Source organism: Morus notabilis, unplaced genomic scaffold (genome assembly GCF_000414095.1).
Source record: "Morus notabilis unplaced genomic scaffold, ASM41409v2 Scaffold276, whole genome shotgun sequence".
Taxonomy (NCBI): domain Eukaryota; kingdom Viridiplantae; phylum Streptophyta; class Magnoliopsida; order Rosales; family Moraceae; genus Morus; species Morus notabilis.
In genome coordinates, this window is record NW_010361626.1 from 448286 (window position 1) to 502473 (window position 54188).

The 54188-nt window shown below is 32.5% G+C and overlaps 4 protein-coding genes across 6 annotated transcripts; 2 read left to right on the top strand and 2 right to left on the bottom strand.

The window, feature by feature from the left end:
* Positions 1–4607: 4607 nt before the first annotated feature.
* LOC21408624 (pentatricopeptide repeat-containing protein At1g30610, chloroplastic) lies at positions 4608–14194 on the bottom strand. 2 transcript variants are annotated; one of them, XM_010100207.2, is made up of 9 exons: positions 13025–14194; positions 12100–12291; positions 10751–10832; positions 10413–10604; positions 9840–9953; positions 8904–8994; positions 8665–8822; positions 5858–6289; positions 4608–5029 (listed from the first exon to the last, which is right to left on the bottom strand). In XM_010100207.2, the coding sequence occupies exons 1-9, from the start codon at positions 14017–14019 to the stop codon at positions 4631–4633; spliced, it is 2655 nt and encodes an 884-aa protein (XP_010098509.1). In that variant the 5' UTR covers positions 14020–14194; the 3' UTR covers positions 4608–4630. The 2 variants fall into 2 exon arrangements, with proteins under 2 accessions (XP_010098509.1, XP_024022783.1); XM_024167015.1 differs by having other exon boundaries at positions 4940–5052.
* A 5968-nt stretch (positions 14195–20162) lies between these two features.
* LOC21408625 (protein CHUP1, chloroplastic) lies at positions 20163–24803 on the top strand. Its single transcript, XM_010100208.2, has 7 exons — positions 20163–20958; positions 21398–22351; positions 22449–22580; positions 22894–23075; positions 23488–23599; positions 23798–23941; positions 24361–24803. The coding sequence occupies exons 1-7, from the start codon at positions 20200–20202 to the stop codon at positions 24439–24441; spliced, it is 2364 nt and encodes a 787-aa protein (XP_010098510.1). The 5' UTR covers positions 20163–20199; the 3' UTR covers positions 24442–24803.
* A 1546-nt stretch (positions 24804–26349) lies between these two features.
* On the bottom strand, positions 26350–31284 carry LOC21408626 (GPN-loop GTPase 3). Of its 2 annotated transcripts, none has more exons than XM_024167054.1 (10): positions 31193–31284; positions 30027–30146; positions 29736–29844; positions 29529–29610; positions 29326–29411; positions 28877–28980; positions 28217–28347; positions 28030–28123; positions 27625–27680; positions 26350–26699 (listed from the first exon to the last, which is right to left on the bottom strand). In XM_024167054.1, the coding sequence occupies exons 2-10, from the start codon at positions 30069–30071 to the stop codon at positions 26603–26605; spliced, it is 804 nt and encodes a 267-aa protein (XP_024022822.1). In that variant the 5' UTR covers positions 30072–30146; positions 31193–31284; the 3' UTR covers positions 26350–26602. The 2 variants fall into 2 exon arrangements, with proteins under 2 accessions (XP_024022822.1, XP_024022821.1); XM_024167053.1 differs by having other exon boundaries at positions 30027–30224; positions 31193–31283.
* A 7474-nt stretch (positions 31285–38758) lies between these two features.
* On the top strand, positions 38759–40122 carry LOC21408627 (protein LIGHT-DEPENDENT SHORT HYPOCOTYLS 4). Its single transcript, XM_010100210.2, has one exon. The coding sequence runs from the start codon at positions 38974–38976 to the stop codon at positions 39709–39711; it is 738 nt and encodes a 245-aa protein (XP_010098512.1). The 5' UTR covers positions 38759–38973; the 3' UTR covers positions 39712–40122.
* Positions 40123–54188: the final 14066 nt, after the last annotated feature.

Sequence of the window (54188 nt, forward strand, 5' to 3'; positions counted from 1 at the left end):
AGAAAGAAAGTTTAAGATAAAATGATTTGAAGCAAAGGATCACATGGCAAACGAATTATTTCCTAATTTTATCAATGTTAAAAAACAACATATGATATAGTTTGCCACTACTTAGAAACCTTTGTTTTACGCGTTTAATTAAAAACAAAACCTAATTGTGAAACCTCCTCAGCCAAGTTGCTTAATTTGTTAATATGTAGTATGTATTAATTTGGACAGCTCAAATTAACATATTTTAACTTTGTTGAAAAAAAAAAAAAAAAAAAAAAAAAAAAAAAAAAAAAAATTTTTTTTAAAAAACAAATAATTAAAAAAAAATTTTAATTTTTTTAAAAAAAAAAAAAAAAAAAAAAAAAAAAAAAAAAAAACTTGATTTGAACACACAATTAATTAGCACAAATTATTCACTGCTTTGAGTTTTCCTGTAGCGGAAACGATATTGGAATTAAGAGATATAAAATAATAAAGAATAATAAAAGTCACTATTTCTCCAACTGATTATCGTAGAGAAAAACAAAATAGGGGGAAAATAAGAGCGCGTTCTTTTGTCTAAAAAACTTAAAAAAAGATAATTCGAGTTCTAATTTTATTTAAATTCATATTCTTTTAAGTTTCAACTTTATTCAATTTTACTCAATTTTATTCAAATTATAACTTTAACTCAAATTATAATTCAAATTCAACTAAAAAACTACACTCAAATTACACGCTAAAAGAATAACCCCTAAAGTTCCTAATGAGCCCTTCAGCAAGGCAAAAAGGAAAACTCCTCCTAATTAATTGGCTGCCATGTAATCAATGAGTGGACACTTATCCAAATTTCATTTGATTTCTGAAGTCAACATATACATACGTGTGTGTATATATATATGTGTGTATAAATATAATTGGTCCAGTTCTTGACTCACACCAACATATATAAAAGTAGAGGGCCTGCAACAATGTGTAGTGACACTTTCCAAACTTCCAATTTGTTGTACGATTTGATGTCAACTTGTTAGGGAAAAATTAGGCGAAACCTATTTCTAGTACCGGGAACGAAAAATTGCAAGAAAAGAAAAATAAAGCAGAATCACATTTAGAAATTTCTATATAGGTTTACATTCAATTTAGCTACGTCTTGTTTTTACCGCCACAACTTTCACTATATTTATTAAAGAACTGTTACAAGAAAATTATTTCAATCTCACTTTGTGTTTCTTTCACTCTCAAAGATGTTTCTAGCCTCTCAATACTCTATTTTCTTTATTTAAAAAAAAAAAAAAAAAAAACTCGCGACAATATAAGCTTAACAATGGCTATTTATATGTGTACAAGAATAGGAAATTCAAGAAAAAAAATCCCAAAATCATGGAAAAACTAGTGCTCGTGCGCATAGTGTTGCAGCGCTATGTTCTTTGCCCAAACAACTGCTTGCAGTAGTTCTTGGCGCGTGGCGCTCACTGACTAGCGCCACGGCGTTATGTCGATTTTCTACTCTTTTTTTTTCTTTGTCTTGTTGATTTGGCTCTCCAACAAATATCTGAATAGAATTAAGTTTGACCACTGAATAGAATTAAGGGTTTGTTTGGTTGTATGGAGAGGAAAGGGATATAATGAAATGAAATTTAAATATGATGTTTAGTTAGATTTATAAAAAAAAAAATGGTCATTCACCTATTTTGAATGAATCATTATTACTTCATAACATGAAAGGAATAGCCATTCCAAACTCTTTTTTTCATTTTTTCTCATAGTTATCCTTCAATATTATAATATAATTACAATATATTATATAGTTGGTATAATATGTAATATAATATAATATATAATAAAAATATTATAATATAATATAGTTATAGTAATATAAAATATAATAAGTTGTAATATTGCAAAAAATAAAATGCATTGTGCGCCTTGCGAAAAGTGTATAACTATATAATGTATTAATCATAATATATTTATTTAATATAATATAAAATAATATATATTATATTATAACTATATATAATATAAAATAATATATATTATATTATAACTATATATAATATAATATAATATAGTTATAATTTTTAACTATATTTTAATTGAAATATTATCATTTATTATATAATCTTATAATATATTTCATAATATTATAATTATATTAACTAGGGGTGAAATTCGGCCGGGTAGGGTCAGTTTTTTGATAAGATTTGGGCCGGCTTGCAAGAATCGGGCTGAGAAAACTGTGGGCCACAACAGCTCACTTGCTCTTAGAAACCATACACTATTAGGTTACCTCGGGTAACCTCGGGTCGTCCGGGTTACTTCAGGTAAACCAACTCTAAATTTGTAGTCATATGTGGTTGGTATTTTACTATCATACCATCAGAAGCCATGGTTTGGGCCTGAACGATTGGGCAGGCCTGGTTGGTATCTTACTATCATACCATCAAAAGCCATAGTTTGGGCCTGAATGATTGGGCGGGCCTAGACTGAACGATTGTAACTGAAAATTTCAGGCTACGACGGAGGAAGTGAGATGAAGAAGAAGAAGAGGAACGGCGGAGCGGAGGAATTGAGAAGAAGAAGAAGCGGCGATGGAGGAAACACTAAGAAAGAAGAAGAGGAACGTCGGAGGAATTTGCCCGGGTCGGCCTACAGTGGGTTGAAAAGAGACCAGCTCGCGCCCATACTCGCAAATTTCGGGTTGGCCTTATTTGAAACCAGGAAAAGGAAAAAAAACTGAATAGGGTCGGGAAAGGTAGGCCGGGTTATGTCGGGTGGTCAGATTTCTTATACCCCTAATATTAACCATTTTAATATTAATATTATATTCTATATCATAATTATATAATAATAATTATATTATATTATATTACATTTTTATATATTATATTAATTATATTGATATATAAAATATTAATTTTATATATAACATAAAGCTAATTTTGTCAACATGAAAATATTCATGTTCTATTCCATAGTATTCTTAAAATTACAATCAAAGAAATGATTTAACTTTTTTTTTATTCCATTACCATTACTATTATCAGTCTCATTATCATTATCATTCTCTCATTGTAACTAAGCGTGCCTAAAAGTCTTGAGAAAAATTAGTGTAATTATTTGTCAAAGAGATTCCGAACGATAAATTCAGTCATAAATATTAAATATGGCATTTATATTGATGAAAGTTCAGTAAAAAAAATGTCAATGAAAAGCAAAAATGGACAAAGAAATTAAGCAAGAAACTACAAATCAAATTTTATGCAAATTTAAAAAAGAGATTCCCATGAATACTAATTGAGAGGACATTCATATATGATTGCTATTCAAATATACAATAAACTAGAGGACTGTAATTATTACAGAATAAATTTGTCGATTTAAAAAAAAAATGCAATTTAACCATTAAAAGGAGCGCAAGACAAAAAAGTAAACATGAAAGGAACATTTGAATTCGGAGTTCCTTCTAAAAAAAAAATTGAATTAGGAGTCGCATTTACAAACATATAATATAGGGCCTCCATTCTTAAAAAAAAAAAAAACAAAAAAACAAAAAAAAAAAACTTAGGAATTGATTTTGAAATAGGAAAAAAAAAAAGAATTGTCAACTTCATTCATTTTGTATGTAACTTTCATTAAAAGGAAACGTGGGAAGGTGACCAAATTTGGGGACCAATTCTTGAGAGTTTTGCACATTTGACAAGTCAAACATCGAAAAGAAATTAATTTGAAAAGTGACGCTTTCTTCGGAAAGCGGCAGAATAGTGATAATGACATACCTAAGGATATAATAATTATATATAACACCCAAAACTAAACCCTCCACTCTATGAAAACACATATATAAATACATACATATACATATATATATATATACATATCGATTATATGCTTCTATGTATCTTCTCATTTTCGACCTTCACAAATATTTTCAAATCCACTTCGTTAAATTCTCTCTCTCTTCTCTAATTTCTCAGTCAAAATATTTTTTTACAAATATGTTCTAACTCAAGTAGTTTTCTTACAATCCTCTGTATATTTTAGGCCCTGTTCATTTCGCTGATTCAAGTTTAGAATTCGAGTTTTGCTACAGTAAAAAGTTCTCACAAACAGTCACATCTAACTTTTTTACTACAGTAAAAAGCTCTCACATAAAATCACATATCAACTCGAATTAAAAACTCGAATCAACGAACTAAACGGACCCGTATGTGTTTAACTATTTTTTTTTTACTCCACTAAAACATTTTTCCTCAAATATATCCTTAAGCAAATTACTTTTTTTTTTTCAATGTAAATTGATGATAGACCAGTTGATAAATATTTTTCTTTAAATATATCCTTAAGCAAATTACATTTTTTTTTCAATGTAAATTGATGATAGACCAGTTTATGAATGATTTGATCGTGATTTATAATTGATTAACTACTATAAAAATCAGTCATTTCCCTAGGAAATGTTCAACCATTTGTCAAGTAAAAAGTTCAGCTACTTAATAAAAAAAAGTGGCTAAAAAACGGCAATTCGCCTAATTTTCCCTTTGCTTTGATTATGCATAGCCAGACACAATTCATGTGTTTTGGTATTAACCTATCTTAATACTTCAGCTTCATTAGAAAGAAGGAAAAAAAAATAAAGGCCAAAAACTAACAACGTTGATTACAGTTTCGAAGCTGGATCAGTTTGGAGTGTAGTGAAAGTTTCTGTTAGTTCAACATCGGCTACCACACAAGTTCTAGAAAGTTCTTTGCAAGATACTAAAAGATTCACCAACACAGAATCTGGCTGGTCACTTCTGGCAATAATATTGTCAATCTCTCGAATTAACCTGACAAGAGTACCTTTCCTAAACCTTTCAGAATTTTCGTCTAGTAATTTCGACCAAGCCTTCTTGGAGAATTCCCGCGATTCGGAAAGATTTTGATTGCAAATGCAAGACAGGGCAGCAATGTAGTCTTCTTTCTCCAGCTTCATGCAAAACTTTTCTTTGATGAGAGACGACGGTGGAATCCGATCCGCCTCGACCAAGTGGTTCCAAGTTATATCCAACAACTCTCCCTGAAAACCATGGAGTTTACAAACTGTTGAAACAAATTTTAAGGTGCTATATTAAAGAAAATTTTCACATATTATGACTGGAATCTATAAAGGAGACAAATTCACCACTCTGCAATCCACAAAACACACACATATGTACATAAATTCCCCAAAGTTCTCATCACTTCCCTCCACTTTTTGGTTGGGCATTTTGCACAACGTCAAAAAGGGAGTCATGAGCTTAGCATGGAGAGAAGTAAGATTAAAAAATTACATGGGCATACAACCAAAAAAAAAAAACCAATGAGATTAGAATTAATAATTATAGGGAGGAAACACAGAATCTAGACATGTTTACAGGTTTCAAATCTGCAAGGCTCCATTTGGTGAGGCTTTCAAAAGGTAATAATGCTTTTGCTCCCCAGGAAGAAACAACCTCCAATCGCAGGGGATAAATTTCTCTGAGCTATGTTTAATCAAAATCAAAGAATATGCCCTATATTTTTAATTTTGACTAAATATGAGACTAGGGATCGATTTTCAATGATTAGAAAAACACCCGGGTGGGTTTTGTCGAATTAGAAAACACAAGGTATGATCTCAACATTTTTTAAAACACTGGGTAAGTTCCTGCATTTTGATTAAACACAGATGAGGTTTTTGTCATTGTCCCATTTGAGAATCGAATCAACCCATAGGATACCCTTTGAAATGACAATGGCATTTAATTTTGAGCTTCTTCCCAGAATCAATGTGACGTAATTGTCACAATACTTCTCCACAAGCAAAACGAAACAAAAAGGAAGATGAAAACATGGCACAAAAGCATTTAAAAATATATATATATACCTTTCCTACTCTGGAAGCATTCAGTATCATCTGAAGATGACGCTTTGCGTTGAAGTGATAGCCATGGTGCAGCATCTTTTTGTAGGCATACTCAAAGTCATCCCACTTCTTCTCGGTGATGCATGCGTCGAACATAGTATTGAACGTGTAGATATCTGGTGCCACCAAAGCCTTGTGATCAGCTTTGCTCTTGATAAGACTGGCGTCTTGTAACATCTTCTCAAACAGCTCTTTTGCTTCTTTGAACTTCCCATGTTTCAGATAACCTTTCAGCATTATGTTACAAGTAACAAGATTCCGGGAGCAAAAGTCCTTCATATGGTTGAAAATATATGCTCCATCTTCGATATTTCCCGAGTCGAGGCAAGCTTGAATTAATCCAGTGTAAGTTACCACTAGGGGTTTACTTGCAACCTTGCATATCTTATCAATCTGTGAAAAGAATGAATGGCATTACAGGTGATCCGATTCCTAAGCTACATAAAGAAAATGGGAACATTGTAAACGCATTATGGTAGGTTGCAATTTCGGCCAGTAGTGATTCCTCCAACTATTTGTCAGATTTTCTTTTGGGTCATCAGCCTACTCGCTCGCACACTCTGAGCAACAAGTAATGCACTTGCATAACCTTCACATTATATGAATATCAGTCTACGAATGCAAAATAAAAATAGAAATAGAGAAATGTGAGAGGAAAGGAGGAAAGCACCACGACCTTTGTGGCTTCTTGCCTTTACACATGATTTAGTGGTTATTTTGCTTTAAAAACCTTTATTGCTTTAATCAATACAAGGTGACGAGGGTGAGAAATCCAAAAAACAAAACCAAAACAGTTTCAACTTTTTGTCATAATTATTAATCTTTGGTCTAAGACCTCTTGGTCTAGTGGCACTGGGAGATTTGGGTGAGATGGGGTTTCGGTGAGGGGTTGCGAGTTCAATCCCGTGTTGTATAAAAAAAATTAAAATAATAATTATTAATCTTTAAAAATTGTAAAAGTAAACTTTTAATACTAAAATATCTTTAAAAAGGCTTAATATAATGATTAAATAAATAAATAAATAAAACCCCAATATGTCAATCAATAGCAATCACGAGCAAATTTGACATTTGCTATACTTGGTGCCAAATTTGCCACCAAGTGTAACATCTTGGTTTGCTAAAGTTAACATAAAAGATAGCATTGCATTGGAGAGCGATTTTTCACTCAAATATCAGAATTTGACATTAGTACTACATTCGAGATGCTCTAATTATTACAAACTTAGACCGTCTCCAATGTAAATCCTAATGTCAATGTCATATTTGGGTCTAAAACTAGCATATTTGATATATTATTTTCGCTTGTACTTAAATAAAAAATGTTATTTCAAATGTTAAATCTATATTCGTTTTTTGTTATAATCATTAAGCTTCAAAAATTGTAAAGTAAACTTTTAAATTGAAAGTTGTCAATGTTGGTAATGATTAAATGAAAAAGTAAATATATCAACCAATAGCAATCAAGTCAAAATTTGGCACATGCTAATGCTATTCTTGGTGCAAAATTTGCCACTAAGTAGAGCATATGCCAAATTTAGCACAAAGAATACTCAAATGTTAAAATTTTGCATTCACACAGTAATTTGCCACTACACCGGAGATGTTCTTAAAGTATTCAAACACAACAGGGCACATGATATTTTTCATGTTTAATATCGGTCAAATGATCTAAGCGCACCGTGCCAGCAATTAACTAAAACCACTAAACACTAACAACTCTCTACAAGCCACCCTACTCTAGAAGCACTAGTAGCAGATCTCACCACCCCTTGTTTATCATTCCTCCCCACATCGTGGTCAGTTGCAACATATTACTTTGTTCAAACTCTCAAAGGTCCAAGCATATATATTGCGTGGCTTGTGTAAGCATAAGTGTACGCACATCAAAGATACTACATAACTAGTCCATCAACAACTCACAAAAAGCTACATTAATAAACCGGGAACTAAAAATAGCTACCTCGGTGACAAAATCAAAATAAAAGGAAAGTCTAAAATCATTAGATAATGGCGCCCACAAAAAAGCGGGGTTCGGGGCTCTTTCCCAGACATTCCGCGTTTCTTCTTGCAAGCGTTATGTACTCTATACCACCTTTGAGGCAAGTACTAATGGTTTAACCATTTACCAAAAAGAAAAAAGTACTCATGGTTAAACCCTACAAGTTCCTATACAGATCGTGTTACTTTTCTTTGCAAATGTCACAGTACCATATACCCAGATTATCAGAAAGAGTTATAACAGGGCTTTGGCAATTACTACAGGAAAAACACTATAGGTAGAGAACAAAAGATCATTTTTTTACTAAGTAGATGACAGCTTTAAGAGCAGAAGATCCACAGCACTCTTGTCTATGGATCTAAGAAATTTTACTAGTCATAATAGATACAAGGTTCATCAATTCATTTTTCTTTTTGACTATTCTTCTTCTTTTTCTTTTTTTTTTTTTTTTTTGGAAACCGGAGACTTTATTAATATAAAACGAATTATGTACAAATCAAAAGAGGAGGTATCCTCTTAAGACGAAAATAAAAAGAAAAAACTAAAATTACAAGAATGGAGACCAATTTCTGATTATATCATTTAGTAAACCTTATTTTTGACAATTCAACTCTATCCCAGTTCTAAAACCAATCAAGCTTAAATTCTATTCAGTAACTACCATACGTATAAAACACATGCTAAACACCAGGTTCAAAGATCGTAGTACGTATAAAGGAAGAAAATACCAAAAAGAAAATATAAACAGACTGAGCACCACAGGTACCTGCATTAACGCCTCTTGACACCTTCCAGCACTACAAAGGCATCGAGCTAAGTCATAATAAAGAGCAGCAGAACCTACTATTCCCCGTTTCTCCATGTTTTGAACAGCCAATACAGCCTCATCTAATTTACCTTCTTTCGATAGGGTATTCAAAAGAACTGCATATTTAAGAAGCCATATTTACAATGAGATTATGATTAGGTTAAGCAGCAGATGAAAACGGTAGCGCAGTAGGGTACCTCTATATGTCAACGCATTTGGTATAGAAGATTTTTGTACTTTTCTGAAAAAATCATGAACCAAGTTGTACTTGCCACATACAAGCATTACCTGTTCCCAAAACAAAAATAAAATAAAATATTGGTCATTAATAAAAAAAAATTAAAATTGAGATACATGCTAATATAACAGCCTTCTAACACCCTAATGAACTCTATAAACCAAATTAAATAAATAAATAAAACAAAACAAAACCTAAGCAAGATAAAGCCTCATGGTATAAGAAGAAAAATAAAAGCTCAACAAAGAATCCGTCTAAACCTCCATTCGCCAATAAAAACATAGACCTAAAACAGTGGTGTTTTGAAGCCTTCTTAGTTGTTCCTTTTTCCTCTTTTTTTTCCCCTCTTTTTTGTTGCTTTTGCTAGAAGCCTTCGTAGTTGTTCTAGAGATCTTCAAAGCTCTGATACTTGTTTCTGACCACAAAATAAGATCTACCATCTCCTTGGTTTTTCTTCTTTTTTCATGAGAAGAAGAAACTATTTTACCGCCCTTTTTACATTTTTCCCACTGCTCATTTTCCAAAGGTCAAAAATTCCCTAACACAACATTATTTTACCTTCAAAAGAAAAATAGAACATTATTTTGGTATCCCCTGATACCAAGAAGCAATCTAACTTTAAAATAGCTGCTTTCTATCGTTGGGCCAAGAAAACTTGAAAGAAAGTGTGTCAAATTTTGTGAATTGGTGTTACAACCCACAGCAAAAGGCAAGTAAATTGGTCGTATCTATCTCATGCCTAATGAATCAAGAAAGAAATTTGTATCATAAGCAAAGAATAAACTAAGAAACCACAGTAACAAGACTGAATAATTATCATGGTTACAGATGGGCAAAAAGTAAAATAAAATAAAAATTGAAAACAGCAGGCTACAAAAACTAGACTAAGTATTACCTCCATAACAAGTCCATAGGTTGTGACTGAAGGGTTTAAGGCTTTTTCCTTCAATTGCTGCAAAACCCAAAACGCTCCTTCCCATTGTTTTCGCTGAACACATGCATTTAAAACCTGAAAAGACAAAATGTTTGATATAAACATCTGAATAAACAGATAGAGACGTATACACCAAACACACACACATATATAAAAGGAAAAAAATTTAACAAGGAAAGAACAAAACATGCTCTATATCTGGAAATGCGTATGATGCATGCAATTCATGTTTGCATTCCACTAAAAACTGACAGCTTCTATTTTCCACAGGTCAAAATCCAAGTGCAACAACATGTTGCCGTAAGGTGTGTAGGCAAACATGCATGCACACCAAAGAAATAAATATAAGTTTTCAGAGAAACTCATTTGTGAAAGCTACAGTTAAATGAGTTTAAGGATATCCAAGAAGAATAGACACCATTATCCGTTCCATGCTGATTTAAATTACCTCTTTAAGGCGTGTTAATTGAAAATGAAAATTGAAGATTTTTATGAGTCTTGGCATTATAGCATTATCACCAAAAGTATACGCACCGCATTGTACATGATGATATCCGGTTCTACTCGTGGGTCCCACTTTCCAAGAGCCCCTGTTTTGAACTTCTTCTTAGGAGGAGAACGCATAGTATCAATGACATCAAAAAGTTCCTTCATATAACCCGCTTGTCCAAGAGTAACAGCAATGGAATGATAAGCTACTAAGTCAGGATAAGAGGACATATGTTGCTGTTGCAGGAAATATGAGAATGAAAAATATTATAGACTCTTAAGAGTTTTCTTTCTCCATGCTTATAAATAGTATATTAATGCTTTCATGTGAAACGAAAAGATCACACTATCTCTATGCAAAGAAAAAGGCGAGAACATATTACCAGCATTGCGTTAAATACATTGAGCGCCTCCACAGGTCTCCTTGCCTTTCCAAGAACATTAAGTGCAGTCGTGTAAATATACCTAGATAGAAAAGATGATACTTATCAAAAGAAAATTTTGCACAATATGGTGATTTCCTACAGTCATTCAGAAACAGAGAATTACACCAGAAAATTTCTCCACTTAGAGGGCCATAAAGAAGCAGTGCAAGAGTTATTGTTTTCGTGGATGACAATTACTTGGACAGGTTTTTTAAAAGAAGAAAATAACCAAATAATTTAAGGGCTCCAGCTCTATAACAGAGAATTCTTCTCCAGCTTAGATAATTCTGCAAATCTCATGATAAGGCTTTCAAAGATCTGCCTTAAGATTGTAAAGATAATACTTATCAAAAGAAAATTTTGCACAATATAGTGATTTACTGCAGTCATTCAAGAACACAAAAATGGCTACACCAGAAAATTTCTCCACTTAGAGGGCCATGGAGAGGCAGTGCAAGAGACATTATTTTCATGGATGACAATTACCACTGCCAGGACAGGTTTTTAAAAGAAGAAAATAACCAAATTATTTAAGGGCTAAGTCTTCTCCAGCTCTATAACAGTGAATTCTTCTCTATATTAGACAGTTCTGTAAATCTCATAATAAGGCTTTTCAAGAACTGCCTCAAGTATGGTGTTCTGTTTTCAAGAAGCCTAGGATGTGGTTACCCCATGAATTTTGTGTCTAATAAAATTTGAAGTACTTTTGGTTTTCTGGCCATCACAGAGCAATGGCTTTGGCTGTTTGATGATGTTGAGTAACATAAGCAGAATGACAGTAAAGGACATAATTAATAATGGTATCATCTACATAGCAAATTATGAAGGAAGTTCTAGGAGAACGACGAAAAAGTTGAAGGAATTCAACATGGATGATTGGCGCACCTTTTTCTGTTTAAATTTAAGGATATTATCATATATATACATGTTAAAGGTCAAGTGTAACTTTGTCCCTTCTTCTTCTTCATCGCCTGGTAGCTGGTAATACTACAGATTTCCAGTTATATGTAAAGTATCTTGGGTAAGGACGGACTTAGATTGTTCTCTCATTTGAGGTGAACTGGGCCATTTGGAAGATTAGGCCTTTTATTCAGACATTTAATTTATGTGGCTTCAGAAAATTTGGACTTCTAACATATCAGAACATTTTTTTAGTGCAACAAATCAACCTCTAGGATGGCTTTACCAACTATTCTAACATATTCTTCGTTTTTCTCTAAAATTTATTAAGATATCTATTCTCTAGATTTGTAATCTCTGTCAGGAAGTATGCAACGATCAGAACATGATAGTGGAGAAACAATTACCTAAGCTTATGAGATTTGAAGCGTTCACGGATTTGAAGCCACTCAATGACTTGTACCACCCTCCTCCAATTTCCGAATTTTCCCAAGATCTGAATAACCCTTGAAATAGAATGGTCTGTGAATATAATCCTTGCACTCCGCATCATCTTCGAAAACATCCACTCTGGCATATCAACGTCTGCACCATTCAGCCTGATAAAATAAATTACTAAAATGAAGAGACCACGAGATCAAGAGATCATCATACTCGAGAATAATTTGAAGATGGTAAAGATATGTGTATTTAGGTTGAGAGAATTCAACCATGGCAAACAAGCTTGCCAACATCACTGCCAGAATAATCAATTCAAGGACAGCAACCGTTTGTAGTTCTAAATGATGAGAAAACCATATAAACATCACAATCCCTTTCTAAGACCATCTCCATAAATGAAAATTTTTCTGCTCAAGAAATAATTCCTCCTTGAAAAATGTTGATTGGTATTAGCATACACACTATTTGCAGGAACATGAAGGGTAACCAAAAGAGAAAAGCTAAAAGTTCTCTGCACAGGATACAATAAATCACACATGATATACACCAGCGAAGTGAAACTAAACAAAAAAACTATTGACATGTTTGAAAGTATATTACAAAATTCCAGTGTCAATCTAATGTCCTAATGAAGGTGGAGAATATTCTGAATGATGTTTTTGATGTAGATCATATTCTGCCTTTTAGCCAGTACGTTAGGCGATAATCATATATATTTATACTACACTGCCAAAAATCAATACATAATCCGAAGTTTCATGCTCTTCATTGTATGGGAATAGTTAGTTCTAGATTGTTAAATATTGGTAACCTTTGGAAAGATATATCAGCTATCGAAAAAACAAACTTCCAACAAGTACACTAAAAGAGGAAGGGTATTAAATTTCTTACGACATTGCTAGCTTTTGGATCCTCTCATCCATTTCCATCCTTGGAAGTCGTGGCTTGCCCAAAATGTCATTATAGTCATCAAAATTCCTGAAGGCAGCTCGTTCCTCTCTCAAACTTTTGTCATCAACTTCAGTTCTCCTATTTATTCTTCCATGTTTTGGTACAATATCCTTATCAATGACTTTGTTATCTTGGATGCGATTCCTCTCACGCCACTTGTTATTTACAACACCAGTTTCCTCTCTCACTCCAGCTTTAGCCATTGATCCGTCATTCCATATGCTATCATCACTCCTCTTGTTCCCTAATACCCGCGAGGAATTTGCTTTATCCTCATGTTCCCTTCTCATGTCAATGTTATAGTTATTAGCTTCTGCATCTTCCTCGCGAGTCTGCTGTTTCGACCATTTTCTGCCCGTTAGAGATCGTACCGGCTTCCTCTTTCCCCTTCCAGTCCAATTGTTTTCTGTGCCTTCAAACCTGCCCTTAAGTTCTGTTATCTTTTTCCTTTGACTCTCTTTTTTCTTGACCCCATCTCTACTCTTGAATGACTCATCTTTGTCAACAAAATCCAACGCCTTTCCTCGGTCCAGACGCTCTTCAGACTTCCCCAATCTCACACTCTCTTCATTCCCTTCAGACAAGAATGTTTCTCTCAAATTATGCGTCGATTTCTGTTTCTTATCTCTCACGGTTCTAACCGACTCCATAACCTTCAAGTAATCATCAAACGATGGCTTGAACTCAAATTCCTTTTCAAGAAGCGAACCACCAACCAACTTACTATCAGACCCTCCATTCGACCCAGCTCTAGTGACTGTTCCACAATTTCGCCTTCTATTCTTAACGTTTAAACCGATACCGAAATTGGGTCTCCGAATAAGAGAAAACCCACATGAAGAAAACGAAGTTTGGCGACACTTTGAAGCAAAAACCCCATTTCCATGAAAACTAGAAACGCCCAGTTTCCCATTTGTCGCAATCATTCCTGCCATTTTTTTCTTTCTTTTTTTTAATTCACCGTAAAACTTCCAGAGAACAATCCTACGAAATCTCCTATGCAAAAACGAGCAACAAGGCAGAAAGAGCAATAATAAAAGACGGACAAAAGAGATTCCAATAGAAAACCAGCTCGTACAGAGAACAGAAACTCTACGAGAAAACGAAGACAACCGCTAAAACTACAGACCTGGATTGTCTTTCAATCGTTTTATCGGTTTGAGCGTAAGACTGCAGCGAAAAATGAGAGAATGAGAGAACGAGAGCAGTAGTTCCGATTAATTCTGATTAAAATTTTTAATTCGGGTTATATATGATTTTATTTGAGAATTTTTTGTTATAGTAAAAAAGTTAAATGTGATTATTTTTAAAAATTTTAGAGTCAATTTTATTTACTGATTAGAGTTTTTAATTCGAGTCAATATGTGATTTTACGTGAGAGTTTTTTACTGTAATAAAAAAGTTAGATATAACTGTTTCTGAGAGCTTTTTATGTAGTAAAAAAATTAGATGTAACTATTCCTAAAAGCTTTTTACTGTAATAAAAAAGTTAAATGTAACTGCTTTTGTAACAAAACTTGAATTCTAAACTCGAATCGGTGGAATGAAAACTCAAATCGGTAAAATAAACAAGCTAAGAGATATCATTCATTTCATCAATTTAAATTTTTAATTTTATATTTTTACAGTTAAAAACTCTCAGAAAATATTAGATCTAACTTTTTCTATTACAGTTAAAAATTTTAAAAAATATCACATCTCATCTTAAATTGAAAATTCTAGTACGTGAAACGAACGAAAAAAACCGGTATTTACTTCGACGTGGACATAAAATTTGCCAATTTTTTCATTTTGGGAAATCTTGTAATACATTCTCTCATTTTGATCTTAAAATTTTAAAACATTACAAATTGCACCCTATTCGACCGAATTTAACATTCAGCACCATGTTTGTATCAGTATGAGCTCCTTAGTCCTTACTATAGAAAGACACCTATTCTGCTAATAAAAATATATTAAATCAAACATCATGTCATGCTATTTTTATTATCTATTTAGACTCTATTTATCCGATTTAAATTTTATTATTATAAAAAAAAATTTTAAAAAATTATATTTAATTTTTTTATTATAACAAAAAATTTTTATAAAAAATCACATATAAATTCAAGTTAAAAACTCAAATAAAAAAACTAAGGGGTTATTCTTTAGTAACAAAATTCAGAAAAAATTTAAACTCAAGTTACAACTTTATTTAAGTTCACGTAGCCCCGTTTATTTTGCTGATTCGAGTTTAGAATTTGAGTTTTGCTATAGTAAAAAGCTCTCACAAACAATCACATTTAACTTTTTTGCTACAGTAAAAAGCTCTCACATAAAGTCACATCTCAACTCGAATTAAGAACTCGAATCAATGAACTAAACGGACCCAACATTATTTTAGGTTCCAACTTTATTTAACTTCACTCAATTTTATTCAAGTTACAACTTCAACTGAAGTTATAACTCAAATTCAACTCAAAAATTACATTCAAGTCATACTCCAAAAGAACAACCCCTAAGGGATTATTCTTTTGCAATAAAAATTCAGAAAAAGTTTAAACTCAAATTACAACTTTATTCAAGTTCATATTCTTTTAAATTTCAACTTTATTTAACTTTACTCAACTTTATTTAAATTACAACTTTAACTCACTCAAATTTAACTCAAAAATTACATTCAAGTCACACCCTAAAAGCCGTCGACACGCGTCCATTGCGTCAGCGCTCCAGACCAGATGTGGCTAATGTCCTGTGCGGTATGTCCCAGAACTTTCCCATGAACCCGTGCACTTGGATTAATGCATTATGCCAAGCCGTCGCATCAAACTACACCCAATAACACTCAGCCACGTGTCAATGATGTCAGGCAGCTCTAAAGGCCTCTCAATTCTGATTGGCGCGTGAATCCAAGACGAATTTACAATTCATTTCACTTATTTAAATTTAAAACTCAAATTTTGTTACATAAAAAATTCTTAAAAATAATTACATTTAAATTTTTTATAAGAGTAAAAAATTTTCATATAAAATTATTTTTTAATTCAAATTAAAAACTCAAATTAGTAAACCCGTTTAGTTTGTTGATTCGAGTTTTTAATTCGAGTTGAGATGTGATTTTATGTGAGAGATTTTTACTGTAGCAAAAAAGTTATATGTGATTGTTTGTGAGAGCTTTTTACTGTAGCAAAACTCGAATTCTAAACTCGAATTAGCGAAATGAACGGGGCTTAAACAAACTCTAAAACTTACACCAACCGCTATTTAAACTAAGGGCCGAATGAAACTCCATTCCTTTCATCAGCAAGTCTTTTTCAAGTTAAATTTAGGAGAGGAAAAAATAAACAAAAAAAATTTTCTTTTATTTTGAGAGTTTTAATTTAGGTTTACCCATTTAGTAACATTTTCAAAATGATTTAAGGCTTGTTCTTTTAAAATAAAACTAAAAAAAAAAAAATTAACTCAAATTACAACTTTATTTAACTTCATGTTCGTTTGTAAAATTTAAGTTTGGACTTGAGTTTTAACTCGAGTTTTAACTCAAGTTTGAGGTTAAAATCTGAGTTCAAGTTTCTCTTTCAACTCAAGTTCTTAAACTCAAACTCAAGTTAATGAACAGTATTCTTTCTATTCTTAAAAACTTCATAATTTTTTTTGTCTTAATTCGATTGATAACATTTTCTTTTCTATACGTTCACAACGAAGAGACGAATAAAATTCCACCCATGTACCCTATTAAAATTTTTCATCACCATTGAATTTTTATTAAAATACTATTTAAATACAAATTCAAGTTTTGACTTACTCAAACACAAACTCAAATAGATTCTCAATTCAAATCATACCTCAAATGTGCATATTCAAACACAAACTCAAGTTACAACTTCAACTCAAATTATAACTCAAATTCAACTCAAGATCTACACTCAAGTCACCATAACTCAAAAATGCAACCGAACAAACCCTTAGTTTTCAATACAAAAGTAAAAATAAGATTGATTTGAAAATTATTATAAGACCGATTCTATAATAAGATTGATAACATTTTCTTTTTTATACGTTCACAACGAAGAGGCGAATAAAATTCCACCTATGTACCCTATTAAAATTTTTCATCACCATTGAATTTTTATTAAAATACTATCTAAATACAAATTCAAGTTTTGACCTACTCAAACACAAACTCAAATAGATTCTCAATTTAAATGATAACTCAAATGTGCATATTCAAACACAAACACAAGTTACAACTTTAACTCAAATTATAACTCAAATTCAACTCAAGATCTACACTCAAGTCACCATAACTCAAAAATGCAACCGAACAAACCCTTAGTTTTCAATACAAAAGTAAAAAAAAAGATTGATTTGAAAATTATTATAAGACCGATTCTAAAATTATGTATAGTTGGTTTTTAAGAAATTGTTTTGAATATAATAAAAAAATGAAAATTGTGTTTGGTTGTAATTATTAATTAATATATTATAACATTGTTGACAAGTACTAGGAAATGAAAACATAAAAGGAAAAATAAGTTTTAACCGTTTTCTAATTCTTTTACAAAAACTATTCTCATTGTTTTTTGTTTTCGTTTTCGTTTTCAAAATATTTGCTAAACAAACACGATTTGAATACCGTTTTCATTTTCGTGCCTCAAATGCAAAAACGTTTCACAAAAAAATCTCTTCCAAACACATCCGATATAGGAGAAGAAGAGTTGGGAGAAGGGCTCCAAATTGGTCTTTCTTCTTTAATTTTCTATTTCTTTATATTTTTTTTATTTTATGAATGCTCCGAATACGGTTGAACCTTCTATTTCTTTAGTTTTGTTAATGGAATAGTTTGTTTTGTTCTAGGGCTTTGATTTATCTTTGCTATGAATATGTGATTTTACTATTTTAAATTAATTTGTGATTTATTTTCATTTTGTTGAGTATTTTATTCTTTATTTACTGCTTGTGAATATTTGGCCAATATTTGTATGATTTGAGAATTAATTAGAGATTGAGAAGTGATGATTGATTTAGTTTATGATTGAAATGCCATGAGTACTTGTAGGATAGAGATATCTATAAACTTGTGTAGTCTATTTCGAGTTTCTTTGTTTGCAATGAATTTTGAAAGGTTGAGGATTTTAATAGGGATGTAGGAAGTCTGCTTGTTGGGATAATTTTAGGAAATATGCTTATTGAGATAATTTTTTTAGTGTTAAGGAGAGATTGACAAATAGGTTAAAGAGACTCGGTTATCAATAATGAGAAACATACTTAATTATTCTAAGAATTTCATTTAAGATTAGTTTTGTAAATTGCAATATCTAGTACGTAATTTTTATTGTTTGTTCATTTTAATTTATTTTCCTTAGACCCTGTTTGGTAGGGAATTCTATAGGTTTAAACTCACGGGCTCAATAGAACTTTTGTTTAGAACTTCAAAATATAAATTTAGGTTAAGACCCATATAGGACTTTTGAACCCACCTTAATCCTAAAAATGAGAACATGCCTCCTGCCTAAATTTTGCCCATTTGAACCCGTATATAGGACTGTCAATTAGGGTAGCAACACGACGACACGACTTGAAACCTGCACGAAATTAACGGGTTTGGGTTTATCATAAATAGGTACGGGTCAAAATCAGGTCGAACCCGTGAAACGTAATTAAATAATGTGTCATTTTCAGGTTGACCCGCCAACCCGCAATTGACCCGCCATAACCTATTTATTAAATGTGTCATATTTAGATAATACGAATACACAACCCGTTTATTACCCATTTTATAAACAGGTTCAAAAAATAGGTTCAGAAATATGTTAACACGACCCATTTATCACCTATTTTATAAACAGGTTCATAAATAGGTTAACACAACCAATTTATCACCCATTTTATAAACGGGTTGACAGGTAATCAATGGGTTGACACGACACGTTTATGACCTATTTAATAAACGGGTTATTCGTGTCGTGTCAATCCGTCAATAAACGGGTCGTGTTTGGGTTTTGTATTTCGACACGATTAATAAACGGGTCGTGTTCGTGTTAGACCTATTCGTGTCAACTGAAGAGGTTAACACGACACGAACACGACCCGGCAACCCGAATTGCCACCCCTACTCGTATAGTTCCAGTCCATTTACATGCATTTAAATAAAGGTTCAAACCCCATAGAATCTCACACATTGTTCAAATGCAAAAGTTTCAAACCACCAAGGTTTGAACCACTTACCAAACAAGCCTTTAATTATTCTCATTTTTATCGACCGTTCAAATAATCTATAGAATTAATCATTTTGGTTCATAATCTAAATTAACAGAATTCTCATTGGATCGACAATCTACTCACGCACTTTATTACTTGAAGCAACATGTATACTTGCGCGAGATTTTCCCCACCAATATGCTCTTAGAATTCGATATATGCTTCTTTCCCCAGAGTGTAGTTACTGGTGGACTCAATTATTTATTGGGGTTGTGGTTTTCATGCAGTTTGTGGTCATTTGATCAAAATTGGTGTTTGTATTATTTCCTTTAATTTGAAATATATTATCCCAATTTTTTTTAAAAAATACTTATAATAAATATAATATTTAAGTATTATTTCTTTTTACAATTTGAGTTAAAAAGTAAATTTATGTGAGAAAAAATATTATAGTAAAAAAATTAAATTTAAGTTTTATGAGAAAAATATTGTAACAGAAAATTTGAGTTGTGAAAAAAAAAGGAAATGTCATGCGAATTAATTTTTTGGTTTCTGTTATCTCATCTCAACTAGTATATAAGTAGCCGTTTAAGCCCTAAAAGGCACATTTTTTTTTCCCCTTTTTTGATAATTGCCCTTTCTTTTTATAAGGCACATAAACACAAGGTTGGAATCCCAAATGTGGGACCCCCGGCACAAAAAACGACCGTTAAAGCTTCGCACGGTCGCAATCCTAAAGCCCCCACATTCAAATTTCAAATTTTCAAAGACGCCCTGCATTCTGCATTCTGCATTAAAGAGGACAGGAGCTGCCACCTTTCTCGGAATTAGAGTTTTCACTACTTCCATTTCAACAACAACAAAAGATCTCCACTTTAAACTCTCCATAAATCTTCAATCTCCAGTTTTTTTTCTTTTCTCCAACAATCCACAAAATGAGAGAAGAAAACCCACCAGAAACCAGACCGAAATCCTCCAAATTCAGCGACCAAAACCAGCCACCCAAATGTCAGAACCCCAAACTCAACACGACCAACTCGTCGAAGCTGAGGTGGGGTTCTCAGATCGTGAAGAACTTGGCCGGAGAGAAGTCGAAAACCAAAGCCCAGTTGAAGAAACAGCCGTTGGCATCAATGGCCACCTCGGATACGGCGAGTAATCAGAAGAACCCACTTGCGCATTCTCATTCTAGAGCCAAAAGATCGCTCATTGGCGACTTGGCTTGCTCCGTCAACGCCACCCAAGTCCATCCCCAGTCGATGACGGCGTTTCAGACTGCTCACCGGAGACAGTCGTCACGGGACTTGTTCACCGAGCTCGATCACCTCAGAAGCTTGCTGCAAGAATCGAAGGAGAGAGAGTTCAAATTGCAGGCCGAGTTGTCGGAGTGGAAGAGGAATCCGAGAGTTTTGGAGCTGGAGACTGAAGTCGAGGTGAAGAGGAGCGAAGTTGACGGGCTTAAGAGGAGACTTGAGTTGCTGGAGGAAGAAAAGGCGAGCCTTTCCGAGCAATTGTCGGGTTCGGAGAGGGAAAGGAGTGAAGAGAGTGAGAGCTCAGTGGTGTCACAAAATCTGGAAATGGAGGTTGTGGAGCTGAGGAGGCTGAATAAGGAGTTGCAACTTCAGAAGAGGAACCTTGCTTGTAGGCTTGCCTCTGTTGAGTCACAGTTAGCTTCTTTGGCAAAGGCGTCTGAGGTACTTTTATTTAAATATTATCAGCCATTTTCATACGGTTTTTGTTTTCTCAGAAATTTTACATGAAATGTAATTGTTTGTTATATCTATGCCTGAACCGTTGAACTTGCTTGCTTTTAGTGTCGGAGCTAGAAAGGGACACATAGTTATATGTTCCAATTACTAATTTAGGTGTTCCAATTACTAATTTAGGACACAGTTATAATTTGTTTTCTAAAATGTGGCAGAACTGGAATTTTAGAAAATTTCAATGGGAAAATTTAAATTATCAAAATTATCTGGCTTCACTGCTTATTGCTTTGGCGTACTTTATTTGCTGTTGTACTATTGAAAAATGAAATAATGAATCATAATGTGTATGCCTCAACTTGGTTGCTTTGGTTATAACTCTATTACCATACTATAATCTATCTTTTTTTTTCTTCTCTCTCTCTATCAGAGTGACATTGTTGCTAAGATCAAGGCTGAGGCATCTTTGCTAAGACACACAAATGAAGATTTGTGTAAGCAAGTTGAAGGTTTACAGATGAGCAGACTGAATGAGGTTGAGGAGCTAGCCTATCTTAGGTGGGTGAATTCGTGTTTACGAAATGAGCTGAAAAATTCGTGCTCGACTACAAATTCTATTAAGACGCCGACAAGCCCGAGTTCAGTAGAAAGGAGTGCTGAATCATCTTTTGGTTCACTGTCTTGTCAAAGCAATGAGTACTTGGAATATAGTAGCACAAAGAGAGTGAACCTGATAAAGAAGTTAAAAAAATGGCCTTTAACTGATGAGGATTTGTCAAACTTAGAATGCTCAGATCATAGTTTGCTGGACAAGAATTGGGTTGATGAAGAGGAAAGAATAAGCCCGAGGAGAAGGCACTCAATAAGTGGATCCAAATGTAGTACAGAGGAATTGATGCCTGATAAGAGAAGGCAATCTGATGGTTTTATGCTTTCAAGAGAAACGGAAAAGGAAGCAGAACCATTAGCTTCTCAGAAATTTGACTTGGAAATAGGTCATAGATCCCAGTTGTATGGAAGCTGCCATGAATCAGTTAAATTTTCAACTTCCATGGATGTTGAGAAAAGGGCTTTGCGTATTCCGAATCCTCCTCCAAGGCCTTACCGCTCAGTTTCTAGTGGAACCAAAGAGGAAGGTTCGGCACAAATTCTCCCGCCACCACCTCCTCCGCCTCCCCCACCACCTCCACCAAAGTTTGCAGCACGGAATACCTCAGGAACCTTTCAGCGAGCTCCTCAAGTAGTCGAGTTTTATCATTCGCTCATGAAGAGAGATTCAAGGAAGGATTCTTCAAATGGAGGGATCTGTGATGCCCCGGATGTTGCAAATGTTCGTAGCAGCATGATTGGAGAAATTGAAAACCGATCCTCACATCTGCTAGCAGTAAGTGCTCTCTTATTTCATGTTACTTCTGTCCATTATAAGTTATGTTTTCAATAAAAGTTAGAAAATTCATTTGTATCTATCATTTCTTCTGTAGATAAAGGCAGATGTTGAGACACAAGGAGAATTTGTGAATTCGTTGATAAGAGAGGTGAATGATGCAGTCTACCAGAACATTGAAGATGTTGTGGCATTTGTCAAGTGGCTAGACGATGAACTTTGCTTTCTTGTAAGTTAATATCTGTCTCACAACATATCCTATTTTGACTCCCCCATTAACTTTCTTTGTGAAATAATTTGAAGAAATTTTCTTGATAATTCATGATTCACAAAGATGAATTCCTTTTCAAGCCACTAGAATGACAAATCCATAACCAAGCAAATGACTGTCATAAAGGATTTGTATGGAAAGGTTTTGTTACATCTGTTGTTATTAATCATAATAAAGTTTTCCCTCCTTTGACCAAAAACTTCAAATTTAAGCATATAGCCGATCTTTTGATTGATTACTTCTTTCTTATTATGCTTCCATTTTTGAAAAGGTGGACGAGAGGGCAGTTTTAAAGCACTTCGACTGGCCAGAAAGGAAAGCTGACACATTGAGAGAAGCAGCATTTGGATATAAAGATATCAAGAGATTGGAGTCTGAAGTCTCCTCTTACAAGGATGATCTCCGATTGCCTTGCGATATTGCATTAAAGAAAATGGTGGCATTGTCTGAGAAGTAAGGACCTTGATAACTTCTTCATCATTTATTTTTGGATTAATTTTAAAACTCCCCCACAACTATGGCATGTGTCTCAGTTTAAATCACAACCCCACCCCCCACCCCAAACTTTAAAATGTTACAACTACACCCTCGAACTTTTAAACAGTTACAAAAAAAAATCCCCTTCTTTTCAATTCTATCAAAAAATTTGATGGAATTGAACACTAGCTTGAGTTATTTGTTTTTAAAAATCCCCCCCTAAACTATGGCTTGTGTCTTACTTTAGTCTTTTAAATTATTGTCTGAGGAAGGACCTTAAGAAATTTTATCATTATTTATTTTTCTCAACCATTTTTTTATTTTTTCTTATGGTATTCCAATATTTGCTAGTTGCAAAGATTTAACAGTTTTTGTGTACCGCAAGCAGGATGGAGCGTACTGTCTATAACCTTCTTCGAACAAGAGAGTCTTTGATGCGTAACTGCAAAGAATTCCAAATTCCCACAGATTGGATGCTTGACAATGGAATTATAAGCAAGGTATGACTTTTACACTTACATTTAGAAGACTAAAAGTTTCTTCAAGGAATACAGTTGTTAAGTTTTAGGCTCCAAGAAATTTCAGAATAATCGTATTAGGTTTCTATAACAAGAATAAAGAGATTGTAGTTACAGAAATCAACATATTCATATTATTGAAATTTGGCCATAGCATTTGATTTAGACACTTTGTAGCAGATAAAGTTTGGCTCTGTCAAGTTGGCAAAGATGTACATGAAGAGGGTAGCTATGGAACTTCAGTCAAAAGCAGCAATTGAAAAAGATCCTGCAATGGACTACATGCTACTTCAGGGAGTGAGATTTGCTTTCAGAATACACCAGGTTTGTGGCATAATACCAATAACATTTTTCTTGGTCCATTTGAATTCTTATACACATCACATGCCAGAAAAAAGTTGACTGTTTCATAAAAAAAGATGCCAAGTTATTTTTTGTATTTGGTAGGTTATAGCAAGTAAGAGTTCCTATCCATATATTGCCTGTTAAATTTAGCTGTACCATGCAACGCTTTTTCAGGTGTTAGATGATGGTCTATAGGGATCCAGACTGTTGGATTTTTCTGTTATTGGGCCCTACTCAATAAAAGTAACTTAAATTCAATGATCTAGATTAATTTGTCTATCATCTAGTACATGATAAATTATGGCCATATACTTTATTTAGTTCCACATATCTACAAGTAGAGGACTTGGTTTTTCTTACTATGTAAAGTATTGAAACCTATCTCTTGGTTCTTGCAGTTTGCGGGAGGATTTGATGCAGAAACAATGCACGCATTTGAGGAACTTCGCAATCTTGCACATCTGCTTAACAAGAAGTAAAGGCTTGGTACTTCATGGTCTACTATCTCAGTAACCTTTATACTAGAAAATTTACACATCTCATACCATGTTTGGTCTCGGACCATGGTTTTGGATTGAGGACCCTAGATTTCTTGGGTGTTCAAAAATGTTTGGCGCAAGAAAAAGCAACAATTTTGGATCGTTCATACGAGAGTTGTCTCAGAGCGACGTGTAAAAAAGACAAAAAGGACTTGTTAAAAAAAAGACTTGGTTGTTAAGAAAAAGAACTTGATATGAAGCATGTTTGTGATAGCTTGGCAATGTAAAAAGAGAGAGAGAACTTGATGTGAAGAGGTATGTTTGTGACAGCTTGTCAATGTATAGGGAACCTACATTGCGCATTTGGAGCTCAAGTTTCATTTCTTCGCTGTCTCTTGTTTCCTTTGTTTTGCTTTGCTTTGCTTTGCTCTCCTTTTTTTTATTATTATTATTATTTTTTAAGGCGGGCATTGGCATCGTGGTGGGAGTGCTTGTGTTTGCACCCAGAGTCCAAGGTTCGAATCTCAGAAACGGCCTCTTCTACGGGGGGTAAGGCCGCGTACATATGAGAATTGAGCTTTCCCACGAGCCTGTCATAATACGGGAGCCTCTTTGACATTGAGATCCGCCTTGTTTTTATTTTTATTTTTTTGAGCGCTTACACAAGAAAAAAATAATGTGAAGGACATTGGTAACACAATTTATTTAGCGGAACAAGTAACTCAAAGGGTAAAAATAAAGATAAGAGGGGAAAAAAAGAGAAATTGTAGTAAATAGCAGATTTTTTAAAACTAAATTAAGTAAATAGTAGGTTTAAAAATTATTTAAAATAAATAGTTGTTTATCATGTAAATGTATCATTTATGACTAGTAAAAAATCTTCATTTATGTGGAAAAAAATCTTTTAACAATTGTAAAAAGTTTACGTGGAAAAAATCTTTTTGCTAGTCATAAATGATATATTTATGCAATAAACTGTTACTTTAAATAATTTAAAAACTTACTATTTACTTAATTTAATTTCACAAATATGTTATTCACTACATTCATAAAAAGAGCACAAAGCAGTTGTTTTCTTCTATAAACGATGATGATGGAGAGTGGGCGGTGGGATAGCACACTGGATCAAGGTGACGTGCGTTTTCGCGCCATTCGCTTGGACATCCAAAGACTTTGGGGCTTGAACCTTAGACCATGCGTTATCTCATTGAGAGAGGACTTTAAGGTCGTAGAGACAAAAAATGAAAATAAAAATAATTTTTTAATTTAGTGTAAAATGAGAGAAAAATAAAAAATGACTTTTAATTGTTTTTCATTTTTAATTTTTATTTTCTCCTCTCTCGATCAGAGACCAGAGAGAGAGAAAGAGAGACATTAATAAGTTTTCTTACATTGAAAATAATCTTTTGATAAAACTACCAAACACATTTTTAAAAATGATTTCTGTCTAAGATTAAAAACGTTTTCATTTTTATTTTCATACAAAAAAATTAAATTATTTTAAAACGAGTTCTAAACGCACTTAATATTTTGCGGTAGATTGAATTGCTGTTACATTTTACTGCGCACGGGTTGCAATAAATAAGCATGAAAGCAACACGTTTAAGTTGGAATCTCATAACTATTCCATTACAACTTTTACATGTGCGCCTTTGTCAACCGTTAGAGGATTCATTCTCTGATTCGAATCATAGTTCATGATTCGCTATAGTATTTTCTCTCACAAAAAACACACGTAAATAAATAATGATTCTAATCCATGAACTAAACGGCTTAATTTTACAAAATTTTCACACACGCTTAAGAAATTTGAATTACTTTAAGCGGAATTTAGCCACCGCTAGTAATGGCAACTTTTAAAGTTATTTCTTTGACATAGAGTTTATTTAACTCGCTAGATTCCCCTCGAACATTTCCACTACAATAACAGCCAATTTTCATCTCATTTATAAAATCTGAAAAATCCCATTTTCACAAAACTCAGACGTCATCAACTCAGCTCATTGTTGCAAGATATTTGTTGCCAAAGTTTTGTTTTTATCATACACATGGTAAAACTTACTTGCATGATTCATCATTTCTACTTCATGCAAAGTGCAACACCAAATGCCTGCAACATGACATACCTCAAATCTCAAACAGTTAAAAGAAACAAACGGGTCTAGTCATCATCCTCTGGATCGAAGTCCTTGACCTTCACATCCGCATCTTCTCCAAATTGTATGGCCGTGTCAATTTGAGCCAACACGTATCGTATACTGCAAACGACAATAAGCAAACGTTAAGCTCTAGTTGTATCATTACGCCCGAAGATAATAAAAGCACACTTCCAAGGGCAATGTTTTACTTGTAATGAATAGGAAGGGGAAATGGATAAAAATGTTTCCCTCTCCAAATTCCCACCTATTCCCGTGTTTATTTTTTACTTGCAATATGAGGAATGATAACTTAGTGGGTTCTAGTTCTACATGTACGGAATGAGAAAAGAAAAGGCCTTGGCCAATCCTAAGGTACCACGTCGGATGGATGGTTTCCTTTCAATCAGAATAAACCCCAAAATTGACTATACTAAATTTTAACTATAATTATGTCCACAAGGACATTTTGATACTTTAGCTATTATTATTCTTGTTCTTATATCTGAAGTTAGTAAACACTACAAGGGAAATTGAATTCTTTCCAATTCTACTTAACTAAATAAACAATGTGGGATCGTTGATTCCCTTATTATTTCATCTCCCCAAGGAAATTGAATTCTTTCCAATTCTACTTCTAAGTAAATAAAAACTGAGGGATCATCGATACCCTTTATTATTTATTGTCTCTCCTCTCCAACACCTTTCGCTTTCCCATTACATTTATTTTCAAGTAAGTAAACATACTCCAAAAGAATAAGACTAACAAAGTAATAAAGCTGAAATACAAATTATAAAAGGATGGACGAGTAACACGTAAGGCACCATCTTCGTAGATAAAAGCGAAAGATTGATGATTATAAGTTAGCAATACATTAATGATGGTTATAACTTATACAAATGATTTTTTTTTTTTTTTTAAAAGGTCAATAATATCTCTTGAATCGAAACTCAAAATTAATGCTTCATAGAACAAAAGTAAAATGGCCATAAAGAAAATGTTAATGACGAGAAATAAAGGGACTAAATGTCGAGAGCGAGAACATACCTGCTCTCCTTCCTCAAGTCAAGTGGAAGAAAACTCACCATGCTATAGTCATCAACCTATCATCACAAAAAGTTCAGGATAGTAATACACATCAACAAAACCTGAAATACAATGTCATTGCATGACCAAACAATGCCAAAGGTTGGGCCGAATTTAAAGTCACACATCAATAAAAGGGCTTCATTATTTAAACATGGACATAAAAATCTAGCTTCCTAAGGGCATCCAAGACGTGAAAGAAAAGGCCCTTGCATCACATAAATTGAAAACCACCCCGAAAATAATGAATTAGCTACTCGTGTTGGAAACAAATTTGGGTACAATTCTTCTGAGACATAAAAATAAAAGTTTTGATATCATTAACCTAAACTTTGGCACTCAATCATATCAAATCCATCCACTCACCAGTTCAATCAAAGATTTATTTAGCTTTGCAAATTGAGGGGCCATTCGTTGATTTAGTTCTGACAGCAAAGCTTGCGGCTCGGGATTCAAAAAACTAGGAGCAATTAGCACAACAAACAGATTATTACACCAATTTGCTTGAAAAATCAGGAGAAAGCAAGAGACTGAAAATAGGTTATGGCGTTACTCTTCAATATCCCTTTTGTTCGAGACAAGGTCCATTTTGGAGAGGATATTGACATGGGGCAGCTCAAGCTGGACCATTGCAGAAAGAGATGCCATGCACCCACTGATAAACTTAGTGACATCTGTCATAAACTGATACGATCGAAAATAATAACCATCAGCATGAATAAACAAAGCATAACAGGTCAACCAAGACGGGAAATGGGAGATGATGCAAAGGGAAGAAAGATACAGCCCAAATAACCCAATTAGTATGTTGCTTCTGCTACTTATACGGCCCGTGGTTAAACCAAATGAAGGTAAAATATATATAAAAATTATAACCCCGCATAATTTAGCTATTGTTTGTTTCAAAATAGCTATTAGCTCATTTTGGTAAGTGCAGAGCACTTAGGAGATTTAAGAATAAGGGTATTCTTAATTAAAATCCTCTGAAGGAAACCTAACAGATTTTTCAGTTTTGATGTCAAAGAACGTAATATATAATCATTTTAGGGGGTATATTCCCCAAATTGTTGGCTCAGAGTGGTATGGAAAAGAGTGCAGGATAGAAGTTCCAGACGCAAAGCCTAAAGAGAGGTATTTAAAATTAGGTTGTGGCGTTGTCCTATCAGGGGTTATATGTTAAATTAACCCACCAAGAAAAGAAACAAAAAATTACCTGTGAATCAAGCAAATATACTGCACAAACATTGAAGTTTTTACTTTTTAGATGCTCCACAAAGTTCCGAAGCACTGGGACATGCGAAAAAAGTTCAATCTGGCCTACAAGTTATGCAAAGATTGACATAATTTCAACCTAAAGAAACAAATACTAAAGAAGTGGTATAAGATTCTACATATACAAATAAAAGTATAAGATTCCACATATACAAATAAAATTGAAACATGATATCTTTTTTGTTTTCCTTTCTTTAGTCCTCCCATCCTACACCAAGCAGCTAAAAAATCTTATAGTTGAAACGTATCAACAATTGTTGATAGGACCATCGATTGACAGTAATTATATACATAGAGAAACACTCAGTAGAATTAGGCGATTATGTATACCTCAACTTTAATTGATTTACATAAAGAATTGCTTAGCAGGATTAAGACCATTATGGATACCTGGACAGTCGAAAACGATGTAGTCATCATCCAAGTAATTATCCAGTTCTTCTGTCAACCAATCATCCAAATTATTTTCCAGATGTCTAAGCATAAAGGTTAAGGGCCCCACCACTTTGAATACTTAAACAACAATCACAAAGAAAGCATTACACCGAAATATAAGGGAGCAAAATATTCCACAACGCGTAAAATGAGGATACTCCATGCAGTATACAAGACCACCATTGGGACCTAGACCAAGTTCCTCCATCACATCCTCCAAGGAAATAAGCTCCCGAATATCTGCAAGCAAACAATTAACTCCTTCAGTACTAAAACAAGTAAATCTACCATTCACAGTAAAAAAGAAAAAAAAAATCCGATTACTTAGTAAACCTACAATGAAAGTAAACAATAGGCGTACTTACCTATGGCCACAGGGTAATCAAAATTTTCTGCTGCGGGATCAAGGTTCACGATATGTATTGTCCTCCCAACAGCTTCACAATGTTTGTAAAGACTAGAACAGTAAGTCGACTGATTACAATAACAAACAAACAGTAAGTCAGTTGATTACAATAATGAATGAATCAACTATATCGTATCGTGTATAATATCAGGAAAGAAATGACCAATCAGTCACCTAAGAAATTCAGAAATATTAGACCAGGAAAATGTTTAATGAAAACATTAGATAGTAGTTTCACGCGGTCAATCACCTTTCCACTGCCCGCAGGGCCAATCACGAGTTGAGCATAGCCCATGGTATCCTTTCAAGGAACTTCACTAACCAAGTCAAAACAGGCAGAGAGAGTTGAAGATTCGAAGAGATTCAATAACTGCAGCAGCAATGTAAGCAGTACACCAAACGCCAACCGCAAACAACAAAGTCAGGAAGTCAGAGTAGGCCATACACACTGATGACAGAGAGAATACAATAAAACCAGAATTATTAATAATCAAAATTAAAAGACAATGAGAAAATTTCCCATTTATTTCAATTAAAAGCAAGCAATACTTGTTAAGTTTTGTTGTCTAAGATAGGAAATCTTAAAGAGTGCTAACTCACCAACCATTAGATACCGATATCAGCACCAATTTCCAACAAATATCAAACTAATTTCACGAATCTCACAAATATAAACTACGAACAATATCCAACTAATCACACAACCCAATTATAACAAACATTCAATACTCAAACTAATATCAATTTCACAGAAATAGGAAAATAATCAACAAAAAATCACAAATAGCTAAACATTACAAACTAATTAACGCAACAATTTTTAACAATCAAACAAAATTCCAAAAACATCAACAACAAATTCCACAAAAAACGAATTCCATAAACCAAATTCGCATAAAAATTTCCAGCACAAAACTTCAATAATCGATCAACCACTCTTACAACTACAAAGAAAAATGACAAACACAATTGCAGCTCTCTTCACAGCTCTCTTCATTCTCATGGTCAACAACCGCAAGCCCGGGTGTAACCAGAACGAATCTACTGTTTTCAGGTGTTTCCCTAAATACTAATTATATGCCCGTTTTTCCCACTCCTCAATGTCTCAATCTCATCTTCATTCTTCACAAGGAAAACCAATTTCGCAAATTATAACAAACACATGATTAACCCAAATAACCATTATTAACCAATGAGCAAAGAAGAATTTACATTCCAAAGAAACCCATTTTGAGATTTGTAAAATCTACTATCATAGAATAGAAGCAAAGAGCAATGAACGACTATATAACAGAAACGCTCTCACATCTCCCCCTCAAACACAAGACTTGGTTTTTCCACGACAAAATAAATCCCAAATGCCAACAAAAAAGAATAATACAAACAGAAAAGCAATCATGGAGGAGCTTGTCTTACAGGTGGCTTGAAATCGGTCGGAAGGAGGGCCGAGAGACTGAGGGAACAAAAGGTCTTCACAATGGCTGGTGACGGTGGCCGAGAGTCACTAAAACGCTCTAGGTTTTATTAATATTTTTTTATTTTATTTTATTTTTTATTTTTTTGGTTCCTTATGCCTCAGTCCTCTAATATATTTTAGAGTTTTATTTTTATTTTCTACTTTTACTTTTAAGATTATTCAGACTGGTGCTTCATAAATTTTAAAATTATTTTTAATTTAATGTCTAAATTTTAAAAATTTTCATTTTATTCTTTTAAAATTTAAAATTATTCTCATTTAATTCTTTTTATTATAATTTTTATTAAAATCAAACAAAAAAAAGAGATTAGTGTGGTAATGTGTTTTTATCTTTTTTTTATAAAAATTTAAACAGAAATATCCCGTGACTGCGTTATTTTCTTTTTTTATCTATTTTTAACAGAGATTGTAACAGATTAGTTAAGTGAAAACAATTCAAAATTCAGAAGTTAAAGTGAGAGTTTTTAAAATTTAAAGAGCAAATTGAGAATGAACTAAAATTATCAGTGATAATATTTGTTACTTTAATTATTCTTTGCAAATACTCCTTTTTCTATAAATAGTAACTGTTTGTTAGTTTTTTTTTTAAGATAGCACGTGCACAATTAATGTATTTAATTCTTCTTGAAAATCTTCATCTTCCATTTATTATTTCACTAGTGCGCATTAAATTTGAATTTTTTTAGATATGTGGTCGTGAATCTTCTTTGAACAAAATGTGTAGTTTGTTTTATTGATGTATTATTCTCTTAGAATTTAGATATGAAATACATCTTGCCATAAAAAGGTAATTCAATATTATGTATGTATAAATAAGTACAACATATTTGAGGAAAAAATGAATTTTGGTGGGCAGATATAATAGAAAATTAAGTTGGAGGTACACATGAAAACATAATAAGAAAGGGTGTGGGAAAAAAATGATTAAGGATGCACTTGAGATATTTTAAGAGAAAATTAGGGGAAAAGAACATTCGTGAGGATTACTATTGATACAATAATACTTAGGTCTACAAGAAAAATATTTAATTATAGACACATTTTGGAGCATTACAGGAAATAATGTTTTCTAGAGATACATTTGGAAAAAACATTTTATTAGGGGTAAATGAGAGAAAAAGGACAATAAAAAACTATAACATTTTAGGGGAAAAGCAAAAAAAAAAAAAAAAAAAAAAAAAAAAAGAGAGGAAAGTGAGGGACCAAAACGAGTTTCAATTAAAACGCTCGTTTTCGTTGAAAGTGCTGCTCACTTTGAACTTATTAATTAATATGTATAGATTATTAGTATGTATATTAGGAGTCTAATTTCAACAAAATAGGGAGGTATAACATATTTGGAACATAAAACATTGGAAATAAATTAGACAATAAATTATTTATGAGGTATGTACGAGAAAATAGTATTTGAAAGGATCGTAGAGAAAATTTGTTTTAAAGGGTAAGGATGAACACGATTGAGAAAATATTATTTCAGTGAGGCAATTAGGAAAAATATATATATATCATGACGATATGAGAAAACAAATATTATTTTAGAGGACGCCATGAAAAATATTTAAATAGTGGCATATTAGAGAAAATCATGCAAATTAGAAAACAAAACTAAAAAAAAACACATTAAAGAGTATAAATTTAAAAATAAAAAATAAGCAAATGGACAGAAGTTAGACCTCGTTCATTTTACCGATTCGAGTTTAGAATTTTAGTTTTACTACAGTAAAAAACTCTAAAAAATAATCACATTATTTTCATGTAAAGTCATATCTCAAATTCAAATTAAAAATTCAAATCATCAAACTAAACGGGTCATTAATCAAAACATGCGCTTTAGTAAGTAATGACAAATAGTAAATTAAAGCTGAATTTAGTAATAAGTACTTAAAAGATTAGAAACTGATCGAGAAGGATAGAGTGATTAGTTTTACCGGTAAAGATTAGAAACTAACAAGTATTATCAGTTGGGGTAATGAGACTTTGCCCACCAATCTTGGCTCTCTACATGTTGAGTCCACCGGATCAAGTTCTAGTATACAATCGATAAAGAAAAAAAAAATTTGAATATCTGTTTGTTGCAAATATTTCATTATGGGTTTTAGTTCCTTCAAAAGATTATTTGTTTTTATTTGATTATTGGTGTAATTGCCTTAAATTAAAGGTATTAATGTGTTGGGAATATACTGGACTGGAATCTTGTGGGGACTGAATTCGTAATGTTCAATTTAGTGAAACAAATTCTACATTGATGACCACGTATATAAGTTCGTTATTTTACCGATTCGAGTTTAAAATTTTTCAAAACACTCACATTTAATTTTGTATTACAATAAAAAAAACTCTCATATAAAATTATATCTTAATTCAAATTAAAATTTTAAATTAACAAATTAAACGGGTACGTGACCATTTACCAGGCTTATGGGGAATAGTTATATATAGTTACATTCCTTTACTTGCATAATTCCATTTCGACCAATAAGGAATTGTTACACTCCCTCCACCCTTCTCTCCCTCCCCAGCCAATTACCATTAACGATGCAACTGACAAGCATATCTATTTAAAGGAAGGAAAGGAAAGTTTCTCCTTGCGGATAAATGTTGCATTACTTGTAGTATGTGCCAATACGTCCCATCATATAAAGAAGTTTTTCTTTTCTTTTTTTCTTTTTTTATAAAAAAACAGTTATTAATTAACTCTAAAAAATTATCATTGTACTCCCTGAAAATAGTAAGAGCTTGTTTGGTTTAATAATTTAAATTGTTAGAATTTGAATTATAATAATTTAAATTGTGATATAAATTACTGTTTAGATATGTAAATAAATTATAATTTGAATTATGTTTGGATAAAGTGTTGAAAACTGTCAATAGAGTTTCGTAATAAATCTTGTAAAATCTCATTATAAATGACATTAAAAAATATGCAATATGGGTGGAGATTTGTTCATCTATTCATTATGAACACATTTAAAAAAATAATCTCAATCAGAACTTAAACGAATAAATCATGACATTTTTAAGATTGAAATTGAAGAGCGTAAAAAAGTAGACTCTGAAACTGTTAGACTGTTGATAACAATTCGGATTCTTAGAATTTATGGAGGATTTAATTTTAAAATCAACCATTTGAGTTGTCTTTGAACTATTATTAATGATTTGAATTGTCCTTAAATTTTGTTCTCTTAAACCCGAATTTAAATCTTAAACTAAAGTTTGAATTCTAAATAACAGTTTGAGTTGTTGAAATAAACAAATTTAAAACCCCGTTCATTTCACGGATTTGAGTTTAAAATTTGAGTTTACTACAGTAAAAAGCTTTAAGAAACAGTCACATCTAACTTTTTTGTTACAGTAAAAAACTCTCATATAAAGTCACATCTTAACTTAAATTAAAAATTCGAATCAGCTGACTAAACGAGCACTAAGATTTCACAAGATTACATATAATCTTGACGGGAAGACGAATATATCTGAATTTGACAAGAGTTTATATAAGATCACATGTGGAAAAAGAAACTTAAAATAAACAAAGTCAAAGACCTAGATCTCGTAAGATTTACACGGTTGTGTGTGCATGTTTCTCACGAAGATAATCATTCAAGCCCGCTTACAGTTGTTCATAAGTAATCACGAATAAAAACAAAACAAAACAAAACAAAACAAAACCATGGAAGTCAGCAGAACTGTTCAACAATGAGCAATCTTTCCTTCTTTTTCAAGGACAGAGAAAGAAAACCGAAGCAAGCAGCCTAAAAATGAACGAATGAGGAGACGTAAATTAGCTGAGAAATAGAAATAGTGCATTTGGGGGGGAGGCACGTGCAAAGGGCATGCTAAATCTGGCAAGAATAAAAACAGGCCTTTTTTCTCTGATTGATTAAATCTCAACCAGTGGACAGAAAAGTAATGAAAAGACCGTTGGATTTGACATCTTTGACAAGATGTAACATTGCTCTGGCTGCCTGCCTAGCTAGATTAGCTAACCCAAACCAGCTCATTGCCAAGGCATAGAAAAATAAATTAATAAGTCTTTTCATTTGAACAGTATTATTACCACAATTTTACTCTTCTCCTTCAAACCTGTGTTCCGTGTACTCTTTTCATGTTAGTTTGCCCCGCATTTACTGCTGTTTTTTAGGGTGCTCTATGACTGTTTATATTCTGTTCTACATATTAATTAAAAATATCTGATGAGTAGGACATGTTTTCGAATTACAAGGAGACGTTTAGTATCATGATATTATAATTATTTTTAATTTATGTGTATTTTTTATGAGAAAAAATATTGTAGCGAATCATGATTCAAATTAATGTACGAATTTCCTTACCAAACACACCATAAGTTTTTCTTTTAGCGTCCGTTTAGTTTGTTAATTTGAGTTTTTTATTTGAGTTAAGATATAACTTTATGTGAAAATTTTTTATTATAGCAAAAAAATTAAATGTGATTATTTTTAAGAACTTTTTACTATAACAAAATTCGAATTATAAACTCAAATCGGTGAAATTTTATTAATTTATCGTGTTTTTTTAATTTTATATATGATTTGATATGAGCGGATGGTTTAAATGAAGTTAATTAGTAGGTTTTTTTTTTAGTTCGCCGATTTGAGTTGATATTTGATTTTAAATGAAAATTTTTAATTATAATAAAAAATTAGATGTGATTGTTTATAAAAACTTTTAACTATAGTAAAATTAAAATGAAAAACTCAAATAAAATAAATAAATTTTCACAGCTTTTTTGGAAATGTCATTCTTGGTAGGATTCAGGTAGGGCATATCTTTTGATGAATAAACACTAGGGTGAAGATCCATGTTCTTACTATGTAAAGAATGGTAATATACTAATATTTCTGATTAATGTAACAAAAAATCAATTTTGTAAATATTAGCTATTAGTTATTGGTTAGCTTTAACAAATTATTAGATTATAACACGTGTAGAGTTTGTTAGAATCGTTAGAACTAGCAACTTATAGCAGCTAGTACTTAATGTGTTGTAAATAATCACTTTCATCAATGAGATAAATCTTTACAATTCTCAACAGAAATCCTAGTAGTCTAACTAATTTAATAAGCCGTTTAATGTGGGCTTATGTTTGAATTGCAAGGTCTTATTCATTTCATCACCGATTCAAGTTTATGATTCAAGTTTTGTTATAGTAAAAAGATTTTAAAAACAGTTACATTTAATTTTTTTACTACAGTAAAAAGTTCTCACATAAACATTTCAACTCGAATCAACAAACTAAACGGACCCTAATTCTTTAATTATAACTAAATTCGTAAATTAAATCACAATAATTCGAAAGTAACTTTTTGTTACCGTGTTTTTTTTAACAAAACTTTAATTCTGTTTAAACTTTTTATTGAAACGTATAAATTAAACGAGTCAACGACCATATATTGTTAGAACTTTACAATTAATCGACTCCATATCGATATAATCAATTTCTGTATATCTCTTATTTCCTGTCGATGTGGTTATTAAAAATTCAATGTCCACATCCTTTCAGGTCTAGTAAAATTATTATTACGTTAAATCGGTGATTAATTTACTAGTTTAATTAATTTTACTACATTGCTAGAAGAAATCAGTGATTGGGTCCCTTGTATAATTGAAATGCTTATTTTGAGTGGGACTAAACGTAATGATCTGTGGGAGCATGTCAGCCACACAAGAATTAGGTCACCAAGCTTTTCAAAGGTTTTACCAATTACGAGTACTCACGTCCTTAGCTAGTGATCTTGATCATTATTGTTTGCTGCCCCAGCCTTGTCACTCTCACTTGTACTGTTTCTTCTTCTTGGATTTCACTTGACTATTTCCTAAGTTAGATCAGGAGAGAGATAAAAAGACAGAAATTTAGGAAAAGCTTAACCTAAGATATCAGACACACACACACACACACACACACATATATACATATATATATATATATATATATATATATTCTTGCCTAAGTAATTAAATATAACATTACAGTACTAGAGATCGATCGTCATAAGTACTGATCAGGGCTATAAGGCCTAAATATAACTTTATTTAACTTTATTATTTTTTAATTCTTTTATTTATCTTGATAAGATAAGGGTTCGTTTGCTACGAGAATTCAAATTATGGTAATTCTAATCATGATTTTAGAACCAGAACCATGATTCATGATTTTTAGTTCAAATCATGATTCTGAAATCATGATTCAGATAAGAGATTTGAATCACCTTGAATCAAGAGTGAGGGTGGTTTTAGAATCATGATTTGAGCTAGTTTAAAACATCACATCAAATTCTGAATAATAATTCAGAATCATCCAAACCAAACACTGATTCTGAATCGTGATTCAGAATCACTGTAAACAAACACTGATTCTGAACTAGGATCCAGAATCATGATTCTAGATTCATCTACCAAACCCACTCTAAAATCTTGGCACTCACTTAAAAAGAGTCTTGTTAAGTAAGTGAGATTTATAGTTTAGTTCATTGATTTGAATTTTTAATTTGAGTTAAGATGTGATTTTTATGTGAGAGTTTTTTACTGTAATAAAAAATTAGATATGACTGTTTTTAAGAGTTTTTTACTGTAACAAAACTTAAATTTTAGACTCAAATTAGTGAAATAAAAAGAGTCTCATTATTTTATAAGTGATGAGATTTTATTACGACGGAAATAAATATATATATATCATTTTTATTTTTTATTTTTCCTCCTCCTTTGCCGGAAATACCGCCTAATATTATACGACATGGCAACTAATTAAAGTCTAAAACGCAGGACTGTAATGTTTTTCGTTTGGGAACTAAAAACATATTCACGTGTTGTAAAATTTGGGATAACGAATTTTTTTACTATTTCTTAACAATTACTGAACCTCGTAAAATGATAATATATTTAACATATATATATATTGCTAAATAATAAAATAATGATCAGACAAGTGCAATACAGCGTTGATAAACAGCGATCGAATTCTATGATAGGAATTAAGAAATATCTTATTGATAGAATTATGTTTTAAACTATCCCATCCCTATCATGAGCATCTATTAGAAAACACGCACCACCGTAAATATTCTTACCATAGAAAGTTCCTTTTCATGGAGTATTTTTAAATATTGAGAATGCTTTGCTAAACTGAACTGTATCAACAATTCACACGTAAATTAACCTTAAAAAAAAAACAAAAGTCACGCGTAAATAATTCAAAATGGGGAGACTTTTTTACCGAGTTAAATTAAGGTCTGCGTTACTATTATTTTATTACTATTTTCTGTTTTAAAGTTGATGATGATATAATACGCGACATGACGATCATGAAGTGATATTCAAACTGTCATCACTCTCCCGACGTGGGTTTTCTTTGCATGGGTCCCTCCTTTGTCTCCTTCTCTCTCTCTCTCTCTCTCTCTCTCTCTCTCTCTCTCCCCCCCCTTTTTTATATATTCTCTCATCCCTCCCTCCCTCTCTTCCATATCCATCTCTCCCTCTCTTTTTCTCTATTTTTTAATCTCTCACTTTAATTTCCTTCTTCAATCTTTTTTCTTTCTTTCTTTGTTTTTTTTCTCCATGTCCCCATAACCCTTTGCATGAACAAACAAACCCTCAATCTTTCTTCTCCAACAAAAAATTAACCTAATTTCTCACACACAACACAAACTTCCCACCACTAAAACAAACAAGAAAAGAACAAAAAACCCAAAAACCCAAAGTGATCAATATGTCCGCAGCCGTCGCCGCCGCAGCCGCCGCCGCGTCTATAGCCAGCTCAGCAGCCAGTTCCGACGCCATCTTCAACGGCCACCACCAATCCCTCCTCTCCATCACCCCCTCACCGGCGCCGCCGCCGCAGCAGCCGCCGTCGCTGAGCCGTTACGAGTCGCAGAAGCGGCGCGACTGGAACACATTCGGACAGTACCTGAAGAACCACCGCCCCCCGCTGACCCTCTCCCGCTGTAGTGGGGCCCACGTGCTGGAGTTCCTCCGTTACCTCGACCAGTTCGGGAAAACCAAGGTTCACTCCGACACCTGCCCCTTCTACGGGAAGCCCCAGCCGCCGGCGCCCTGCCCCTGCCCGCTCCGGCAGGCTTGGGGCAGCCTCGACGCCCTCATCGGCCGCCTCCGGGCAGCCTTCGAGGAGAACGGCGGTAAGCCCGAGACCAATCCCTTTGGCGCACGCGCCGTCAGGCTCTACCTTAGGGAGGTCCGGGACTCCCAAGCCAAGGCTAGAGGAATTGCTTATGAGAAGAAGAAGAGGAAGAAACCAACAACGACGTCATCCCAACAATATTATACTACTACTAACAATAATAATAATAATAACATTAATCATGTTACGCCAAGCTTGAGTGGTTTTGATAATCATGATGATAATTATGATCATCGTAATGGGAGTATGAGTAGTTCAAGTGGTAGAGGCTCAATCAGCTCAATGATACCTCTCTCAGTGTTAAATTAGAAGAAGATTATTGCATGGAAATGGAAGTAAGCTAACTAGGTTATCTAGATATATATAAATGTGATTTCTAGTGTCACTTGTTTTTTTCTATTTTGGTGGGCTAATATGTAATGTTGTGGTGTTTATTTATAATATATATGGTAGCTAGCTATGTAGCTAGAAGTTTAGATTGCATAGCGTATTTTGGGCATTTTTTGCCGTTTGTGTTGAAAAATATCAATGATGACATTGATCATGCATCAATTGTTATTTTGGAGCTAAGATTTGTGTTTCTTGAATCTTGATGGAGTATGACTGTTTGGCTTAATTTGGTGTATAATGTAGGATTTGTTTTGATGCTTCTATTTGCTTAATTTCCTCGGTTGTTGGAACATGTTTGTTTTGATTGGAACGATGTTGTTGTTCGATCGATTTCCTCATTTCGATGACTGATTGTTTATCAATTTCCTCATATGGATGCCTAGATGTTTGGAAAAAAAAAAAAAAAAAGGGGAGAATATATGCCAATATCTCACTTGGAAAATCATGTTATTACTACGTTTATAGGCCTTTACAAATGCACTGTTCGTTTAGCTAAAATGATACTGTATCTTTCACGGTTTTGATATTAACAAGTAGTGATGCTTGGTCAATTTTATTCTTATCGAAACTGGCCAATCAGAAAATGAAGGAACTGATGTAACCACTAGTGGCCAATTGTTTTAATAAATTATAGATGATATTAGTTAAGCTAGCTAGATATGACCCAAAAACGGATAAGTGGAATCTCGTTAATTAATTTGGACATATATGGAATTACTTCTAGAAATCCATAATTTTCAAGAAGTACTGGTCATATATGTAACCATAATATATTTATGAGAACAATCATTAAATTACGCATATCCTTATTCTATTTAAATATAATTATCGATATATGTCATATGATCACAAAAATAAAAGATAGAACACTCGAAAAAGGAAATATACTTTTGTTGCATTGAGTGTCATAATGTTTGTTAAGATAAGTAATTGAAAATTTCAAAACATACTCTTACGAGTCTTTTGTTGGTTGTTATATGTGAGGGATAGGATGAAAGAAGAGTAGGAGGGGAAACCCACACACATCATGGATACTCTTCTCGTCTATTACTATTTATCCTCGTCTATTACTATTTTTCTTTATGAGTTTTTAAATTACTGTTCTTTTTTAAAATTCTGAGTTTCTTCTTTTATATCATAATAGTTTTCCTCTTGAGTAGTATGCTCTGCGTTTGTCTCTAATAAGTCTAAAATCCTTTCTATGATCTCTATAACCATCAATGATTAAGTATATGAACGTTGAGTTAATAATAGCGGAAAACTTATGTTGCCACAAGTGCAAGGCAAAAACAGTAAGAGAAAGATAACGTTATGTAATTTAACAAGATGAATGACAGATTATAAAAGGCAACTGCTTCATATGTATATGGTAGTAGAACATATAGATATATAGAATTATAGATCTAAAAAATATTCGGTCCTAGTCCATATTAAAGAAAACAAGCTTTTTAGTACCTTTTCACGAGGGAAAAATGTGTTAGATCCATTATTAGCGTTCAAAAGGTGCATTACCGATAATATTAAAAGCACGTTTGCGGTAATTTTTTTCCGTTTTACTTTTATGAAATATTTTTTCTCGTGTACTCATATAAAAAAACATTTCACATTTTCTTTTGCACTTAGAAATTTGTTTCCATCTAATCCTTATAATTATATCAAAAGTATATATCCTTATAATTTTTTTTTCTACTGAAACAAAATTTCGCAAGCTTGTCTTGTTTATAATAGTATTTTTGTGTACCCTTTTCAACTATTATTTTCTAATAAAGATCTATTCTCTAATATATTCTTTCGGTGATAATGTTTTGCACATGTCTTGACCCTCTCAACTATTATTTTTCACGTGTTGCCTAATTAATTTTAGGGTAACTGGTGTTGTAATTAGTTTGTAAATTTTGAGATGGTGATATTTTAGTTCCTAAACTTTAGTTTTATCAATTTCTAAACTTTTTGGTCTTTTTACAGTTTTGATCCTTGAAAATAAAGTTTTTTAATTTAACAAATATACTCATATGTTTATTGCGTCACAACTTAAAATTTTATAGAAACAGTCAAATTATATTTGAATTTGTCTTTGTTACTATTAAAACCTTGAAAACTATAACATCTTACACTTACTATAACTATTTACGTGAAATATTTAGTTACTATGCAACAAAAATGTGATTATCTACATGAAATTTCAGAAATCCTTCATAAATTTTAGTGTTAATGACCAAACTATATAAAAAAAAGTTTAGAGATTAATTTGTCAATATTAAAAGTGTAAGGATTAAATTACCACAACATTCATACTTTGGGAATTAACAGTGCTAATAACTCTTAATTTTTTTTTTCTAATTTTCCTCTAAGATAATTTTATTTATACTTGCGTGTTTACTTCTCTATTAATATGTACGATTATGTTAAAATGCACGTCTTTATTATAATGTTTACACATACCACACATAAATTAAGAGGCAAACTCTTCATAGCATCTAAAATGTTATTGTTTCTCTTAAATGTCGTTCTTATAAATAATGATATTGCTTAAATGTCTATTTATTGCAGTTCTTTCAAATATTATTTGCTCATATGTACGGGCCCCTGAGAAATTTTCTCTCTAACTTTCCTGTAATTAATTTTGTTCTTAACTTATAATTATGTATAGAAGAGGCAATTTGTTATGCTGCAAGTGTTTAAAATCAAAATGAGTTCTTTTTGACGGAAAATACAAATTTTTTTTTTAAATGAACTAAAAATGCTTAAATACGTGTATAAATAAATTTTTTTATTATACAGTAAATAATATAATATTCACGTGTCTTCCACGGTAACACATACAGAGCACATTATCAAACTTATAGATTATAAATGTATCATGTGTGTTAGATAAGAATAATCTATTTAATTACGTGTACATAGCTACATATAAATAATTAAATGTATTACGAACAGGACATATCCATTAAAAAATAAAGTAAAGACAAGCGAACAAGATGTAAGTTCGATCGACCTCGAGCTTGAAAATCTTATTTGCTTCCTTAAGTTCTGAAATAATATTAATAAAGGATAAAAATCCAACATCATTGATAGAAGAACAATTATTTAATTAATGTATGTGTGCTCCCGTTCAGTTCGTTGATTCGAGTTTTTAATTCGAGTTGAGATGTGATTTTATGTGAGAGCTTTTTACTGTAACAAAAAAATTAAATGTGACTGATTTTGAGAGTTTTTTACTGTAACAAAACTCGAATTGGTAAAATGAAAGGGGTATAAAATCATTTAGGTAATTTATACATTAATATTGGGTCGGTACGATTATGTACCTTAAAAGAAGAAGATTTTATTGCTGAAGGGCAATCAGGCACTGCACCTCGATTTGAAGGTTTCCATATCAACTAATAATGTACTATAGAATGAGAATCATATTGTAGGTAGGATAATTTGTTTGAACCACGTAACTTTATCAAGTTCGGTTACTTTTGTATATATTTTTATTTTAATAGAATTTTGATCAAATTTAATGTTAAAACATAAACTACTGTTCGGAAATACCTACCATAGAAAGGTTTTTTCTAAAAATGAAAAAATTTAATCATAAAATTAGTTTAGGACCATCCCATACTCTTCTAGTTTTGTATAGATTTTTATTTTAATAGAATTTTGATCAAATTTAATGTTAAAACATAAACTACTGTTCGGAAATACCTACCATAGAAAGGTTTTTTTTTCTAAAAATAAAAAAAATTTAATCATAAAATTAGTTTAGGACCCTCCCATACTCTTCTAGTTTTGTATAGATTTTTATTTTAATAGAATTTTGATCAAATTTAATGTTAAAACATAAACTACTGTTCGGAAATACCTACCATAGAAAGGTTTTTTTTTCTAAAAATAAAAAAATTTAATCATAAAATTAGTTTAGGACCATCCCATACTCTTCTAGTTTTGTATAGATTTTTATTTTAATAGAATTTTGATCAAATTTAATGTTAAACCATTAACTATTGTTCGGAAATACCCACCATAGAAAGGTTTTTTCTAAAAATGAAAAATTTAATCATAAAATTAGTTTAGGACCATCCCATACTCTTCTAGTTTTGTATAGATTTTTATTTTAATAGAATTTTGATCAAATTTAATGTTAAACCATTAACTATTGTTCGGAAATACCCACCATAGAAAGGTTTTTTCTAAAAATGAAAAATTTAATCATAAAATTAGTTTAGGACCATCCCATACTCTTCTAGTTTTGTATAGATTTTTATTTTAATAGAATTTTGATCAAATTTAATGTTAAACCATTAACTATTGTTCGGAAATACCCACCATAGAAAGGTTTTTTCTAAAAATGAAAAATTTAATCATAAAATTAGTTTAGGACCATCCCATACTCTTCTAGTTTTGTATAGATTTTTATTTTAATAGAATTTTGATCAAATTTAATGTTAAACCATTAACTATTGTTCGGAAATACCCACCATAGAAAGGTTTTTTCTAAAAATGAAAAATTTAATCATAAAATTAGTTTAGGACCATCCCATACTCTTCTAGTTTTGTATAGATTTTTATTTTAATAGAATTTTGATCAAATTTAATGTTAAACCATTAACTATTGTTCGGAAATACCCACCATAGAAAGGTTTTTTCTAAAAATGAAAAATTTAATCATAAAATTAGTTTAGGACCATCCCATACTCTTCTAGTTTTGTATAGATTTTTATTTTAATAGAATTTTGATCAAATTTAATGTTAAACCATTAACTATTGTTCGGAAATACCCACCATAGAAAGGTTTTTTCTAAAAATGAAAAATTTAATCATAAAATTAGTTTAGGACCATCCCATACTCTTCTAGTTTTGTATAGATTTTTATTTTAATAGAATTTTGATCAAATTTAATGTTAAACCATTAACTATTGTTCGGAAATACCCACCATAGAAAGGTTTTTTCTAAAAATGAAAAATTTAATCATAAAATTAGTTTAGGACCATCCCATACTCTTCTAGTTTTGTATAGATTTTTATTTTAATAGAATTTTGATCAAATTTAATGTTAAAACATAAACTACTGTTCGGAAATACCTACCATAGAAAGGTTTTTTTTTTTTTTTTTTTTTCTAAAAATGAAAAATTTAATCATAAAATTAGTTTAGGACCATCCCATACTCTTCTAGTTTTGTATAGATTTTTATTTTAATAGAATTTTGATCAAATTTAATGTTAAAACATAAACTACTGTTCGGAAATACCTACCATAGAAAGGTTTTTTTTTCTAAAAATAAAAAAAATTTAATCATAAAATTAGTTTAGGACCATCCCATACTCTTCTAGTTTTGTATAGATTTTTATTTTAATAGAATTTTGATCAAATTTAATGTTAAAACATAAACTACTGTTCGGAAATACCTACCATAGAAAGGTTTTTTTTTTCTAAAAATAAAAAAATTTAATCATAAAATTAGTTTAGGACCATCCCATACTCTTCTAGCCAACGAAATGGAAATTACTTGCTAAAACATTCTCTAAACGTATTTTAAAAGGGGAAAAAGGAAGGTGAACAAGTATTCTGGTTTGTTCTTATGTTTCTGGCAATTCAAAAAAGAAAAAAAAAACTCTTTAGCGAATAGGAGAAAAAGATAAATGCAGAATGTCTTTGGATTCTTTTTTTTTTTTTTTTTTTTGATATAATTGGTTCTCCATATCATTTTTCCTTCTTCTTATCCTTATTATTTTTCTTTTCTTTCTTTAATTATTGAGACATGACCCTTTCCACTTATTATTGATTGTTTAAAGGATAAGTTGTGAGGGTTTGTCATTCATATTTGAGACATCTATCTCCATCCACACATGCTTTTGGAGGATCAAGACCTCACATATTGACACTTACCCCCATTTTCTTTTGTTGATTTAAAGTAGTGGTTGAGAAAAGCTTAAAGCTAATTTGATAAGACATGTTTTCTCCTCCAATTCGTCTCCAACTTCAATTATTTCTCTAGTGGTGTAATTTTTCGTCATTATTTTATTTCTAATTTTTGAATCATAAGTCCAACACCAATCTGAACTACAACACTAGTTGAGATTAATGTTGGCATTTACTAAAATAAAGTACAATATCGTATGCTTTTTGGCAGTAGGGATTCATATATTGTCCTAATGACGATATGTCAAAAAACAAAAAAAAGTTAAAACAGTACTGTCACCATGAATAATATTGGCTTGGTCTTCCATGATCCCCACGTATGTATTAATTGAAACACACACATATATATATATATATATGTATGAGGTTTTTTTATAAGTGAAAAACGTAACATCGACGCTAAAAAGGTGTTACGGTTTTTGGATGATAATTTCTATACTTTACACATCTCTAACGTCAATGTTGCATCCAGATTTTCGGTGACTATCGTGACATTTTTCACTTTCATATGTTATGTTAAAAGAATCATAAGAAAAAAGCTATTAATATGTATATAGATGGGTAGATATAAAAAGGTGGATAAATATGCTCCAATACTTCAGTAAATCTATATATATATATATATATATATAAATACAGAAATCAGAGAATCCCATTCTGAAAAAGAGATTGGCAACGAAATCCTCCAATGTTGGACAAACTACCCTTTGGCCTCTGCATAGACCTCTCAGTAATAGTTTCACCACAAAAGGCAATTAAGGTTGGATATATTTGTGGAAACAAAACCCACCACTTACCAGATACAATTATTGCCAAGTGCCCACCATTTATTTATGCATACACATGTTTATTAATTTAATTACCAAATTATATTTTACTTTGTTGGATTTTCTTAGAACAACCCAAAAGAAGCAAATTGCATATATACAAAACAATTAAAGGGCCGTTAGAGGGTTTTCTGTGGCGATCGATGACATTGACAAGATCTTTTGCATTTACCTAAAAAAAATTTCTGAGCAGATATATGGGCCACCATCTATTAATTGTGCTGCTGCACAGAGTGGATTGATTGATTGTAATATATATATATATATATATATATATATATATATGTATTCTAAAATCTGATTCTAAAGGTGCAGATTATTCTGGAAAAGATAGGAAGATTAGATCCATGAAATAGGGCTCTTGTCCTCACTTTAGGCAACATGAAATGGTGGGTTAATTAACTTGCCTAGAAAAACGCTTACGCACATAAATGATGCAAACTATAAACAGATTTTAATCAAGAAAGAGAGAAAACATTAAGGCCTCGTTCGTTTCGCTGATTCGAGTTTAGAATTCGAGTTTTGCTACAGTAAAAAGCTCTCACAAACAATCACATCTAACTTTTTTGCTACAGTAAAAAGCTCCCACATACAATCACATCTCAACTCAAATTCTAAACTCGAATCATCGAAACGAACGAGGCCTAAGAAAAAATTAGCGTGCCTATAAAATTAATTATGGCAATGCGCATGCTTTTTAGAAAAATGTTAAACTTTTCAATTAATGCGAGTTGGAATCCGATCAGGATGACCCATAGACCCTTAAGTAAGGGTGACAATTTGTGTTAATGAGTCGTGTTTGTGTCGTGTTGAACCCCTCAGTTGACACGAATAGGTCTGACACGAACACGACCCGTTTATTAATTGTATCAAAATTCAAAACCCAAACATGACCTGTTTATTAGCGAGTTGACACGACACGACACGATTAACCCGTTTATTAAACAGGTCGTAAACGTGTCGTGTCAACCCGTTGATTACCTGCCAACACGTTTACGAAACAGATCGTAAACGTGTCGTGTCAACCTGTTAATTACCTGTCAACACGTTTATGACTTGGTTACTGTCAACACGTTTGAACCTATTTCTGAACATGTTTCTCAACCTGTTTAACATGATGTAGAGACATTACATAATCTAAGTTCAAAATTAAAACAAACACATGAAAGTCTCTCACAAATTAAAAAACAAACACATAAAAGTCTCACAATTTAGAAAACAAACATACATGATTAATAATTAAACATTTAAATAATTTATTGCAGTGGGGGGACTCCAAGTGCATCATAACGTTCATGAGAAGTTGATCCCTGTGAGAAAGGCTCATCTTCTTTTAATGAAAAGTTGAAGATATCTTGTGTAAGATCATCCACCTCTTCATTGAAATCTACACAAAAACAAATATATATAGATACAAGTTAGTTCAAAATCAATATAGAAAATATACATAATTTAAGTAAGTTTGAAACTACTTTTGTCTCCATATAACCAATCTCTGGTACAAACAAGTGTTTTAACTGTATTTGGTTTAAGTGAGCTACGAAATGAGTCAAGAACTCTACCACCAACACTAAATGTAGCTTAGGAGATAGTATAAGAATACACAATCAGACATAAGCATATAACATCCATATCATCATTTCCTTCTTTTTCCATCATAAAAGATTCAAAAGCATTGGTCTTTTGGCTAGTTGAATCGTTTTTTTTTTGTACTCTTCAAAAATAGAGTACAACTTACTCATTGATATGCATTCAAGACAATCATCTCCATAAAGCTTTTTGTAACTGAACTCAACAAGCCCAAGCTTAAAACGAGGATCTAGAACACATGCTATAACTAAGGTAAGATGGAATTGAGACCAATACTTTTGAAACTTGCCCCACATTGCTGTTGCCATATACTTTAAGTACTCATCATCACCTTCTGAATATTATTTCAACATGAAGCAACAATGCCAAATGGAAGGGAAGTACAATTTGGCAGTGGGATACTTTGTTCCAGAAAATTTAAGAGTTGCATCATAGAACAACTTCAAAAAAGTTTTAATCTTTTCAACTTTGTACCACTCGGCACTAGAAGGACAATGCTTGTAGTTTGAATCACTCAACTCTAAATGTTGAAATACACGGTGATAGTAAAGAGCACTTTCAAGCATAAGATATGTCGAGTTCCACCTAGTCGGTACATCTTGACACAACCCTTTCTTATCACCAATTGCAACTAACTTCACACAATCTAAGAACTTTTGCTTCCTCACTTGGGATCCCTTGACATATTTGACACTATCACGGATCTTAACAATTGAATCATCAATCTACTTCAAACACTCTTGCACAACTAAATTTAGTATGTGTGCGCAACATCGCATGTGAAATAGATCGCCATTGTGTACAAGAACCCCTTTCACAACTAGTTGCTCTCTTAACATGTCAACAGAAAACACCATTCGCAGAAGCATTATCCAATGTCACACTAAACACCTTGTTCTCAATTCCCCAGTCACTCAAAAAAGCATAAAGTTTTTCAGACAAAGCAACGCCACTATGTAGGGGTGGCATAAAACTAAAGTTTAACACTCTTTTCTGCAAGTTTCAATTCTTATCTATGAAATGCGCAGTGAGACAAACATATCCATCACTAGTCAAAGAAGTCCATGCATCAGAAGTAAAGCTAATTCTACCTGGAGTAGTCTCTAACATCAATTTAATTCGAAGCTTTTCCTTCTTGTAAAACTTTAAAGCGTCAGCCTTTGCAGTATTTCTAGAGACCAATTGAATTTAAGGGTGCAAGTACTGAAATATAGACCTTATTCCCGCATATTTAACAAAACTAAAAGGTAGATCATGCATGATTATAGCTGCTACAACCAACTCACGAAATTTTTCGGGGTCATACTTACCTCCACCAAGTGTCACTGCACAAGCTTCTTGGGCAATGAGCATATGCCCTATATCACGGTAGGAGGTTTTCAGACAATTCACAAGATGGCGTTTCAGATTACCAGTTCTGTACTTGCTGTCCGCGAGGTACACAGAGTTACAATGTTTACACTTGGCCTTCAATTTCTTGTCCGGACCCAAAGGAAGATGAACAAAGTGACTCCAAACTTTTGAGGTCAGCTTCCTTTTTCTTTTCTGGAGTTCAGTGCCTTGAGTTTTGGTATTAAAACTCGATCCATCAATCTCTTCAACCTCAACATCCACACTTTGAGACTCAATGGACTTAAGATCAATTTCCATTGTGTTAAATTAATCTGCACAAAACATTAGTTTAGTCTAATATGCTTCTGTAATTGTGGAAGAAAAGAGCACGACCCTCTTAAGAAAATGCAACTCAAATTTGTTTAGTCTAATATGCTTCTGTAACCATACACACACATACACACACGACATAAGTACCATAAAAGTACCATACACATACACACACACGACAGAAGAATTACATATGCTTCACTCCGTGTATGATACAAAATACTTAAACATTACTAATTACAGATGGTATATAATATATTTATGTCACCAACTAATTATTACTAATTAAACATTAATACTTAAACATTACTAATTACAGATGGTATATAATACATAGGAACAACACCGAATCTGTAATTACTTAAACACACGACAGAAGTACCATGAAGTACCATAAATACTTAAACATTACTAATTACAGGTGGTTTATAATATATTACTAATTACAGATGCTTCACTCCGTGCACACACACACACACGACAGAAGTACCGTAAATACTTAAACATTACTAATAAACACCGAATCTGTAATACCACTATAGCTATAGCCATCAATTTGTAATTACAGATTTAGGTTAATATCAATACCAAGGGGAAAGTGAATACAACACCGAATCTGTAATATCAATACCAGATGGTATATAATATAGCTATAGCCATCAATCTGTAACAACACCAAATTTGTAACAAATAAAAAAATAGGGCGGAGAGGGGAAGTACCTGTTGAAGAATAACACCAAATCTGTTCCCCTAGCAAAGAATTTGTTCCCCAAGGCTGATTTTAACGAAGAGTGAGAAGAGAGTGGAGAGTCCAGAGAGAATAAGGCGGAGAGGAAAGAAGATGAAAAGAAGCGGTGGGTCTAGACTGAGAGAAACGGTGGACTGTGAGCTCAGGCGGTGGTCCTCCGGTGAACTGAGAGCTCAAGCGGCGGAGAGTCTGCGAGAGACCGAGAGAGCCGATAGAGTCGAAAGACCGAGATAAGAAGGGTTTGGAAATTATGTTGGGCGGCTGCGAGAGATTAGAGATCAAGAGAGAGAATAATAATAATGAAACATTTTTAACCTAGGTAATAAACGGGTTGTATAATCGTATTACCTAAATATGACACGTTTAATAAACGGGTTATCGTGGGTCAGTTGCGGGTTGACGGGGCAACCTGAAAATAACACGTTATTTAATCGTGTTTCACGGGTTCGACCTGATTTTGACCCGGACCTATTTATGATAAACCCAAACCCGCTAATTTCGTGCGGGTTTCGAGTCGCCTCGTCGTGTCGCTACCCGGATTGCCAGCCCTACCCTTAAGAGTCTATTTAGTTCACTGATTCAAATTTTTAATTTAAGTTAAGATGTGATTTTATGTGAGTTTTTTCCTGTAGTTCAAAAGTAAAAAATATAAAATGGATTTATGACTGAACTAAACATATTAAGGAGGACTTACGGATGATATGGTATTAATCTATACTCTAGTCTTTCTTTGCACAGTTTGTCCTGATGGCTAATTAGCTCGAAAAAGTATCAGGACTGATGATCATTACTGGGTCATACTTACTTTTTTCTCAGACTTTTTCTGTTTGAATTCTAAACTCGAATCAGAGAAATGAACGCTAAATAAACATAATATATAACACTAGAAAAAAATAAAAAAAAATAAAAAATGGATTTATAACTGAACTAAACATATTAAGGAGGACTTATTGGTGATATAGTATAAATCTCTACTCTAGTCTTTCTTTGCACAATTTGTCCTGATGGCTAATTAGCTCGAAAAAGTATCAGTACTAATGATCATTACTGGGTCATACTTACTTTTTCTACTTTAGTTTCCTCAGACATTCTTGTTTAGTTCGCTGATTTGAGTTTTTAATTTAAGTTAAAATGTGATTTTATTTGAGAGTTTTTTTACTGTAATAAAAAAATGAAATGTGATTATTTTTAAAATTTTTTTTACTATAATAAAATTTAAATTTTAAATTTAAAACGGTGAAATAAATGAGACTATATATGTGACAAATTTAAGTCCTCTTTATTTGCCAAAATAACACGATTGGAAAGGATTTTGACTATGCAATACAAAACAAGTTAGAGGAAGCTCTCATTATGGAGCTTTTCTCTCACTTCTCTGGATTTTTGAGTTTCTAGATCGCCAAACAGTCTCAATTGGCATAATCGAAAATAATAATAATAATAATAAATAAATAAATAAATAAAATAAAATAAAGTTGGATAAGATCAAGCAGTACACCCTGCAAATATAGCTTCTAGAAGGTCTAACAAGAATTCGACACTCCGGACATTTACAAAACACAATTATAAGAAGACAATGTTGTCTACTATATTAATACGTTATATTAGGAAAATTTTTTAATTACTTTAGAAGCATCTATATTGTAATTAACATGGGACAAAGAGGCTAATAAGATACTTTAAGAATGGTTTAGTAAGCAACATGTTTTTGAGACGATTACGGTAAATTTTAAATAGCATATTTATTAATAAATATTTATTTACTCCTGCTTAAGTACAATATTTAATGGTAAATAGTTAGAGTAAATAGACTCGTTAGTTTTTATTCCTATCAGATTTACTAGAGTATACAATATTTAGTATTTTTCACAACAATTTTTTCTTTCCTTTTTGAAACGTAGTCTTTAATTTCTCTAAATTTTAAGAGGTCTAGTACTGAGCGATTAATTATGGATAATTCGATGATACAACAAAAATGCATGCATATTGTAGAATAAAAATGGAGCCCATGATTTGGAACATATGATCTTGTTCGCAACAACTCTCATGGAAAAGAGGAAACACAAAGGGACTATTAATATGACTTCCGGACACACCGAGTACGTGGGAGAGTTTCTGAAAAAAAAAGACTAATCGAACTAAAATTAATGTACTTAATAAGGACTTATCTCAATGCTAAGGTCTCGTCCAACATTGACACATTTTGCAGCATATAATAAGCAGACATATCAGATCATATGATAAACAATAGTCCTTTTTCCACCAAAATAATAATAAAGGTTACTTCCAAGTCCATGAGATTTACTCTCAATTTCATTTTGGTATCCAATTTTTAAAACGTATCGTAATTGATCCTTAAGTTTTTATTTTGTTTCAATTTTAGTCTTTTTGTTAACTATATATTAAATATTTGATGAAATCTGTGCATATTAGAGACCAAAATTGGAAACAACTAAAACTTAGAAACTATCTGGGTGAATAACTTTTGTTTTTTTTTTTGTATTATTTTAGTCCCTAAACTTTAGATATATGTTTATAATTTTAGTCCCTAATTTCTACATATTCCCTCAAATATCTAACACATGCCCAATAAAAGGATTGAAACTGAAACAAAATAAAAGACTTTAAAGGTTTTGCTACAAGTTTTAGGCTTGATTTGACATATACCAGAGGACATAAACTATTGTAAAGAATACCACAACCATTTCATCACACTATATTTAGGATATAAAATATACCTTTAGAATATCGGTCAGTAATTAGCCACGATACCAGTACCGAACAAGATGCTCGCCAGCATCCAACTATAAAAGCAGTATCCAACTGAGATACCTGATAGTATTTGATGAACAACCGCCAGTATTACCAGGAAGTATTCGTCTAGATACCGCACAATTACCATCTGGTATCCACCAGTCACCACAGTTTGCTGGCTGTGGCACCACTTCTGAAATACTAAAAACCCATAAAGAAGGAAAAAAAATCAAAATCACTCAAAATTACTGGTATCCAATTGCAATAGGCCAATAGCGGCCAATTATCGACAGTATCCTGGTCGGTTACCAACGGTATCCTTGTAGAGATACCGACCAATAACCATCGGTAATGGCTGCAGTCTTCGCACCAAACACTCACAATTTCTTCGGAATCACAAAAAACACAAAAAATAACTTTTAAAAAACACAAATCTCAATCAAAACAATGAAAGAAAACTCAAATATAATGATTCCACAGATTCCCAACATCAACGACGCGAATGGTTTCACAACAATGATTTGGCATGGTGGAGCTTCACGAAGGCGAGATTGCCTTGAGTCTCAGTGACCGATGGCAGACGATCTCCGCGGAAGAGATCATATATTTTCCACAATCTCTGAAATCCGCTACGCAAAAGAGGAGAGGCTTCGTGCGTCGCACTTTGTGCTTGACAGAGGAGGATCGATCTGCGTGAGATATCTCCTTATCGCATGGGTGAGAAGCTAACGGCTTGGGTATGCCAGCGGTGAGCATAATGACAACGACGCGAGTAGGAGGCGTGGAGGTTAAGGATGTTTGCAGTTGAAAGGGAGATGAAAAGAGAAGGAGAAACGTGAGAGGATCAATGAATGAGGGAAAGGAACACACCCTAACTTAATTGAGTGTAGGTCACGTTCATTTCACCGAT

Excerpts from the sequence above, each read along its gene's own strand:
- LOC21408624 (XM_010100207.2), bottom strand. The coding sequence starts at position 14,019 with ATGGCAGGAATGATTGCGACAAATGGGAAACTGGGCGTTTCTAGTTTT. Across the intron at positions 12,292-13,024 it reads ATCCAAAAGCTAGCAATGTC|GCTGAATGGTGCAGACGTTG; the intron begins GTAAGAAATTTA and ends TTATTTTATCAG. Across the intron at positions 9,954-10,412 it reads ATATCATCATGTACAATGCG|GTTTTAAATGCATGTGTTCA; the intron begins GTGCGTATACTT and ends TTGTCTTTTCAG.
- LOC21408625 (XM_010100208.2), top strand. The coding sequence starts at position 20,200 with ATGAGAGAAGAAAACCCACCAGAAACCAGACCGAAATCCTCCAAATTC. Across the intron at positions 22,581-22,893 it reads ACGATGAACTTTGCTTTCTT|GTGGACGAGAGGGCAGTTTT; the intron begins GTAAGTTAATAT and ends ATTTTTGAAAAG. Across the intron at positions 23,076-23,487 it reads ATGGTGGCATTGTCTGAGAA|GATGGAGCGTACTGTCTATA; the intron begins GTAAGGACCTTG and ends TACCGCAAGCAG.
- LOC21408626 (XM_024167054.1), bottom strand. The coding sequence starts at position 30,071 with ATGGGCTATGCTCAACTCGTGATTGGCCCTGCGGGCAGTGGAAAG. Across the intron at positions 29,845-30,026 it reads GCCCTGCGGGCAGTGGAAAG|TCGACTTACTGTTCTAGTCT; the intron begins GTGATTGACCGC and ends TATTGTAATCAG. Across the intron at positions 27,681-28,029 it reads ATAAATCTTTGATTGAACTG|GTTGATGACTATAGCATGGT; the intron begins GTGAGTGGATGG and ends TTGTGATGATAG.
- LOC21408627 (XM_010100210.2), top strand. The coding sequence starts at position 38,974 with ATGTCCGCAGCCGTCGCCGCCGCAGCCGCCGCCGCGTCTATAGCCAGC.